Source organism: Dendropsophus ebraccatus, chromosome 6, assembly GCF_027789765.1.
Source record: "Dendropsophus ebraccatus isolate aDenEbr1 chromosome 6, aDenEbr1.pat, whole genome shotgun sequence".
Lineage (NCBI taxonomy): Eukaryota > Metazoa > Chordata > Amphibia > Anura > Hylidae > Dendropsophus > Dendropsophus ebraccatus.
Genome location: NC_091459.1, coordinates 84319736 through 84391824, shown reverse-complemented (window position 1 = coordinate 84391824; position 72089 = coordinate 84319736). Strand labels below are relative to the sequence as shown.

Below are 72089 nucleotides of genomic sequence, written 5' to 3'. Positions count from 1 at the left end.
TAGTAAGCGCAGGGAAAAAAATACTTTATAAGTATTTCCTGTAATAAGTGTATATTGGGGATTTGTATAACTTTTGGGGGGCAATACAATACTTTAAGGCTGGGTTCACACTACGTATATTTCAGTCAGTATTGTGGTCCTCATATTGCAACCAAAACCAGGAGTGGATTGAAAACACAGAAAGGATCTGCCGCCATTTAATGGCAAATATTTGCTGTTATTTTAAAACAACGGCTGTTATATTGAAATAAAGGCAGTTATTTACTGTTATATGGCGGCCATCCACTCAATTTCAACATTGTGTGAACAGATCCTTTCTGTGTTTTTAGTCCACTCCTGGTTTTGGTTGCAATATGAGGACCACAATACTGACTGAAATATACGTAGTGTGAACCCAGCCCTAGGGTGCATTCACACCTACAGAATCCGAAGCAGATCTGCAGTAGATCCGCAGCAGATTTGATGGTGCAGATTTGATGCTGTGTTCAGTTAATTAAATGAAATCTGCTGCGGATCCACAGCAGAAAATCAGCTGCGGATCCGGTAAGTGTGAACGTACCCTTATAAAGAATTTCGCCGGACTTCTCCTTTAGGGCATGTTCACATGTATTGTCTATACTGTAGATCTAATGCAAGGAAATCAACAGGTATAATCAGGGCCGGCCTTAAGGTAGATCGTGCCCTGTGCAAAAAAATATTTTTCGGCGCCCCACCCCCACCCCAAGGCCTCTGCTGAGACCCTCTTAAGGTGACATAAAGCTTCTACAGCCTACTACCCCCTCCAGCCATATACACAACTACTACTACTACCCCCTCCAGCCATATACACAACTACTACTTCCACCTCCAGCCATACACACAACTACTACTACCCCCTTAAGCCATACACACAACTACTACCTCCCCCAGCCATGTAGTTATCAATATTACCAATAATACCAGTATATAGGAAGGAAATCACCATACATATTACCGCCATATGGTTACTGACCAAATCCTGTATACTGAGACCAATATTAACAATAATACCAGAATATAGGAAGGAAATTTTATCACCATACGTATTACCGCCATACTGTTACTGACCAAATCCTGTATACTAAGACCAATGTTACCAATAATACCAGTATACAAGGGGGAAATATTACCGCTACACCATAACCACTACCATCACCACCATATTGTTACTGACCAAATCCAGTATACTAAGACCAATAAAACACAGTACCAGATTACACATAACAAATAATACCACCACATACTGACTAACACCACCACTTCAGTCATATGGAGGTAGACCCAGGCCTGCACAGGTTCTGTACACAATATACATTACAGTGCAGTTATATCAGGTGACTCACAGGGAAAGTCTTCTCTGATCGTCTTTTCATCTTCTTCTCCATCTGCCCTGGGCCATTATTAGAACTTCTCCGTGCCAAGAATTCACAGAATCTGCCAGAGAAACATATTAGGCTCCTCACTACCATCCTCCTGTCTCTACAAACTGCACATCTGTATTGGCCCCTTTACACCCTCATTTAGTGGGTAGGCTGAGTCTATGTGACCCCCTTATAGTATATGCCCCCCCTCTATGTAGCCACCTTATAGATGGCCCCTTGTTTAGTCTTTCCTATATACGGCCCCATGTGCATCTCCTTGAGAACCCCGACCCTCTGTGTAGTCCCCCTTTAGTATTTGGCCTCCCTCTCTGTAGCTCTCCCTTATAGATGGACCCCCTCTGTGTAGTCCCCCTTAAAGATGCCCCCCGTGTTGTCCCCTCTGCTTCTCTAATGGATGCCCCCCCTGTGTTGTCCCCCTTATAAATGGCCCCCTTGTTGTCCATCCCCTTATAGATGGCCCCCCCTGTGTTGTCCACCCCCCCTTATATCGACCCCTCTTATAGTGCCCCCTTATGCTTCCCCCCATGCTGCCTCCTTTTAGATGGCCCTTTTACAGATGGCCCCCTTACAGATTGCACCCTTATGCTGTCTTCTTATAGATGTCCCCCATATGCTGCCCCCTTATAGATGTCCCCCATATGCCACCCCCTTATAGATGTCCCCCATATGCTGCCCCCTTATAGATATCCCCCATATGCTGCACCCTTATAGATGTCCCCTTATGCTGCCCCCTTATAGAAGTCCCCCATATGCTGCCCCCTTATAGATGTCCCTTTATGCTGCCACCCCTTATAGATATCACCCATATGCTGCCCTCCCTTATAGATGCCCCCTCTGTGCAGAAAAAAAAAACACAACTCACCTAACACCTCACTCTCTAGTCTTCAGCAGTGTCCGTGAAGATGTCCCCAGCAATGAGCTCAGTGTGCGCCGGGGCCGGTACTTCCGGCATAGAGCTCCCTGTGCAAGAAGCAAAAGGCCGCCAGCTTGCGCTGAGGTAACTGGTGTGTGCTCTGTTGGGGAATCCCCGGGGAGCGCGCATCAGCCGTAGGCATAATGTCCTATCAATCTTGTGACCACAACATGCGGTCACAAGATTGATAGGACAGTATGCCTATGGGGAGGGGTGGCAGGATCCTCCGGAGCAATCACCACAGGGCGACGGGCGGCCAGCTAGGGGAGCACTCGGGCAGAAAGACAGCTGCACAGCTGTCTCTCTGCCTCAGTGCACCCCCAGCTTGCCGGGAGTGATGCGCCCTGTTCAAGTGCACAGGTCGCACACCCCAAAAGCCGGCCCTGCTCTGACCTAACTTACCTGCCCGTGCTATGCTCTGACTTACCTGGCCACACTCCTTACACTCTTACTCTGACTTACCTGGCCACACTTACCTGGCCTCGCTTCAGGCTCCGCTCTGACTTACGTGGTCCCGCTCCAGGCTCCGCTCTGTCTTACCTGGCTTGCTTCAGGCTCCGCTCTGACTTACCTGGCTCCGCACCATCCTCCGCTCTGACTTACCTGGCTCCACTCTGTCTTACCTGGCTCTGCTCTGACTTACCTGTTCCCGCTCCAGGCTCCACTCTGATTTACCTGGCCCCGCTCCATGCTCCGCTGTGACTTACCTGGCTGTGCTGTATTCTAAGCTCTGACTTACCTGTCCGCGGTCCAGGCTCCACTCCGACCTAACTGGTCCCGCTCCATGCTCCGCTCTGACCTACCTGCCTCTGCTCCATGCTCCGCTCTGACTTACCTGGCCCGCTCCAGGCTCAGCTCCGACTTACCTGGCCCAGCTCCAGACTCCTCTCTGACTTGGTCCTGCTCCGGGCTCCGCTCTGACTTACCTGGCCCCGCTCCAGGCTCCGCTCTAACTTACCCGCCTGTACTCTGCTCTGACTTACCTACCCGTGCTCCAGTCTCCGCTATGACTTACCTGGCTCCACTCCAGGCTCTGCTCTGACTTACCTAGCCCTGCTCCAGGTTCTTCTCTGACTTACCTGGCCCCACTCAAGGCTCCGCTCTGACTCACCTGGCCCCGCTTAAGGCTACGCTATGACTTACCTGGCTCCACTCCAGGCTCTGCTCTGACTTACCTAGCCCCCCTCCAGGTTCCGCTCTGACTTACCTGGCCCCACTCGAGGCTCCGCTCTGACTCACCTGGCCCCACTCGAGGCTCCGCTCTGACTCACCTGGCCCCGCTCAAGGTTCCGCTCTGACTTACGTGGTGCCGCTCCAGGCTCCGCTCTGACTTACCTGTCCCAGGTCCAAGCTCCCTTCTGACTTACCTCGCACGCTTCAGGCTCCGCTCTGACTTACCTGGCTCTGCTCCATGCTCCTCTGTGACTTACCTGGCTCTGCTCCATGCCAAGCTCTGAGTTACCTGCCCGCGCTCCAGGCCCTGCTCTGACTTAATTGGTCCCGCTCCATGCTCCGCTCTGACCTACCTGCCTCTGCTCCATGCTCCGCTCTGACTTACCTAGCCCGCTCCAGGATCCACTCTGACTTACATTGCTCTGCTCCATGCTCCGCTCTGACTTACCTGGCGGCGCTCCATGCTCAGCTCTGACTTGCCTGGTCCCGCTCCAGGCTCCGCTCTGATTTGCCTGGTCCCGCTCCAGGCTCCGCTCTGATTTACCTGGCCCCGCTCCAGGCTCTTCTCTGACTTACCTACCCGCACTCCAGGCTCTACTCTGACTTACCTAGCACCGCTCCAGGTTCCGCTCTGACTTACCTGGCCACGCTCCAGGCTCCGCTCTGACTTACCTGGCTCCCCTCCAGGCTCCGCTCTGACTTACCTGGCTCCGCTCTGACTTACCTGGCCCTGTTCTAGGCTCCGCTCTGACTTATCTACCCGCTCTCCAGGCTCCGCTCGGACTTACCTGGCCCCTGCTCAAGGTTCCGCTCTGACTTACGTGGTACCGCTCCAGGCTCCGCTCTGATTTACCTGGCCCAGGTCCAAGCTCAGTTCTGACTTACCTAGCCAGCTTCAGGCTCCGCTGTGACTTACCTGGCTCTGCTCCATGCTCCTCTGTGACTTACCTGGCTCTGCTCCACGCTAAGCTCTGAGTTACCGGCCCAAGCTCCAGGCTCCGCTTTGACTTAACTGGTCCCGCTCCATGCTCCGCTCTGACCTACCTGCCTCTGCCCCATGCTCCGCTCTGACTTAACTGGCCAGCTCCAGGCTCCACTCTGACTTACCTTGCTCCGCTCCATGCTCCGCTCTGACTTACCTGGTTGCACTCCAGGATCCGCTTTGACTTACCCGGCTCCGCTCCAGGCTCCACTCTGACTTACCTAGCCCCGCTCTTGGCTCTGCTCTGACCTACCTGGCCCCGCACTGACTTACCTTGCTCCGCTCTAGGCTTCGCTCTGACTTACCTGGCCCCGCTCTTGGTTCCGTTCTGACTTACCTGGCTCGCTTCAAGCTCAGCTCTGACTTACTTAGCTCCGCTCCATGCTCTGCTGTGACTTACCTGCCTCTGCTCCACGCTAAGCTGTGACTTACCTACCCGCACTCCAGGCTCCGCTCTGACTTAACTGGTCCCGCTCCGTACTCCGCTCTGACCTACCTGCCTCTGCTCCATGCTCCGCTCTGACTTACCTGCCTCTACTTCATGCTCTGCTCTGACTTACCTGGCCCAGCTCCAGACTCCAATCTGATTTACTTGGTCCCGCTCCAGGCTCCACTCTGACTTTCCTGGCCCCACTCCAGGCTCCGCTCTAACTTACCTGCCTGTACTCCTCTCTGACTTACCTATCCGCGCTCCAGGCTCTGCTCTGACTTACCTAGCCCCGCTCCAGGCTCCGCTCTGACTTACCTGGTCCCGCTCCAGGCTCCGCTCTGACTTACTTTGCTCCGCTCCAGGCTTTGCTCCAGGCTCCGCTCTGACTTACCTGGCTCCTCTCTGACTTACCTGGTCCCACTCCAGGCTCCGCTCGGACTTACCTTGCCCGTTTCAGGCTCCGCTTTGATTTACCTGGCACTGCTCCCGGCTCCGTTCTGACTTACCTGGCCCGCTTCAAGCTCAGCTCTGACTTACCTGGCTCCCCTCCATGCTCTGCTGTTACTTACCTGACTCTGCTCCGCGCTAAGCTCTGACTTACCTACCCGCGCTCCAGGCTTCGCTCTGACTTGTGTTCACATGTTTTGTCTATACCGTAGATCTAATGTTTGGAAATCTACAGGTATAATCAGGGCCGGCTTTACGGTAGATGGCGCCCTGTGCGAAAACTTTTTTCGGCGCCCCCCCCCACCCCAGGGCCTCTGCTGAGACCCCCTTAAGGTGACATAGGACTCCTACAGCCTCCCATTCTTCCAGACGATATATCCAAGACCCATCACCCGACCCTCCCAGCCATACACACAACTACTACTTCCCCCTCCAGCCATAGACACAACTACTACTACCCCTTCCAGCCATACACAGAACTACTACTTCCCCCTCCAGCCATATACACAACTACTACTACCCCCTCCAGCCATACACACAACTACTACCTCCCCCAACCATGTAGTTACCAATATTACCAATAATACCAGTATATAGGAAGGAAATTTGATCACCATACGTATTACCGCCATATTGTTACTGACCAAATCCTGTATACTGAGACCAATATTACCAATAATACTAGTATACAAGGGGGAAATATTACCTCTACATCATAACCATTACCATCACCACTATATTGTTACTGACCAAATCCAGTATACTAAGACCAATAAAACACAGCACCAGATTACACATAACAAGTAATACCACCACATACTGACTAACACCACGGCTGCAGTCGTATAGAGGTAGACCCAGGCCTGCAAAGGTTCTGTACACTATATACATTACAGTGCAGTTATATCAGGTGACTCACAGGGGATGTCTTCTCTAATCTGCCCTGAGCCAATATTAGAACTTCTCTGAGCCAAGAATCCACAGAATTTGCATTTGCCAGAGAAACATATTAGGCTCCTCACTCTGGTACCATCCTCATCTCTCTACAAACTGCACATCTGTATTGACCCCTTCACACAGTGGCAAACCTATCGCTTGTGCAGCTGTTTCGGCTGCACTGGGGTCCTGGGCAAAGGAGGGGCCTGCTAGGCTCAGACTCTGAGCCTGGTGGTTCCCTCCAATGCCCAGGGCCCCGCAGTAGCCTAACCGGCTACACAAGCCCCCTCTCCTGGATGGGTCGGGGGGAGGGAGGGCTTGACACTGCCGCTGTGAGCGGAGCGGCAGTACACAGGGACACCGGTGAGAGGCTGTCTGGGACAGGGCTGCAGCAGCTTCCTGTGGGACCCGGCCACCCTGCAGTCGCACACCTACTGCTGACCCTGGCTGCCGGGGTACTGCCAGGAGTGCCAGGGAGACACGGGGCGCAGGACTTGCTAGTTTGTCTATCACCAGCCGGGCCTCAGGATTAGCGGTGAAATCCACGGCTGATCCCAAAGTTCGGGTCTCTGTAGATTTCACCGCTAAACCTGACGCGCGGCTGGTGACAGACAAACTGGCAAGTCCTGCGCCCCATGTCCCCCTGGCACACCCGGCAGGCAGCAGCACGTCCTCAGTACCCCCCACAGCCAGGGTCAGCAGTAGGTATGTGACTGCAGGATGGCCAGGTCCCACAGGAAGCTGCTGCAGCCCGGTCACAGACGGCCTCTCACCGGTGTCCCAGTGTACTTCTGCCCCCGCTCACTGCCAATTGCTCCCCTCATACTGCCGGGCTAGGTGCAGGAGGGAGGAATACATTATGGGAGGAACAACTACAGGGGGAGGTTTACAGTATAGGGGAAACAACTACAGGGGGAGAGGTATACAGTATGGGGGGAACAACTAGAGGGGGAGGTATACAGTATGGAGGGGGACAACTACAGGGAGGGAGGTATACAGTATGGGGGGAACAACGACAGGGGGAGGTATACAGTATGGGGGGAACAACTACAGGGGAGAAGGTATACAGTATGGGGGAAACAACTACAGGGGGGGTGGTATACAGTATGGGGGGAACAACAACGGGGGGAGGTATACAGTATGGGGGGAACAACTACAGGGGGGAGGTATACAGTATGGGGGGAACAACTACAGAGGGGGGGTATACAGTATGGGGGCGACAACGACAGAGGGAGAGGTATACAGTATGTGGGGAACAATGACAGAGGGAGAGGTATACAGTATGGAGAAATCATGGTGGTCTGGGCCAGATGGAAATGAAAAGGGAAAGCTTCAGATTAAAGAAGATGTCACCTGTGAGTCACTGAATGACAGTTTTTGTATGGGGGAGGCAATGAGGGGAGGGGGCCAGGCACATTTTTTGCACAGGGGCCCTATGCAGTATGTGTCCGACCCTGCCTTCACATCCTCATTTAGTGGATAGGCTGACTCTATGTGACCCCTATATGCCCCCCTCTATGTAGCCACCTTATAGATGGCCCCCCTTGTTCAGTCTTCCCTATATATGGCCCCATGTGCATCTCCTTGAGAGCCCCCCCCCATGCTGCCTTATAGATGTCCCTCTTACAGATGGCCCTCTTACAGATTGCATCGTTATGCTGTCCCCTTATAGATGCCTCCGCTTATAGATGTCCCCCATAGGATGCCCCCTAATAGGTGGCCCGCCCTTATAGATGTCCCCCATATGTTGCCTCCTTATAGATGTCCCCCATATGTTGCCCCCTTATAGATGTCCCCCATATGCTGCCCTCTTGTAGATGTCCCCATATGCTGACCCCTTATAGATGTCCCTCATATGCTGCCCCCTTATAGATGTCCCCCATATGCTACCCCCTTATAGATGTCCCCCTTATGCTGCCACCTTATAGATGTCCCCCATATGCTGCCCTCCCTTATAGATCTCCCTTTATACTTCCCCCTCTTTTTTATTTTTATTTTTTAACAATATTTTATTAAGTAGGCAAAGGCAAGAAAAAATATCAAAAGGAGCATGTGAAAATAATTAGGATTATAGACATTGCTCACAATAGTAGAACCTTAGTGATATTGTCTAAATACAATAAAACAAGATCATGCCTACAATTTCTTACAGACGAAAAATATCTCCAGATAGTAGATGTTATTTCAGGTTCATAATAAATATGGGAGTGAACCGTAATAGTAAATTATTGTTGCCAAAAATTTTGTAGGAAAACAGTATATCATTCTGAAGTAAAACAGAATAAGAACAACAAACAAGAACCATTAACTGCAACCAGAAACAAGATTATTGCAAGAATAAATGGGCCCAATGGCCCATAGGTACCAACCAAGCCCCCCACTAATGAATTCTAAGAATGCCCAGTGTTCCTTGAATATCTTCTTTACTGTACCACTCAGAACCACGGAATTGCATCATAACATTTGTTCTCTCAGTTGGAGATAATTCACGTTCAATGAATCTGCGCCAAGTGGAGAAAAAATTAAATGTGGAGCAATTACCATGTGTGTGTTAGTTATCTAACCTCTCTACAAAAAGAAAATCCTTGAGCTGGTTGGATAATTCTGATACAGAGGGGATTTATTCTTCAAGCCAATGTTGTAGTAGGCATTTCTTGAATGCTAATATAGATAGATGCATACCACGCCTGGAAGTATTTCCTGAGGAGACACTTTGTAGTGAAGTTGGTAAAAAATGAAAAAGGCAGCACATCAAATCAGAAGTGAGATGGAAATCCCAAATATGATTTATGAATTTTACACATTCTGGACTTTTGGGCAAGACCACATACAATGAAGCAGGTTAGCATGAGTTAGATCACATTTAGGACAGTTTCTCAAATAATGTGCAGGCGCTCCAGTAAAAGCAAAATTAAAGGCATAAATTGCCCTATGGATGAATTTAAAATGCAGTTCCCTCCACTGTTCTGAAATGATGCAATTGCGTATACATTTTAAACCCGTCAGTATTTTAGAACTTATGTCCCCGTCACAAAGTAATTCTTCCCATTTAGAAAATACAGTAGCTTCCCATCCCGCTAAGAAAGTATTTTTAATAGATAGATAAAGCAGTGAGAGACTAGTTTTTTCAGTAGGATTACCTACAAGTAAATCAAAAACACCTTTTTTTTCTACTGCCGCAAAGTCATTTACAAGTTTCCTACAATAAGATGTTAGCTGAGTGTTGTGAAGATAGTATCGGGGGTCCAAGCCATGTTTCTGTCGTATCATTTCCCACAGATGCATCAGACCTTCTTTATTATCTAATAAGTCGCCTAAAATCGTCGGTCCATTAGCCAGTCACTAAATAGTGAATGAGATTGAGACAAAGTAGATGCTATTATATTTAATATGGGCAGGTACTTGGAAAGACAGAAAGGTGTTGCCCTCCCTTATAGATGTCCCTGTATACTTCCCCCTCTTATAAATGTCCCCCATATGTTGCCCCCTTATAGATGGCCCCCATATGCTGCCCCCCCTCTAGATGTCCCTTTTTGCTGCCTCCCCTTCTAGATGTCCCCCATATGCTGCCCCCCTTCTAGATGTCCCTTTATGCTACCCTCCCTTATAGATGTCCTCTTATGGGTTCCCCCTATAGATGCCCCCCTCTATGCAGAAAAAAAAACACAACTCACCTAACACCTCGCTCCCAGCCGCGTCTCTAGTCTTCAGCAGTGTCCCCCGGCCAATGCGCGCTCCGTGAGGATGTCCCCGGCAGCGCACACACCAATAAGCTCAGTGTGCGCCGGAGCTGGTACTTCCTGCATAGAGCTCCCTGTGCCGGAAGTACAAGGCCGCTGGCTCGTGCTGAGGTGCGTGCTCTGCTGGGGAATCTCTGGGGAGCGCTCATCAGCCGTAGGCGTACTGTCCTATCAATCTTGTGACCGCAATTTGCGGTCACAACATTGATAAGGCAGTATACCTATGGAAAGGGCTGCAGGAGCGCCCCGGAGGAATCACCGCAGGGCGACGGGCGGCCAGCTAGGGGAGCGCTCGGGCAGAAAGACAGCTGCACAGCTATCTCTCTGCCGGAGCGCCCCCCCAGCTTGCTGGTAGTGATGCGCCGCACACCCCAAAGGTCAGGCCTGGGTATAAGTGTAGGGACCCATGTGTATCAGATACCTGCACGCGGTACATGGGGCAGTGTGGCTTGATCAATTCACATACAGAATTCTGATGTTTTTTATGCAGCCGAGAGGTACTAGTATCAGCCATAGGTGTGAGGTGCAGCACTCTTTTTCTTCCCTGAACCGTATTTTGTTTCTCTCTTTTCTCCGTGTTTTGCACTCCTCCTGGTGAGACCCACATGACCGCAATTAGCAGGAGACACCTGAGTGCTCATGGTTTTAATCCCTCCTGTCTGTCCCATTCTATCTTTGATAGCTATGGTGAGTGCAATACCTTATCCAGACTTGTGCTGTTTGGGGGCAGCTTCCTCCGCCGGTGGTGCTGGCTGGGTTTTGGTGTGGCATTTTTGGGTCTGGTCCTGTGGCATGGGGGTTGCAGGGCCGTTCCATGTCCTCCCTTCCCAGACTGTGCACGCCTGCGGGGGTGGTGGTCACTGACTGGCACAGTGTGGACTTAGTGTAGGGACCCATGTGTATCAGATACCTGCACGCGGTACATGGGGCAGTGTGGCTTGATCAATTCACATACAGAATTCTGATGTTTTTTATGCAGCCGAGAGGTACTAGTATCAGCCATAGGTGTGAGGTGCAGCACTCTTTTTCTTCCCTGAACCGTAGTTTGTTTCTCTCTTTTCTCCGTGTTTTGCACTCCTCCTGGTGAGACCCACATGACCGCAATTAGCAGGAGACACCTGAGTGCTCATGGTTTTAATCCCTCCTGTCTGTCCCATTCTATCTTTGATAGCTATGGTGAGTGCAATACCTTATCCAGACTTGTGCTGTTTGGGGGCAGCTTCCTCTGCCGGTGGTGCTGGCTGGATTTTGGTGTGGCATTTTCGGGTCTGGTCCTGTGGCATGGGGGTTGCAGGGCCGTTCCATAGCCTCCCTTCTCTGACTGTGCACGCCTGCGGGGGTGGTGGTCGCTGACTGGCACAGTGTGGACTTAGTGTAGGGACCCATGTGTATCACATACCTGCACGCGGTACATGGGGCAGTGTGGCTTGATCAATTCACATACAGAATTCTGATGTTTTTTATGCAGCCGAGAGGTACTAGTATCAGCCATAGGTGTGAGGTGCAGCACTCTTTTTCTTCCCTGAACCGTATTTTGTTTCTCTCTTTTCTCCGTGTTTTGCACTCCTCCTGGTGAGACCCACATGACCGCAATTAGCAGGAGACACCTGAGTGCTCATGGTTTTAATCCCTCCTGTCTGTCCCATTCTATCTTTGATAGCTATGGTGAGTGCAATACCTTATCCAGACTTGTGCTGTTTGGGGGCAGCTTCCTCCGCCGGTGGTGCTGGCTGGGTTTTGGTGTGGCATTTTTGGGTCTGGTCCTGTGGCATGGGGGTTGCAGGGCCGTTCCATGGCCTCCCTTCCCTGACTGTGCACGCCTGCGGGGGTGGTGGTCGCTGACTGGCACAGTGTGGACTTAGTGTAGGGACCCATGTGTATCAGATACCTGCACGCGGTACATGGGGCAGTGTGGCTTGATCAATTCACATACAGAATTCTGATGTTTTTTATGCAGCCGAGAGGTACTAGCATCAGCCATAGGTGTGAGGTGCAGCACTCTTTTTCTTCCCTGAACCGTATTTTGTTTCTCTCTTTTCTCCGTGTTTTGCACTCCTCCTGGTGAGACCCACATGACCGCAATTAGCAGGAGACACCTGAGTGCTCATGGTTTTAATCCCTCCTGTCTGTCCCATTCTATCTTTGATAGCTATGGTGAGTGCAATACCTTATCCAGACTTGTGCTGTTTGGGGGCAGCTTCCTCCGCCGGTGGTGCTGGCTGGGTTTTGGTGTGGCATTTTTGGGTCTGGTCCTGTGGCATGGGGGTTGCAGGGCCGTTCCATGGCCTCCCTTCCCTGACTGTGCACGCCTGCGGGGGTGGTGGTCGCTGACTGGCACAGTGTGGACTTAGTGTAGGGACCCATGTGTATCACATACCTGCACGCGGTACATGGGGCAGTGTGGCTTGATCAATTCACATACAGAATTCTGATGTTTTTTATGCAGCCGAGAGGTACTAGTATCAGCCATAGGTGTGAGGTGCAGCACTCTTTTTCTTCCCTGAACCGTATTTTGTTTCTCTCTTTTCTCCGTGTTTTGCACTCCTCCTGGTGAGACCCACATGACCGCAATTAGCAGGAGACACCTGAGTGCTCGTGGTTTTAATCCCTCCTGTCTGTCCCATTCTATTTTTGATAGCTATGGTGAGTGCAATACCTTATCCAGACTTGTGCTGTTTGGGGGCAGCTTCCTCCGCCGGTGGTGCTGGCTGGGTTTTGGTGTGGCATTTTTGGGTCTGGTCCTGTGGCATGGGGGTTGCAGGGCCGTTCCATGGCCTCCCTTCCCTGACTGTGCACGCCTGCAGGGGTGGTGGTCGCTAACTGGCACAGTGTGGACTTAGTGTAGGGACCAATGTGTATCAGATACCTGCACGCGGTACATGGGGCAGTGTGGCTTGATCAATTCACATACAGAATTCTGATGTTTTTTATGCAGCCGAGAGGTACTAGTATCAGCCATAGGTGTGAGGTGCAGCACTCTTTTTTTTCCCTGAACCGCAGGCCTGGGTATAATCCATAGCATGTAGTATTAAATATTAATCAGGATGAGATCTTGGAGCAGATTTTGTGCAGAGAAGCCATCTGATATTTGAGTAACTCTGGTATAGTGCATTAATATAGCAAAAAATAACTCCCGGCCCATGAAAGGATTCATGTTGTCTTCAGAATTTTCAGAAAAAGCCGGTAACTCGGTATAGCTCTGTCCAGGCGCCATGTTACCAGGTCCACCATCTGATTACACTCTGGAGATTTAATCTGTGGATTTCTTTGCGGGAAATCAATCAATAAGTAAGCAGACTCTAATAGCCATGCAAAACTATTCAAACTATTGTTCTACATTCACTTTTCAAGGCTGTGGCCTCCTATAGACGATAGCACATTTGGTATTTCTATAGGTATTCAATGAAAGCAAAATGTATCAATCCTACCAATGTAATAATTAATAATAATTATTATAATTATTATTAATTTAGGTATATAGTTCTGCCAGTCCTTCCCGCCTTTTCTATTAACTATTCTCTTTCTTGTCTTTACTAAACGTGATAACATATACAGACGATTTACAGCGCTGTGCTTATGATTTTACTGGTATCTTATTTTTCTAAAAGCCAAAGCTGGCATGATGAAGTGATAACTTCTGTTAAACAGGAAACCTATAGTTAGTCTGATAAAGAACACAACTATATTTCTTTATAGAAAGAGTCTTTGTTGTCTATGGGGATAATCACACTGTGTACTTGGAACAAAAGTAATCTTGGTCTAGAGATATGTACAGAGGTAAATGGTGGCACTGACGTATCAGCCGAGCATGTACACAGTCTGGTCCTCTATCAAATGGCAAAGCTGAAAACATGATTAAAACTATCTTCTGCAAATAGTTGGTCCCTACCACAAAGTAACTACTGTGTGCCCCATCTTGTGGTGATAGCGCCATTACTGTTAGTTAAACATGGAAACGCCTGCCAACACTCTTGCATGTGAAGAGATTGAACATTTATACAAATGTCCAAGTGGTCATTTCATTTTATCTATGTATCTTACAAAGTGTGATCCAGGAATAAAATAGTATACTGCAAAAACCTAGGGACATACATTGCATGAACATCTACCACCCATTACCTTTGGCTTGCGTAGCCTGCCCAGTAGTCTGGTGCTATGCTTCCTAACGTGTGGAAAATGTGTGCCCTGATGCAACATATACAGCTCTATGGCATTCTCCCCCCACCACACGCGCAGCGAGTTTGGAATTTAGCATCAGTGGCTGAGGTTGTTCTGCAAGCAGTGGTTCTGAGGGGTTAACCTTCAATAAGCTGTAGGAGGGTGTTAATTCTTTCTACATACCCTCCTACAGCTCAAGGGGTTATCCATCTACAAAAACATGGCCACTTTCTTCCAGATACAACCCAACGCTTGTCTCCAGCTTGGGTGGGTTTTTGATGCTTAGTTCCATTGAAGTGAATGGAGCTTAATTGCAATCCGCACGTGAATTGGAGACAAGTCGTGTTGTCTCTGAAAGAAAGTGGCCATATTTTTGTAGCACTGCATAACCCCTTTAACTCCTTGGCAGCACTGCTCCCAGAACAACCTCATGAAGCCACTGGTACTAAATGCAGGACATTTTGCCCATAGCACTAGGTGCGTGACATCACCTGTATTAAAGCATATTAACCCCTTAAGGAACGATGAAGCACCCGTACGTCATCGATGTGGGCTGATCGCCGTGCTAGGCTAACTAGCCATTTAAATGCAGCTGTCAAAACTCACAAAAAATAGGGGGTCATTTGGGTCTGTAGGTGAAAAAATGCAAACACTATGGGCCACATGTATCATCCGGCGAACGGATGATTTTTGGCGGAAAGTGCCGATTTGCTTATTTTTTTATACGCAAATGGCCGATTTGCGAATAAAATATTCGCAAATCCGCACTTTCCGCCGAGTACTCCAGGGGGCGGAAAGGGGGCGGGAAAGGGGCGGAAAGTGGGCGGAACGGAGGGCGCGGACTCAGAGTCCGCGCGATTTATCATCCGTTCCGCCAAAATGTACGCCGAAAACCTACTCCAGTCCTCAGCTGGCGTAGGTTTTCGGCGGTGCGCAACGGCGCGCACGGGATTTATGTAGAGGCAGTCCGCCTCTACATAAATCTCCGTAATGCCGGAGCTGCGGGGGCATTTTTACGTCCGGCATAAAAAACGCCGGACTTAATAAATGCCTCCCTATGTCCTTTTAAACACGAAGAGGAAAAAACGAAAGTGCAAAAACAAAAATTGGCTTGGTCCTTAAGGGGTTAAGAAAAAGTTGAGTGGAAGGAAAACGTGTGGTACATAAAGGTGCTCAAGGCAAGGTAGGTAGGGATGTAGTTAGCAGGGGGCTGGTGGGGTATGAGTGTCGGGGTAGGGTATTATACTGCCTTGTTCAGGGTATGTACATGAATTTCTAGGAGAACAAAAACATTTTTTTCTATGAAGAAAAGTTTAGCTACAACTCTGAGATGGGAGGTCAGAGTAAAAATTATAGGCTGCCATAACTAGTAAGATTCTACACAGCAGAGATGGTATGCAGCCTCCAGTTCCTTCATGGACACAACATAATAGTAGAACTTTCCTCCTTCTCTCTCTCTATCACACAAACTAGAAATAATAATTTCAGCTTTCTTTGAATCTTGACTGGTAATTAGGGATGAGCGAACTATTGAAAAGTTCTGTTCGGTTCGATCCGGCGAACTTTCGTGAATTTCGGATTGGTCCAAACCAAACCGAAAACGAACCTAGCTCTAACGGCTGAATAATTGCAGCTACAATAGTGGGAGTGTGATAGGGTATAGTTTTGTTTAGTTGCAGTTGCTATTACAATGGAAAAAGTGGGAAATTTTTTTCCCAAAAATAATGAGAAAAATAAATAAAATAATAATAATAATAGGAATAAAATATTGGAAAAAAAGTTTACAAGGAGGATGGGGCAGCACTTGATTGCACCCAGGCCAGTATTGTTGAGAAGAGACAAGTTGAGCAGCAGGAGGAGGCAGCAGTTGATTGATTCCAGTCCAGTATTATTGAGGAGAGGCTACTTGAGGAGGCAGCAGTTGATCGATTACAGGCCAGTATAATTAAAAACAGACTACTAGTGATTAGGGGCGGATTAACTTTACCATAGGCCCCGGGCTGTCCACCAAGCCTGGGCCCCCCCCCACCCCACTGCAACTATGGAAGCACTAGCCTGGCGTTCATAGTACAGGAAAGATAATGTCATGATGTCCTGATTTGTGCAAAATTGCCATAAAAAAACAGTGATTTTTTGCAAATCATGGCAGAAGTGTAGCCAGGAGACAGTACACCATTGAAAGTATAAGTCTTTTTGGGTGGTCATGGGCCCCCCAGGAGCTCAGGGCCCCGGGCTACCGCCCAGAACGCCCCTATTATAATCAACTACTGCTAGTGATGATTATATTTCTATTTTTGTTCCTCGGCTTACAAAGTTCTGACAAACTATATCTACTTACTCCTACGAAGCAGGTTCACTGGCCATGATACAATTGCATCAAGGGGTCACGTGATTGTTTTGAGAAACAAAATAACAAATGTATCGTTTTTTGTTCCTGTGTGTATATGCCAAGGTTATTTCGCCATTTTCTGTATTTTCACATCTGAAGAGTGAAAGCAATTCACTCAATTAGCTTATTTAGAACTGTGAAGGCAAATCGATGGAGGCAGATATGGTTATCGATAAATCACTCATCGACGTTTATGGACTAATCTTACAAGTAAGTATTTGATAACGCCTTGCCATTAATGAGTTAATAAATGTTGACATAGGTGGAGTTCTAACAGCTTACCGCTTTTTGGCTTATCATTGTGAGTCTGAGAAGCGATGTGTGTGACAGTCACTTGATGTATTTTTTATAGTGTCAAAATTAAATGTACAGGTCTGGTCTTTGAATATATCAGATATCTGTTCTCAATAATGCTTACATTCTGTCCGGGTACTTTACATTGCTTCATTTTATATATGTGTTGTTAAAGGTTCTTTCCTTCCTAATTTATCAATTACAAGTTAGTCATGAATGATCTTTATTTATGACGAAGCTAAATGTTTATTATGGATTTTTGCCCCCACCTATTGCCCTGTGTGACTACTTTGGTCACCATACATTGCTGATAGTAGTTCACGTCCCTACGAATGTGTGTAATTCCTATGGCTTGCCCATAAGGGTTAGCTCTAAATCGCACTATACATTTATATTTGTTAGGCTATGTGTCTGTGTGAAACATAATGCAATGTATTTCCAATTGTAGCCAATGTGCCGCTAATTATGTTTGATTCGCTATGTTTGTGTAATATCTCTTCCAGGAATTTTCTTTGTTTGATCACATGTTGCTGAGAAACGAGGGTGTGACTTATGGTGTGTGTTAGCGAGCTGCCCGTGCAGCTAACTCACTCCCCCTCCCCCATCCCCCCTCCGGATTGTGGTGTCGAATTCACGATTACGTTATGTTTGAAATATTTGAGGCTTACACTATGACCACATGATGGGAGTAGTTGTGTACTGTGTATATGATATGGGCCGGCAGCGAACAACATGGAGGGAGGGAGTTAGCAGCACGGGAAGCTCCATAACCCACCCACATAAGTGACGTCATATTTAGTCAGCAACATTGCCTCTGACAAGGAAAAAGCCTTGACTAGCAATTACCTTACCAAGCGAGCATTGTTTGCAAGAGGTTTATATTATTTATTTATCTTTTTATTAAGGTCCATGCTCGGCCACTGCTATGGGACGGCCCTGCGCCTGGGTACACAAGACGGTTAAGGCGGAGTGCCGCATGGAGGGAGGTTGCCCGGATTGTGTACCCAGATTGGGACAAGCATAGTAGATTACAGAAGTTGATCATTGGTAAGTTATTTACCCACTATGTCAAACAAGAAACTCTACTGTTATGGTCACCTGATGCTCATATATTACTGATGTCTGTACATTTTTTGCTTTCAGCCAAACATGTGGAGACCAGGTGGTCCAGTGTGAGGGACAGATTCATCAGGGAGCGACGGCAGCTGATGAGGCGTGGGGCCTCACAAGAAGAACTGGGCTCTTTGCGTTTTGCCCCAATGCTGCGTTTCATTTTGAATGCCAGCAGACGGCGCCAGTAAGGGTGTGTCTTAATTGCATCTGTCCATGCTAGGATCAGATGATGTCAGTATTAGTTCAGTTTGTTATGTGTGCAGACAAAGACATGTGTTACGTAGACAGAGATTATATACATCGAGCTTCCTGCAGGGGGACCTATATATTTCTGGAACTGGATAATAATACAGTTACTAACAATAATGCTCCCCCTGCTGTACACTCAATATTCTTTATAAATGCAGCGTGCCCTAACTGGATACTAAAAATTGTTTAATAAGTCGATGATGTAAGACCTAATTGGAGTTTGATTTAGCTACAAAGCACGGACAGGATAAATGGCGACAAATGTGCCCCAATGATTACATATGACCTAACAATGTCCCACTCATTTCTCAAGTGAGATTTTTAGGGAGCCAAGGGCTAATTAGCACAAGATGTGAGAATGAATTACTATTTCTTTGCAGACATATTATTTTCCCTGAGCATCATTTTTGGGGAGCAGTGTGAGAATGTTGATCAATAGTCTAGATTATGCGCAAAGGTAAGGCTAACACACATTGGACATACTGGATAAAAAAGGACACAAAAAGCCTAAGTAAAATCCTGCATTGGATGCATATTGGTTCTTGAGAATTGTTACAATGTTGCTAACATGTTTGTAATAACAGATTTTGTCCACTGTTCATTTGTCAGCAGAGATGAAGAAGCTCAACAAACAGCAGAGGCCTCATCGGATGAAGAGAATGAAGAACCTCATCTGACAGAGGCACGCACCATGACTCCACCACCAAGAGGCCAATAGGGCCCTGTTGAGCCTGGCCAGGGAGACGAACATCTGGCTTGACGTTAAAGAATAAATTGTGGGCGTCCTGCCTGCACTCCCTCTTATACTAAGGTTGTTGTTGGCAAAAATGATTATGATTAGTGGTCACACAGCCTCTGCCCCCCCCCCCCCTCAACCACTATCCTGTGTTTTATACTATTTCGAGCATGTAATAAAGATATTTTGTGATATATCGGTGTTTGACTATTTTCTGGATATCACAAGTTTTTTACTTCCTATCTCTGCCTATCTCTCTTTCTCTCTACAACCCTGTAAATATCTACTTGTTTGCCTATCTATCTATGTGCTTTCCCTACCTAACTAGCACGGAGCTCCTCTCTCTCTGCAGTCTAGACACACAATGAGAAAGAGCATGGACGCTCAGGCACTTTCTGTTCCTGTAGTGACGTCACACACCTTGATATTCACATAATAAAAGGATAAAAGGGATTATAGGAGTAATAATTCCTTATATCCTCTTCCATTCTGTGAAAACAATACAGTTTTGCGACGCAGTTGCGGTTTTAACGAACTTCGTCACAAACTTTTTGCAAAGTTCGTAACGAATCTGGTTCGTAACGGTTCGGTTCGCTCATCCCTAATTCTTGTTCTAGCAGTGACCCATTCTTGCCTCCAGTATTACTGGGCACAGTTCTCATTCTATTTTCTTATTTCATTGCAGAGAGCTAGAGCCAGAAAACATCATGTTGGATGCAGACGGCCACATTCGTATCATCGACCTGGGACTGGCCAGAGAGGGATCCAACACAGCAGATGACTGGTGGTGCCTGGGGTCTGTGATGTCCAGTATGGCAGGACCACAATCCCAATATAACGTCAATTTCCAACAAAAGACGATCGTCAAGTCCACATTTCCAACTTGGGCTGATGCTTAAGAGAAAGATCTAGTAACCAATCTCATCAGGAAGCTGATGTGTAATAAACCTGAGAAGCGCCTGGATGTGGTCAGAAACATCAGGGAGCATCCATTCTTTTCCAGCGTCAGCTGGGAGGAACTGGAGAACAGGAGAGTCCAACCACTATGGAAGCCATATGAGGCAGTGCTGCAAAATCACCATCTGCAGTAGCCAGAAGACACGGTTCCCCTTCACCCCATGCCTGCATTTAACTACATTTCACCAAGCTGGGCCCGGTAAGATCCTCCTCCTGTGGGGATGACTCTCATCAGATGTTCCTCTTACCTTGCGGTTACCATAATTGTTCTTGTTTTCTGTCTCTACCAATGACTATGTCTTTGCTTCTCCTTAGATAAATTAGAAGATCTTGACTGTGAAGGAATCCACGACCATCTGGAGAGTGGCCACAATACATACAGGACTTATTTCTTCTGGAGCAGGGGTGTCAAACACAAATACATGGTGGGCCAAAATTAAAAAATTAGACAGTCGCGAGCTAACCTTTTTTTTTTATTGAAGAGGGAATTCAGCGTTCCTGGCACTGTCAGATTAGCGTACGTCATTCCTGGCACTGTCAGTGGTGTGCATCTCCCAGCACTGTGCACTTTGATAAATGATGAGATAAATTGCTATGATATGTTTCAACCCCAACCCCAATGGTTACCCATTATTTCCCCCAAGCAGTAGGTAATCCCATAACTGTGCCCTATGCAGTAGCCATCCCCTCCAATTGTGTCCTACATAGTAACCAGCCCTCCCAATATTGCCCCACATAGTAGCTAGCCCTACTATTGGTGCCCCACATAGTAGCCAGCCCTCCCAATGGTGACACATATAATAGTCAGCCCCCTTAAATGTCCCATATTGTAGCCAGTCCTCCCAGTAGTGCCCCATATAGTAGCCAGCCCTCCCCAATAGTGTCTTATATAGAAGCCAGACCCCCACAATAGTCTTATATAAAAGTTGGCCCTCTCAATAGCCTGTTATATAGTAGCCAGCCCCCCCCATAGTGTCTTCTATAGAAGCCAGCCCTCCACAATAGTCTTAAATAAAAGTCAGCCCTCTCCAAGTCTCTTTTATAATAGCCAGCCATCCCCATAGTAAGTTATATAGTAGCCAGTCCTCCCCAAGTCTCTTATATAGTAGCCAGCCCTCCCTCATAGTATGTTATATAGAAGCCAGCCCTCCCGAAGTCTCTTACATAGTAGCCAGCCCTCCCCCATAGTATGTTATTTAGAAGCCTGCCCTCCCCAAGTCTTTTATATAGCAGCCAGTCCTCTCCCATAGTATGTTATATAGTAGCCAGCCCTTCCACATAGTATGTTATATAAAAGCCAGCCGTCCCCAAATCTCTTATATAGTAGCCAGCCCTCCCCATAGTAAGTTATATAGTAGCCAGCCCTCCCCAAGTCTCTTATATAGTAGCCAGCCCTCCCCCATAGTATGTTATATAGTAGCCAGCCCTCTCCCATAGTATGTTATATAGTAGCCAGCCCTCCCCCATAGTATGTTATATAGTAGCCAGCCCTCCCCCATAGAATGTTATATAGAAGTCAGCCCTCCCCAAGTCTCTTATATAGTTGCCAGCCCTCTCCCATAGTATGCTATATAGTAGCCAGTCCTTCCTCACAGTATGTTATGTAGAAGCTAGCCCTCCCCCATAGTCTCTTATATAGTAGCCAGCCCTCTCCAAGTTTCATATATAGTAGCCACCCCTTCCCTTATAGTCTCTTACATAGAAGCCAGCCCTCCCCCATAGTCTCTTATATTGTAGCCAGCCCTCCCCAAGTTTCTTATACAGTAGCCAGTCCTCCCCAAGTTTATTATATAGTAGCCAGCCCTCCCCCATAGTCTTTTACATAGAGGCCAGCCCTCCCCATAGTCTCTTTTATTGTAGCCAGCCCTCCCCAAGTTTCTTATACAGTAGCCAGCCCTCCACCATAGTATGTTATATAGAAGCCAGCCCTCCCCAAGTCTCTTATACAGTAGCCAGCCCTCCCCCATAGTATGTTATATAGAAGCCGGCCCTCCCCAAGTCTCTTTATACAGTAGCCAGCCCTCCCCCATAGTGTGTTATTTTTTATTTATTTTTTTAAAACATGTTTTTTGTTATACAATAAACAACATACAGAGGCAAACTGTGGGATAGGTCCCCCAAGCAACATTTAACAGAGCAAGTTGGAACAAAACATACTGTAGTTACATATCATACATGATATCCAAATGTACATCATGCGATTCTTGCTACACATTCCACAATCCTAGGAAAATTGATGATCCTGTTAGTTGGGGGTGAGGAGTTATGTGTGTGGGGGGGGAGGGGGAGTAAACAATGCTTAAACCAATGACTATGTAACTAAGTCATTAATAACTGAATATACATCACATGTAATAGTGTCTGGGCAGTATCGATACCGGGTCAATCTGGGTGCAGAGTATGTATATTGTAGGGCTTTGAGGTGTTCCACTAATGTGGGGGTGAGGCCAATTGGTTCCCTTGGGTTTAGCCATATGGATATATATTATGGCCTATTAGAGGAGGTTCTTAGGTTGCCAAATTTTTAGGTATTGTTCCTGTGTACCCCTCTCCCAACTTACTAATTCCTCCAATCTAGCTAGCTGGTCACATTTGGCCTCCCATTCTGGTATTGGTGGCGCTGTGAGAGATCGCCAATACAATGGGATTAATAGTTTAGCTGCAGTGAGAAGGTGGGTAGCAAGATCATGTTTTTTCGGGTGGAGAGTTCTACTAGGGAGCCAAAGTAGGATTAGTGTGTCAGTCAGGTCTAGCGTTGTCCCCATCACCTTTTCCATAATTGTATTAACCGTGGACCAGAAGGGTTTTAAATTGGTACAGTTTTTGATTGAATAAAACTTTAATAAATCAGTCATCATCAAGCATACATAAACCGCGACGCAGCGCAGCCCAATAAATAAGACAATACATACGCAGCGTAATGGTACAACATACAGCACAGGCTCCCTATGCTATACATCATACCACCCACTACACTAACATTCCCGCATACCTAAACATCCTAATAACAACAAACAATAAAGCAATACAGACAAGTGATGGGGTAAGGGGGGTGGGTGGGAAAGAGGGGGGGGTAGGGAGGGGAAATTACAGGCCCGAAGCTTTATTGAAAGACAACACAACACAACAGTAGCTACTGGCTACTTCAGGGGGAAGGAGAAGGGCGTCAGTTCTCTTCTTCCTGGTCCGATCTGTCCATGATGGTATAGTCTCTGAGCAGGCTGTTGATCAACCTGCGACAGTCCAGAAAGGACATCCTCTCCTTCTTCAAAATGAGGCGGTTCCTGGCAAGCCATATAGCGTCCTTAAAAAAGTTCATAAGGCGCCAGGCCTCCAGGGTTGCCTCATCGCCGAAATTCCCAGGGAACAGGCCAAACAGCACCACGCATTGCGTTAGCCTGTTCCTGGGCACACTGTGCCTGAGTTCAAGTTCCAGGACGTCCAACAGGCCCTGGGCAAACGGACACTGCCAAAAGAGGTGCAAAGATGTTTCCTCCGTGAAGGGGCACCGGGGGCAGTACCGCGTGTTGTACAGGTTGCGGGCGTGCATGAATGACCTCAAAGGCAGTCCCCCCTGAATGGCCATCCATGACAAGTCGTTGTGCCCATTGGTCAACTTCGCTGAAGCCACATTAGTCCAAACAGTCTCTGCAGTGGGCACAGTGAGCCCTGGAACGAGCTCCATAGTGTCCTGTGCTCTGATGAGCTTGTGGACAGTCTTTGGCTTCCACAAGTCGGGCTTGAGTCCCTCCAGCTGGTGTTCCCTCACGAACCTGACGACATCTCCATAGAACCAGGGAGTGTGCCAGTTGTAAGGGATGGTGCTGTCCCCCTTGTCCCAGCTCAGACCCCTCCAGAGGGGGAGGAGGAACAGGCGAGACATGGACCTGCCCGCAGAGCCTTTCTTCTGTTGCAGAGTCCTCCGCACACAGTCACATACAAAGGCTGCCCATAGCAAGGTAGGGATATCTGGAACACCTTTTCCGCCCTTGCGGGGTTCCTTGTACGTATCGGAGCGCTTCACTCTGTCCATTTTGGAGCCCCAGATTAAACAAAACACGGTCCTGGGGATGGCCCTGCAGACAGAGGCAAGAGGGGGCTAGGCCTGTGCGGTGTATTGGAGCACAGGCAGAACTTCGTTCCTCGGGACCAGTGCTTTACCCTCAATGGTGAGGTGTCTGAGGCTCCACAGTCAGATCTTGCTGTTGACCTTGGCCAATCGCTCTTCCCAGGACTTGAGGGCCGTGCCTTTCTTTCTGAACCAGACCCCCAGGATCTTGATGAAGTCCGGTCTGATGGTAAACGGGAAGGGGGCGGAGGAAGCCAGGTGCCATTCCCCGAAGAGCATAGCCTCCGACTTCCCACAGTTGACCTTTGCCCCTGAAGCCTTTCCGAACTTCTCGCAGGTCTGGACAAGTGCAGTCACCGAACGCTGATCAGCGCAGAAGACGGTCACGTCGTCCATGTACAGCGAGCACTTGACCTCGTGTCGATCGGGTCTGGGTATGGTGATCCCTCTGATCTCTCCATTCTGCCGGATAGCCTTCGCGAAGGATTCTATAACACAAACAAAAAGGAGAGGTGAAAAAGGGCAGCCTTGTCTGACCCCAGAGATAACAGGAAAGGGGTCAGTTTTCCAACTGTTCACCAGTACCCTGCTGAAAATATCAAAATACATAACGTTAACAAAACGCCAAAACATTTCACCAAGTCCCAGCCTACGCAGTGCCCTGCCCATAAACTCATGAGAGACCCGGTCAAAAGCCTTCTCCTAATCAAGGCTGACCAGGGCCGCGTGTGCACAGCGGCTTTGGATGTAATGGACCGTGTCCCTCACTAGGGCGAGGCTGTCTGTGATCCTGCAGCCGGGGATGCCACAGGTCTGGTCCAGATGAATGACCTGACCGATAACAGTCTTCAGCCGGTTGGCCAGCACCTTGGCGAGGATCTTGTAGTCCACGTTCAAGAGAGAGATGGGATGCCAATTTTCCAAGTCACATCTCTCCCCCTTCCGCTTATAGAAGATCGTGATCATGCCCTCCCTCAACGACGGAGGCATTCTGCCCTCCACCACCATCTCCTCGTACAACTCCAACAGGTCCGGGCAAATGAGATCCCCCAGCGCTACATAGAGCTCCGCTGGGAGACGATCACTGCCCGGGGTCCTGCCAGGCCTAAAGGATTTAGTGGCAGAGAGCAGCTCCCCCACCGTCAAGGGGGCGTCCATGGCCGACGCACCTGCGGGATCAACAACATTAGTGATACCTGATAGCAACTCGTTGGCCGCTTCAGAGTCGGTGGTCTTCGCGGCGTAGAGCTTGCGATAGAAGTCGGTAACAACCCCCATCACGTCCTCTTTGCCATTCCGCAAACTTCTGGTCTCGTCCCACAGCTCAGTCAGGGGTGTGTGGCCGGCATGGAGTTTCCTGGAAAAGAAAGAGTTACATTTCTCACCCCTTTCCAGGTTCTCCACCTTGGACCGGAAGACGATTCGCTTGGATTCCTCCTCAAAGTGCCTTTGCAAGCTCTTTTTGGTCTCTTCCAGCTCCTCCTTCACGTCCCAGCTCGCGCTGCAGGCTTAACAAATTCCCACCAATCACTAACACAATCAAACAAACACTTCTCGTTGCGCCATATGATGTAGGCCTCTCTAAGAGCCTCCTGAGCCAGCAGAGCACAATTCAGCTTCCAAGAGCCTGGGCCAGATGGGAAACCATGGCCTAGAACCCCTTGAAACAGAATGGCCCTGTGGTCAGAGAAAAAGCAGGGAACCATAGAGTACCTAGTCTGCCTGACTGCTCGAGAGATAAACACAAAGTCAATCCGAAAATGGAGTGAGCCATCGGGGCGGCACCATGTATAATTATCAGAGCCGTTCCCGATGGACCTAACAATGTCCTGAAAGGATGCTTCGGTTACCATCTCGATGAGCAGTTTGGATGTGACATCCAACTTGGCAGATGTCCCAGAACTGCGTCCGTCCGCTTCTATGGTGCAGTTGAGGTCCCCGCGCAACACTACAGACCTGGTGGTTGCGAGCTGGGCCCACAGGGTCCGGAAAAGTTCCAAACGCGCACCCTTCTCAGGAGAGGCATACGCAAGAGCCTTCTGCAATTAGCAATCTGCCACAGACAAGCTCCTGAACAGAATCAAGTGTAAAATTGCCTCCCCTGATCAGAATGGCGACCCCTGCGGACTTAAGGCCCTATTCCACGGAACGATTATCGTTCATAAAATCGCTCAAACAACCACTCGTTAACGATATTCGTTTTGTGGAACAGCTGTTAACGAGCATACGACAACTACGAAATCGTCGTTGAGTCGTTCACTATTTTTTTTCAACATGTCAAAAAAAAACGTTGGTCTTTCAACAATAATTTGCTAATCTTTTCGTTGAATAAAATTTTTTTCAGTCTTTCTTGAAATGTCTACCTACAAGGGAAGGGGGACAGGGGACCCACTGAGGCAATGGGATAGGAGGGGAGGGATTCCTCAGTGGAGGTGGGAGGGGGAAGGAGGGGAGGGGGAAGGGGCAAAGAGGACAGGAAGGGAGGGGGTGGGGGGAGGGGCAGGGACCGTCGTCCTCTTACCCTCCTTCCTGTTTCTCCTTGGGCTTCTGTGCTGCGGCTAACTGTACGCTGGCTGGGGCTTTTGCTGCGACAGATGCCCACGTTCGCTCTCTCTTCGGGCAGTCCTTGTAGCTGTGACCCACTAACCCACAAAGGTGGCAGGTCTTTGCTTTCGGGCAGTCCTTTGTTCCGTGTCCTGTCACACGGCAGACCCTGCAGGCTTCGCTGGTACAGTCCTTCACCTGGTGATCTCCGGCAGATCTGCGGCATGTCCGGGTAACAGATGAGTCCTGGGGCGTCGCCCAAAGAGAAAACCTATGGCAGGTGCTGGAACCCATCCTCCGAGCTCTGGTCCTTGTTGAGCTTCACCTAGCCAGAATCCTGCTTCACACTAATGAGGGGCAACACCCCGAAACAGCTGTATGTGGATGGTTACCTGGTCTTGGTTTTTCCCTTGTCATTACATTGACTTATAGGGCCACCTAATATGGTGGTTTTGGTGGTTTCCTTACAGGAGCCACCCCTCGGCTGGGTCGTTCCCGGAGGGATACCTGGCTAGTCCTGTGTTTCGAGACTCTTTGATGAGGCTCCACGGGCTCTTCTTTTGCATAGTCATGTTTCTTAGGGGCAATGCACCTAGGACTTCACTGCCTTGAGCGCTTTCACTAGCAGCTGGCATTGCTGTCGTTTGGCTGGTCTCCCTAAAATTAGCATTCTGTTTCTCTTATGGCTCTACTAGGCATTGCTCCCACCTAGCCAGAATCCTTCTCCACACTGATGAGGGGCAACACCCCGAAACAGCTGTATGTGGATGGTTACCTGGCCTTGGTTTATCCCTTGTCATTACATTGACTTATAGGGCCACTTAAAGGGAACCAATCACTGGAAAAAAGCATATAGAGCTTTTGAAATGTGCTGTTAGAGCACACAGCACACTTGCCACACGTGTTTCCATAGCCTCCGTGCCTTCCCCATGTAAGCCGCAAAGTAACTTTATAAAACTGGAGCCCTGTATGCTAATTACCTGAGGTAGTCACCTGGGTGGTGTTCGGCTAGCAGGTAGTCACGGTCCCCTGGGCGTTCTTCCGCTGTAATCACGCCCCTCTGGGCGTGATTCAAATGGCAGAGTGGCTGTGGCGTCACTCGGGAGCGCGCCGTGCCCAACGTCGGTGCGCTTACGTACTGATGCTGGACGCCGCCGCACATGCGCAGTGCAGCCGCTTTCATTCCGGTTGGACTGCGCCTGTGCAGAATAGCCTCGAACTCCGGCTAACAGGCTATTCGAGGCTATTCTGCACAGGCGCAGTACCGCCGGAATGGAAGCGGTTGCACTGCGCATGTGCGGCGGCGTCCGGCATCAGAATGTCACAGCTACTCGGCCATTTGAATCACGCCCAGAGGGGCGTGATTACAGCGGTAGAACGCCCAGGGGACAGTGACTACCTGCTAGCCGAACACCGCCCAGGTGACTACCTCAGGTAATTAGCATACAGGGCGCCAGTTTTATAAAGTTACTTTGCGGCTTACACAGGGAAGGCACAGAGGCTATGGAAACACGTGTGGCAAGTGTGCTGTGTGCTCTAACAGCACATTTCAAAAGCTCTATATGCGTTTTTCCAGTGATTGGTTCCCTTTAATATGGTGGTTTCCTTACAGGAGCCACCCCTTGGCTGGGTCCTTCCCGGAGGGATATCTGGCTAGTCCTGTGTTTTGAGACTCTTTGATGAGTTTCCACGGGCTCTTCTTTTGTATATCCATCTAATATGGGGTAACTGTGAGCAGTAGTGCAGTGTATTGTATCAGTGATCAAAGATCACTATTTAGTATTACACTAGTGTACAGTAATGTACACTAGTGTAAAAATAAAAAAAAGTGCACCAACACCCCCCCATAATAAAAATGCATTACATTCCCTACACACAATAAAACGTTACATAAAACAGATCAAAAACACAAATCCTATACATATCTGGTATCGTCACCTCCGTAACGACCCTAATCTATAAAACTATGCCAATAATTATATTGCACGACACATGCGGTCCAAAAAAAAAACAAAACAGTACCAGAATAGCTGAATTTTATCAATGCGCTTTAGAAAATATGTCATAAAAGAGGTCAAAAAGTCAAATATATGTAAAACTTGGTATCAATAGAAACTACAGATCTTCCCGCAAAAAAAAGCCCAAATAATCTTGCAATGTGGCAACGGTTTTTGTAGGTTTTTGCTATTAAAATAGTTTCTATTGCGCCAAAGTGGTAATAGTTAAAAAAAACCTATACAAATTTAGTATCGCCATAACTGTAGTGACCCAGAGAATACATGTATTATGTTATTAGTGACCGCCAATACAGATTTTTACGGCGGTTACTAATGGGCTTAATTCTGCTGCCATCAGCTCTTTATGGCGATGGCACAGAATAGTGCAGCGGTTCCGGTAAGGCCCGCAGCCCCCTCCTGTCAGCTACTGGAGGTAGCTGAGGGGTTGGGGCAGAGTGTGGGGTCAGTCCCGGCGGCTTCCCTCACCGGCAATACTGTTAATAATGGCAGCCACCGGTAACGGGCAGCTGAACGCTTTTATCAGGAGATGAAAACTTGCCCCCCCCCCCAGTCCCCAGGATTAACCCTAGTGACCCAGTCACTGACCCTCCCCTCCCCGGGTGGTCATCTGATCCGAGATGGCCGCAGCCATCACTGTGAATAGACTCTGTTCACAGTGATAGATTCCTAAAAATGATCAAAGCCCCATTCTCTCCAGCACCGGAGGTGGCAGAGAGCATGGGGCAATGATCGGGGGGCCATCCGGTGTGGTCCTGGTACCGCTGATGGCTTGTCCATACCGCTGATGGCTTGTTCCAAATGCTGCCGACATTTTTTATCCCGTCACCAAAATCAAGTGCCCCGGATTACCTGTAACCACCCCAGATTACCCGTCACCACCCCAGATTACTCATAACCACTCCAGTTTACCTATAACCACTCAGATTGCCCGTTACCACCCCAGATAGCCAGTGAACACCCCTGATTGCCAGTGATCACCCCAGATAGCCAGTGAACACCCCCAGATTGCCTGTCATCACCCCACATAGCCAGTAAACACCCTTAGATTGCTTATAACCACCCCAGATAGCCAGTAAATACCCCAGATTGCCCATAACCACCCCAGATTGCCACAGACTGCTTGAAACCACCGCAGATTGCCTGTAACCACCCCAGATTGCCCGTCACCTACCCAGATTGACCATAGCCACCCCAGATAGCCAGTAAACACCCCCAGATTGCCTGTAACCACCCCAGATTGCCCATAACCACCCCAGATTGCCCGTAACAACCTCAGATTGGCACAAACTGCCCATAACCACCCCAGATTGCCCATAACCACCCCAGATTGCTTGTCATCACCCAGGATAGCCAGTAAACGCCCCGAGATTGTCCATTACCAGCCCAGATAGCCAGGAAACACCCCCAGATTGCCTGTGACCACCCCAGATAGCCAGTAAATACCCAGATTGCCCGTAACCAAAATGACACTCCTTACCTTCTGAGCCTGGCTGTGTGCCCATACAGTGGTTTATGCCCACATAAGGGGTACCGTTGTACTCAGAAAAACCTGCGTTACAGATTATGGGGTGCGTTTTCTCTCCTGTTCCTCATGAAATTGAGAAATTACAACATATTATTGGAAAAATTAAATTTTTTAATTCTTACTGTCTAATTTTGAATACTTTCCTCTAATACCTGTAGGGTCAAAATGCTTACCACACCCCAAGATGAATTCTTTGAGGGGTGTACTTTCCAAAATAGGATTACTTTTGGGGGGCTTCTATTCTGTTGACACTACAGGGGCTCTGCAAACGCACCTGGCGCTCAGAAACTTCTTCAGCAAAATTTTAACTGGAAATGCTAATTGGCGCTCCTTCCCTTCTAAGGCCCGCTGTGTGTCCATACAGTTGTTTATGCCCACATATGGGGTACCATTGTACTCAGGAGAACCTGCATTACAGGTTTTGCGGTGCGTTTTCTCTCATGTTTATTGTGAAAATTACATACTTTAATCTGAACAAATATATTATTGGAAAATTTCGATTTTCCATTTTATTACGGCCTAATGGAGAATGCTCATTATGCCCCTAGATTAATTCTTTGAGGTATGTAGTTTCCAAAATGGGGCCACTTATGGGGGTTTCCAGTATACAACCATCTTAAATCCACTTAAAAAAAAGAACTGGTTTCTAAAAAAAATACGTTTTGGAAATTTTATGAAAATTTTATAATTTGCTGATACATTTCTAAGCCCCGTAACACCCTAAAAAAGTAAAATATGTTTACGAAATGAAATCAGAATAAAAAGAACATATTGATAATGTGATTTAGTAACAAATTTATGTCATGTAACTTTTTTTTTTGAAACAAAGAATTTTTCATATTTTGATGTTTTTCAAAAAAAACACACAAGACAGTGGCCAAATTTTGCCACTAACATAAAGTACCATATGTTACGAAAAAACTCGCTAGCATACGTTAAAGCATCACTGAGCTATAAGCGCATAAAGTGAGACAGGTCAGATTTTGAAAAATTAGCCTGGTCATTAAGGCCCAAATAGGCTTGGTCCCTAAGGGGTTAAGAAACTTTGTAATTGGGTTTATTAGCTCAAAAAACAAAAATCAGTTTGAAGGTCTCCCCCGTCTTCATGGTTTTCTATAGAGAGGGGAGGGTCTGAGGGAGATGAGGCACCAAAACAGGAAAACAAAGAGTTAATTTACAGCTACCTCAAAGGGCTATCTACTCTGAAGTCAGCACTGACCTCTGAATACCGGCATTCACACAGCTCCCCCTGTGTAATCCTTTGTTCTCTGCTCTCTGCTGCCGACTAATCTAACCTCCTTCCTCCCCCCTCCCCTCTCCATAGGTTACACAGGGACCGACTGATGTAAAAGAGTCGAGATTTCCTGATAATGAACAGTGGATGAGAGAGAGGAGGGGAGGGGGGGACGGGGAAAGTATTTTTTAATGCAGATAATGGCATATTTGCCTAATAAACCCAATTACAAAGTTTCTTAAAATTGCCTGTACAAAAGCTTAAAAACGACAGTGACACTTTAAGCTTTTGTAGTTTTCACGGACATTATTTGAATTTGTCTGGGCTTTACCTGTGATTGGGAACAAGAGATGCAATTGACCATGCTCAGACCTTTGTACTGTATGTGTGGTGCATATGCATAGCAGAGGTCAAATGTAATGAGGGGGTTTATCCAGTGGCAGATTAAATGTACCCAGGGACCCGGGCTGTCCACCCAACCTGCCCCCCCCCCCCCCCCGGTTAATCCACCCAAACTATAATCCGCTACTGCCCCCCCACGCTGTCCCTAATAAACACTGCCTGCCTCCCCTCCCTGCTGGCCCCAATAAACATAATGTTTGGTCCCTTGCTGCTACCCCCAGTAAGCACTGTCCACCCCACCTCCGCTGCCCCCAATAAACATATTGCCACTTGTTCACCCGCTGTTGCCCCCAATAAACATATTGCCACCTGGTTTCCTGCTGTTGCCCCCCCCCCCCCAAGGTCACAGCTGCACAGAGGTTGTCAGGAGAGGAGGGGGCTGATCTTATAGGGGAGGTCACAGCAGCACAGAGGATGTCAGGAGAGGAGGGGGCTGATCTTATAGGGGAGGTAACAAGGTCACAGCAGCACAGAGGGTGTCAGGAGAGGAGGGTGCTGATCTTATAGGGGAGGTCACAGCAGCACAGAGGATGTCAGGAGAGGAGGTTGCTAATGCTATAGCTGTCCAAGCAGCACAGAGGATGTCAGGAGAGGAGGGTGCTGATCTATAGGGGAGGTCACAGCAGCACAGAGGATGTAAGCTGGCCCCCTCTATAGCTGGCCCTCTCTTCCCCCCTTATAGATGGCCCCCTCTTATAGATGGTCCCCCTCTTCCCTTTCCCCCCCTTATAGATGGTCCCCCTCTTCCCCCCCATAGCTGGCCCCCTCTTCCCTCTGTCCTCCTTATAGATGGTCCCCCTCTCCCCCCCCCCCCTGTGCACAGCAGATAACACACACAAAAAAAAACATAACACAACTCACCTGCCCCCCGTCTAGCCTCTCGCCTCCTGGTCTGTCCCCGGCTGATGTGCGGCTGCCGGGGGTGTCCCGTCCTATCCCCAGCAGCGCGTGCATCAGAGAGCTCCCCGTGCGCCGGCTCTCTGATGCGAGCGCTGACGGGGATAGGACGGGACACCCCCGGCAGCTGCGCATCAGCCGGACTCTTGTGACCGCAAGCAAAACAATGCTTGTGGTCACAAGAGTGAGCGGCGTGGCATGGGCCCCCCAGAGCCTCGGGCCCCCGCCGAAACCGCCCACATTATAATCCGCAACTGTGTTTATCTGTGCATATCCTGACTAGCCTTCCATCAACAACTCCCCCGTCTACATAGTATACCTCTAACTTTGTAATTTGGTGTATGGTACCTCTATCTTTGTTTATAATTTGGTGTATAGTACCTCTATCTTTCTCATTTGGCATATTGTACCTCAATCTTTATTATTTGGTGTATTATACCTCCATCTTTATTATTTGGTGTATATCACCTCCATCTTTATCATTATTACTTGGTTTATAGTACCTCCATCTTTATTATATGGTGTATTGTACCTCCATCTTTATTATTTGGTGTATAGTAACTCTATCTTTATCATTTGGCATATTGTACCTCAATCTTTATTATTTGGAGTATAGTACCTCTATCTTTATTATTTGGTGTATTGTACCTCCATCTTTATTATTTGGTGTATAGTACCTCCATCTTTATTATTTGGTGTATTATACCTCCATCTTTATTATTTGGTGTATATCACCTCCATCTTTATCATTATTACTTGGTTTATAGTACCTCCATCTTTATTATATGGTGTATTGTACCTCCATCTTTATTATTTGGTGTATAGTAACTCTATCTTTATCATTTGGCATATTGTACCTCAATCTTTATTATTTGGAGTATAGTACCTCTATCTTTATTATTTGGTGTATTGTACCTCCATCTTTATTATTTGGTGTATAGTACCTCCATCTTTATTATTTGGTGTATAGTACCTCCATCTTTATTATTTGGTGTATTGTACCTCCATCCTTATTATTTGGTGTATTGTACCTCCATCTTTATTATTTGGTGTATTGTACCTCCATCTTTATTATTTGGTGTATTGTACCTCCATCTTTATTATTTGGTGTATAGTAACTCTATCTTTATTATTTGGTGTATAGTACCTCCATCTTTATTATTTGGTGTATAGTACCTCCATCTTTATTATTTGGTGTATTGTACCTCCATCTTTATTATTTGGTGTATTGTACCTCCATCTTTATTATTTGGTGTATAGTACCTCCATCTTTATTATTTGGTGTATTGTACCTCCATCTTTATTATTTAGAGTATAGTACCTCCATCTTTATTATTTGGTGTATTGTACCTCCATCTTTATTATTTGGTGTATTGTACCTCCATCTTTATTATTTGGAGTATAGTACCTCCATCTTTATTATTTGGTGTATTGTACCTCCATCTTTATTATTTAGAGTATAGTACCTCCATCTTTATTATTTGGTGTATTGTACCTCCATCTTTATTATTTGGAGTATAGTACCTCCATCTTTATTATTTGGTGTATTGTACCTCCATCTTTATTATTTGGAGTATAGTACCTCCATCTTTATTATTTGGTGTATTGTACCTCCTATTTATTATTTGGTGTATTGTACCTCCATCTTTATTATTTGGTGTATAGTACCTCCATCTTTATTATTTGGTGTATTGTACCTCCATCTTTATTATTTAGAGTATAGTACCTCCATCTTTATTATTTGGTGTATTGTACCTCCATCTTTATTATTTAGAGTATAGTACCTCCATCTTTATTATTTGGTGTATAGTACCTCCTTCTTTATTATTTGGTGTATAGTACCTCCTATTTATTATTTGGTGTATTGTACCTCCATCCTTATTATTTGGTGTATTGTACCTCCATCTTTATTATTTGGTGTATTGTACCTCCATCTTTATTATTTGGAGTATAGTACCTCCATCTTTATTATTTGGTGTATTGTACCTCTATCTTTGATTATCATTTGGTTTTGTTACTAAAGGCCATATTAGGAATAGTCAAAACTAGGAATATAGTATAAACAGAGAATTTGTCATAAAGGAAAGACTGAGATTTCTCCTCTTTTCAAATACATTCCTGGCTTTGGCTGAAATAATGTCAGATAATCTGTAAGACATCTGTTGGTGATTATCTGACAGATTATTTCGGGCCAAAACCAGGCACGGACTATAAACAGAGAACAGATGAAAAGAAAAGACTGAGATTTCTCTTCTTTTCAAATCCATTCCTGGCTTTGGCTCAAAAAATCTGTCAAATAATCTGTTGGTGTAATAGGACCCTAAACCCCCTATTCCTCTGGGGAGACTGTGAGGTGCAGAGTGCTATTAGCGCTCGTTTGCTACTCGCTCCCCGCTTGCTGCCGCCGCTATTCCACGCGGCAGCAGCAAGCAGGTGAGTGCGGCAGGGGCCACGGGGAGGCTGCCCAGGTGATCGCCAGATTGTCCGGGCAGCCCATAGCAGGTAGCAGCGGTCTGCTGCCGCCACTCCTATTCCACGGAGCGACGACAGCAGATCGTTGCTGTATGCGCCGTTTGTTTTTCAACATGTTGAAAAACAAACGACTGCAACAATCAGCCGACATGAATCGTCGCCGTAACGTCCGTGGAATAAGCCCTTTAGTCTCCTGAGGATCCCAGATAAATACCTGGGGGAAAGGCATGGAGACAGTGATTGGGCTATATACTATTAGGTATACAAGCTTATCATGTGCGATAGGGGACAGGAGGTTTAGTACCTGTTCGGAATCTGTTATTTCCCATGCATATTTACTATAAGGGACATTATCACTGATCCTGTGCCAATGTGCTGCTGTGAGGGCCGCCTGCACACGACATACAGCAAGGGGCTGTGATTTGCAGATTAGATTTGTAAGACAAAAAAGTTTTCAGTCTATGATTCTCCAATGAAGCAGCCGCTTGTGAAGACAGGGCCCTGGTCACACAGCATACGGCAAAACCTCAGAGCGAGGGAGGACACGAAGGGTCTCCACAATCCAGCGCCCACCTAAGCTTCACCCACGCACGCTTACGTCCAGTCACGTGAGACGTCGTCATGTGACCGTACGGCGATCACGTGACTAGAGTACAAGGAACATGGCGCTGGAAGACGAGCAGGAAGCTTTGCTCCCAGGGAGCGGCGACGGTTCCTCCAGCAGTGCTCCCCGGAGGCAGATGCCGGCCATCTGTGACCCCAGCAGGCTGGCTCATCGCATCGTGGTGCTGGTTCTCATGTGCTTCCTGGGGTTCGGTGAGTAAGCTGCGGGTATATTACCGTCAGGGTGTGTGGTGGGGGGAGGGGAAGATCGGGCTGGTAGCGTATGCTGGGGACGGTAATCCTGTAGCAGCTGGGGAGCATTTAGCTCTTATAGCATGTTTACATTGTGCGGTTCCACAGATTTATGGATCTCTAATATGTGGTCAGGGGCGTCCCACTCCTGGGCCCCTCTGATGCCGGGGGTGGTCCCCCCAACTGGGCCCCTCTGATGCCGGGGGTGGTCCCCCCAACTGGGCCCCTCTGATGCCGGGGGGTGGTCCCCCCCAACTGGGCCCCTCTGATGCCGGGGGGTGGTCCCCCCCAACTGGGCCCCTCTGATGCCGGGGGGTGGTCCCCCCCAACTGGGCCCCTCTGATGCCGGGGGGTGGTCCCCCCAACTGGGCCCCTCTGATGCCGGGGGGTGGTCCCCCCAACTGGGCCCCTCTGATGCCGGGGGGTGGTCCCCCCAACTGGGCCCCTCTGATGCCGGGGGGTGGTCCCCCCAACTGGGCCCCTCTGATGCCGGGGGGTGGTCCCCCCAACTGGGCCCCTCTGATGCCGGGGGGTGGTCCCCCCCAACTGGGCCCCTCTGATGCCGGGGGGTGGTCCCCCCAACTGGGCCCCTCTGATGCCGGGGGTGGTCCCCCCAACTGGGCCCCTCTGATGCCGGGGGTGGTCCCCCCAACTGGGCCCCTCTGATGCCGGGGGTGGTCCCCCCAACTGGGCCCCTCTGATGCCGGGGGTGGTCCCCCCAACTGGGCCCCTCTGATGCCGGGGGTGGTCCCCCCCAAATGGGCCCCTCTGATCCCATGATGCTGAAGTTGGTTTCTTATTCACAGGATTATTCTTTTTAATTTGTTTAGCCTTTTTTCATAAGTTAAGTGCTCTGGCAGGAATGGAGTTAAAAATGGCTAAAAGTGCCGAGTGGTTAGCAAACAAATGGGATACAAAGTAAAAATAGAAAATTGTGATTAAAAAAGAGTTTGAGTTGAGAATTGACTTTGGGCCACTGATGTCAGACTGATAATACCCAGATAGGGATACGTCGCATCACACCTTAAAGTCCAGCCTAGCCCAATGTGTTTCTTGGTGTAAAAACCGGCATCATAGTGGCAGGTCAGTGGCCCCAACTCATCTAGTAAAAGCATCAGTAACAAATGACCGTCTGCCCACTTTGATGCCAGTTTTTACACCTGGAACCACTTTGGACCAGGCTGCACCCTCTTGGATGTGATGCAGGACATCCCTCTCTGTGTTATCAGTGTGAAGTCAGTGGAACAAAGTAAAAAAATGATTGGACTCCTGCATGGGCCACTTATAGATGGGGTCTGGAACCAGCAGAAGGGACATGGAGTCAGTGCTTTCCTGTGTGCAGACCTTATCTATGTTTAGCATGGAAATCAATGTTTTATATCATCTCTACATTTCATGGTAATATTAGATTTGATTGTTAGCAATAAGAGGTTATCTGTGTTATTAGAATCTTGGCAGGGTGACCAGTGAATGTTTGGGAGGGTTTCATTTCCGGAGACTGCTCCCTGTCTGTGATGGTCTGCTTAGCAGTGCAGAGGCCATAGTCTTTGTTCTAGCTCCTTACTTTAAAGGGGTTATCCAGCGCTACAAAAACATGGCCACTGTTCCCCCTCTCGTCTCCAGTGCCGGTGTGGTTTGCAATTAAGCTCCATTCACTTCAATGCAACTGAGCTTCAAACCCCACCCAATCTGGAGAAAAGAGTGGTGCAAAAGTGACCATGGTTTTGTAGCGCTGGATGACCCTTTTAAAGGGAGCCTGTCACCAGGGTTACAGTTCTCTGTGAGGGCAACATGAAGTAGTGAGAGATCTTGTCTCCAGTGCTGTCTCTCTCTTCTTGCAGTTGTCATAAAATCGCTATTAGCTGCAGTGTTAGCTGGGTGCAGTAGTCCGCTCAGTGATGTGCAGGCTCTATAGTCCTGGATATACACAAGTATCATTGCAAATTGACAGGAGCCCAAACACATTAGACTAAAGTTGATGAAAATAGTCAATTTCAACTAAAATAAAATTCAACACGAAAACATTGTTTTCATGTTTAAGAATTAATTTTTTTATTTTTTTCAGGAAGTTATTTTTGCTATGACAACCCTTCAGCTTTACAAACCCAGGTTCAACTGGTAAGTGTTAAGTCCTCCTTTCTCTCTCTCACACACACTATATGAAATACATGCTAATGGTCCTACATATAATAATTATTTTTGTTTGGGCAATTAGAATATTTAAAATTATATTTAAAAGTAAAATTATCAAATTATTTTCCTGGCCATACACCTTCTCTCCCATTCTCCCCTTTCGGCAGAGCAGAGGGCTCCTGTGTTCTTTGTGGAGAGGGGTAAGCAGCAGGCAGACTTCTCTAGTTGCGGCTTATCTCTCTGGGAACAAAGGGGACGGACAGTAATTTTCCATAACGCCCATACTCGATCTTCACCAAAATTATTTATTATTATTATTTATTATTATTATTAACAGTGGAGTCTTGGGAGATAGCCATCCACCTTATACTGATGGCTGGACCTGCTGTATCCGGCAGGTAGCGGCCGACAAAATTATAAAGTGTATGGGGACCATAGGCTTTAGATAAATGCTATATAATTTCAGTTTTGTGCTTGAAAAATAAAGAGTTTCTGAAAAATAAAATATTACAGCATCAGTAGAGAGTAGCCAGATCTGCTAATGAATACCTACAAAGTATATAGGCGGAAAGAAGCTCAGTGGCATTATACTGGTCAGCATCTGCCCTCTATAAGCCGGGTTACTGGGGCCTCCTGAATTTCATGGGTGTCACATTTGGATCTAATATTAAAAAGCAATCGTCAATGAATATTTGTACAAATGGCTTTTATCATTCCTTTAGGACATGAAGGTGAACACAGCTGACTTCATGCAACTATATGCCTTTTATTCCTGGCCCAATGTTGTCCTTTGCTTTTTTGGAGGATTTCTCATTGATCGAGTGTTTGGAATTCGGTATGTTGTTTCTAGAAACCTGTAATCTTATTGTCAGTCAGGAACGTGGTGGTTTGTATGGAGCTGCTCTGGAGTCGGTGATGTCATCTTTCTTTTTCTTTCTTTTCTTCTTAATGCAAACAGAGTAAACATATCTTATTGTGAGTCAGTAGGTTAGTTTAACTTCTTTAATGAAAATAAGAACTGATGGACATACAGATGTTATACCCCCATTTTCAGTGTTGTGGGGGTAACCTTCCACCATTATCCCTAAAGTACACCTTTGTTTTATCTCACTCTTAGAAATGTTTACAGATAGCTAACATAGTAACATGAAAAGTGAACATATTTGCTGCTAGCTACGTTGTTTCCCTAATTCCCAAGGCTGCATAAGCAATGTGGCTCACAGGGCTGTGCTGTTTGCACAACTCCTATTATATTACTGTGCATCCTCTGTGATCATTAACCCTTTAAGGACGGTAACAGTTTTCATTTTTGCGCATTTGTTTTTTTCTCCTTGTTTAAAAGGCCATAGCGCTTGCATATTTTCCCCTACAGACCCACATGAGCCCTTATTTTTTGCGACACCAATTATACTTTGCAATTACAGACTTAATTTTTTTCTGGTTTTACAGCATATTTTATGGTAAAATGATTTGTGCAGTGAAATTGGAAAAAAATTTGCAATTCATGTTTACAGCATTTGCCCGATGGTAAAACTGACTTGTGATAAACGTTCCTCAAGTTGTAACTTGTATAACTTTTATTTTATTTGATCGCTTTAAAGAAAAATATTTTTGCGCCACAATCTGTTTTTTTGGTACCTTGTTTGCGTATATGCGACTTTTTGATCACTTTTTATTACATTTTTTTCTGCATTTGATGTAAACAAAAATGCGCAATTTTGCATTTTAGAAATTTTTTTGCACTTAATCCGTTTACCATGACAGATTACGAATGTGATAATTTAATAGTTTGTGATTATGCATGTGGCGATACCAAATATGTTTATTTTTTTATTTATACATTTTTATTTATAAAATGGAAAAAGGGGGTGATTTAAACTTATTAGGGGAGGGGATTTTTTTAATTTAATAAACACTTTTTTTTTTTTACATTAATTAGAAGTCCCTCTGAGGCACATGGCAACCGGGGACCGCGGACTGCAGAGAGGGCTCACGCCGGGAGCCCTCTGTTTACCTTTATCGGCCGCAGGACAAGTATACTCGTCCTGTGGCCGTTAAGGGTAAACAGAGAAGTTAAGAGGCTAAAAGGAATCTGTCAGCACCCGGATCTGACTCGATGGGCTGACAGTGTGCTGTAGGTCAATTAGCAGGTTGTCTATGGTTGTTCTGTCAGTGGAGGGGGTGCTGTACAATATCGATTTTCTAATGCAATCAACAGTCAAAGAGGAAGTGTGGTGAGGTGCTCGTGCCGCACTCCAGGCTTATAAAAACATGGCGGCTTTTTTTCAGAAACAGTTCTCAGTCCTCAGTTAGGTGTGGGTTTGCCTCTCATTTCTATTGAACTTAATGTAACTGAATTGTACTACCACACACAACCTGTGGACATGAGTGGTGCTGCTTTTGCAATTGAGTAGCCGTGCCTTTTTTGTATCCGCTTTTGGTGAGAATGAGAACTGTAAGGTTTCAGGATTATATTATAGATTGTAAAATGAAAGAAAAACTTTTCAAATTTAATTTTTTTTCAAATCTGTTGCACAAATCTTGATTTAGGGTAGCTTCACACTAGGGCTGGGCGATTAATCGAATTAATTCGATTAATCGTCCAGAACGTTGAAATCGATTTGATTTTTTGTGAAAATCGTAAATTCGATTTTCACAAAAAATCATTTCGGGCTGCGGTGCCGGGGAGAAGCTGAGAGAAGGGGGGTTGCGGTGCGGGCCGGCGGGAGAGCTGTGGAGGGGCGGTGTGGGTGAGCGGGGAGAAGATGCTGGAGAGGGGCGGTGCAGTGCCGGCGGCCTCCAGCCACTGACAGCGCCGCCGCTGATCTGCCCCCGCCCCTTCCACTGAGCGTCCCACTCCCCTCCCGGCCAGATATGGAGGTCCCGGGTCTGTGGAGGAGGAGGCCGCAGGGACTACAGTAGGTGGTGATCGCGGCGCTGCTCGTCCTGGAGCTATACAGCGGGATCGGGGGGCTCGGTGCAGACCCCCGTTCCCGCTGTATAGCTCCGTGACCCGCAGCTATGCGATCACCACCTACTGTAGTCCCTGCGGCCTCCTCCTCCACAGACCCGGGACCTCCATATCTGGCCGGGAGGGGAGCGTGTGTGTGGAGGTGAGAGGAGGAGGAGATGTATGTGCCCTCCTGCTCCAATCACCTCCAGCTGCACCAGTCACCCCCCCCAATCCCCTCATTGTTCCCTCAGTGTCCCCCCCCAGTCCCCTTCAGTGTCCCCCCAATCCCCTCATTGTTCCCTCAGTGTCCCCCCCCAGTCCCCTTCAGTGTCCCCCCCCGTCCCCTCATTGTTCCCTCAGTGTCCCCCCCCCAGTCCCCTCAGTGTCCCCCCAATCCCCTCATTGTTCCCTCAGTGTCCCCCCCCCAGTCCCCTTCAGTGTCTCCCCCCAGTCCCCTTCAGTGTCCCCCCCCAGTCCCCTTCAGTGTCCCCCCCCCAGTCCCCTTCAGTGTCCCCCCCCCAGTCCCCTTCAGTGTCCCCCCAGTCCCCTTTAGTGTCCCCCCAGTCCCCTTTAGTGTCCCCCCAGTCCCCGTTTAGTGTCACCCCAGTCCCCGTTTAGTGTCACCCCAGTCCCCGTTTAGTGTCACCCCAGTCCCCGTTTAGTGTCACCCCAGTCCCCGTTTAGTGTCACCCCAGTCCCCCCTCATCTATACCTGTACTACTACACCCTACGTAGATGGAGGCACAAACATGATTTCCTATACTATATGGGGCCTCTGTTACACTGGAAATCAATACAGTTGTTGTCTAAAATATTAAAATAGTATCTGATGCTGCAGGGAGAAAATGTTCTGTTTATTTAGCAAAAAAGGAAAAAAAATCGAGATTTAAATCGAGAATCGTCAAAAAATTTTAAAAAATCGAGATTTAATTTTTTGCCCATATCGCCCAGCCCTACTTCACACGTACCGTATAGCAGTGGATTTTCTGCTTCGGATCCGCAGCAGATTTGACTTAATGAACACAGCATCAAATCCGTACTGTAAAATTCACTGTGATGCGGTACGTTTGAAGCTACCCTCAAGCAGTAGGTAATTTTTTAATGACCCATTCACTTTTAAAATGTTTTTTCTTTTTCTTTTTACAGGTTAGGAACTATAATATTTAGCCTGTTTGTCTGTGCAGGGCAGGTAAGAATAAAATTAATATTTGTAATTATACAAAAACGGTAACGATAATACAGTAAAGGGAACCTGCCATTTTCATGCTGCCTGAACCACGGGCAACATAAACAATAGCTGAGCTCGCTTATTAAAGTGGTATATGATCCTCTTGTTGAAGTACTTAGTAATGTACTTATAATATGCAGTACATGATACACTTATAAGTAATTACTTTTTTTTTTTAAATAAGCTATAAAACGCAGCATGCCCTAGCTACCATGAGGCTCTGTACCGTATATTATTAGTAGGATCTGACCACATAGCATATGCAAGACTGTCTAAAAAAACTGATTGGTCAGTTAGGGATCGCTGTATCTGATATCCCTGCAGAGATGTGTGTTCATGGTGGATTTTACTTTTCAGGTAGTATTTGCAGCAGGTGCCCTGTTCAATGCCTTCTGGCTAATGGAAGCCGGTCGACTAATATTTGGGTGAGATCATCTTTAAATGTTTTTATAGTGCAACACTATGGGGGAGATTTATCAAACATGGTGTAAAGTGAAACTGGCTCAGTTGCCCCTCAGCAACCAATCAGATTACACCTTTCATTCCTCACAGACTCTTTTGAAAATGAAAGGTGGAATCTGATTGGTTGCCGGGGGGTAACTGAGCCAGTTTCACTTTACACCGTGTTTGATAAATCTCCCCCTATGTTAATAAGACAGCACATAATAAATTGGTGTCACTCTTCAACTCAGCATAATGTTAAAAACTTGTCTTTATTTCATATAGTTTCCAGTTAGGTCTTGGACGCTGACCAAGACACTAACTTTAAAAGGGATAAACAAACGAGTGATGTGTAGGGCCTGGAAGAAGCGCTATGTGCATGCACGTGAAGCGGCCGTAGCCTAGTCACTGGTCAGCTGCCAAGACGTAGCTGGAAATGATACAAAATAAAGACAAGTTTTAACGTTTTGATGAGTTGGTGAGTGCCACAAATTCTTTATGTGCTCTATTGGAACTCTTTGGCTTCTATTGTTGAGCACCATTTGCAAACATTACGGTGGTCTCCTGTCAGCGGTTGTAATTATGGTGTTTCTGCGAACCTACGGTGGTGGTGCCTTGATTGCATACACTTTGTTAAAGCGACTCTGTACCCACAATATGACCCCCCCCCCCCCAAACCACCTACATCTGTCCCCCCCAAACCACTTGTACCTTCGGATAGCTGCTTTTAATCCAACATCTGTCCTGGGGTCTGTTCAGCAAATGATGCAGTTATTGTCCTAAAAAAACAACTTTTAGGGTATAAACCCACACACCGTATATGCAGCGTATTTACTACTGCGATACGCAGCAAATACGCAGCAGATTAGATCTAAATAACTGAACACAGCATCAAATCTTCACCATGACATCTGCTGCGTATACGGTGTGTGGGTTTATACCCTTAAGCTTGCAGCCCTGTGACAAACTGCTGTGGCCTAGAGTATCTGTGCCCTAACCTTGCACCACCCCTCTGTCCCTCCTCCCCACCCTCCTCATTAGGAATGCCACTGGCAGGATTTTTCCTATTTCTCTGCAGTGAACATTGCACAGGTGCCTTAACAATCCAGCCCATGTGCCGTGTTCTCACAGCTGATGAATAGGAGAATACCTGCCTGGAGCATTCCTAATGATGAGGAGGGACAGAGGTTGTGCCTGCCTAATACATAGTCACTCTAGGCCATGCTAGTTTGGCATAGGGCTGCAAGTTGAAAAAAGTTGTTTTTTAGAACAATAACTGCATCACCTGCCGAACGGACCCCAGGACAGATCTTGAATTGAAAACGGCTATCCAAAGGTACAAGTGGTTTGGGGGGGTCAGATTGTAGGTACAGAGTTGCTTTAATAAAACTGGATGAACTCCATGAAAGGGTTGTACAAGAGCTATTTATATGTATTTCAGATATTCACTCTTTGTGATATACGTTACTTATTAAAAGTGCTACCCTGACTGAATGGATGTGTTATGGGTGCAGAGAGGATAGAACTGTTCAGTCTGCCTCATCATACTTGTTTTTCTGAGAGCTGGCAGCCAATATCTAACCATAGATAGGGGGTCACATGAGCCACAGACAAGCAGCAGTTCTTGTTCTGATGGACCCAGGTTGTCTTTGTATAGTATGTATTCATACTACAATGCCTCTCCATCTGGTGCAGGCATATTGACAGAGAGCTCTGGTGCAAGACACCATTGGCACCCTGTTTAATCATTTATATGGGATAAGGCATGTTAAAGCATAACAAGTGTTTTACAGCGTGAACTGTTACTAGCTATAGAATATCTAGGGCTTTTATTGTTATCCGTGTGCACTGTCTCTTTTAGGATTGGGGGAGAATCGCTCGCTGTTGCGCAAAATACGTATGCAGTAAGTTGGTTCAAAGGAAAGGAACTGAACCTGGTGTTTGGATTACAGCTCAGTATGGCCAGAGTGGTGAGTTCTTGGGAATCGGTCCATCAATAGCCTACCAATAAATGCACCAGCTATATCAGTGTTTGTGCTTTAAAGTGTCCCTGTCGTTATAACTTTGAAAATCTAAATCAACAGTAGATGTGATATAAAGCAAGTTTGCAATATACATTCATTACTTTTTGTTATGATGCTGTAAAACAAAGTTGAACTTACCAGAAATCCAGGTCCAGTGTCCTGAAGGCCGATTTTCTGACTTGTGCTGGTGTTAAAAAAACCAGACTAAACTAATCTAAAGTCCCAGCCAGTACAGAGTGTCATGGCTCAATGTGTCCATCAATCACATGACTGCCTTTTCTCTGAGACCAGAAAACTGATAAATAAAAAAATAATGAATGTATATTGCAAATTTGCTTTCTATCTTATCTACTGTTGATTTAAATTTTTGAAAGTTATAACGACCGTGACACTTAACCTCTTAAGGACATAGGACGTACCGGTACGTCCTATGTCCTCACTTGCACTTCAAAGCGGGGCCGCGCGGCGGCCCCGCTTTGAAGTGCCGCGATCCCGGGTGCCGCGAGTAGCCCGGGACCGCCGCTATTAGCGGGCACGGTCTGATCGCCGTGCCCGCTAATTAGCTAATCGGAGGCAGCTGTCAAAGTTGACAGCTGCCTCCGATTACCGGAGGCAACGTTTCCCTGGTGTCTAGTGGGGGAGATCGCTCCTCCGGGACCTTGTCCCGGAGGAGCGATCTCCGTTACTGATGCCGGCCGGGGACGCGTCCAAGATGGCGCCGTCCTCGGCTCGGCACTCGTTTACTTCCGGCTTCAGCAGCCGAAAGCAAACGAGTGCCGATCTCATGGATCTCTGCAGCATATCTATGCTGCAGAGATCTCAATGAGAGATCCAAGTGTATATACTAGAAGTCCCCCATGGGGGCTTCTAGTATATGTGTAAAAAAAAAAAAAAAAAGTGTTGTTAATAGTAAAAAGCCCCCTCCCCTAATAAAAGTCAGAATCACCCCCCTTTTCCCAGGTTTTAAATAAAAGTAAACAAATAAATAAATAAATAAACATGTTTGCTATCGCCGCGTGCGTAATCGCCCGAACTATTAATTAATCACATTCCTGATCTCGTACGGTAAACGGCGTCAGCGCCCAAAAATCCCAAAGTGCAAAATTGCGCATTTTTGGTCGCATCAAATCCAGAAAAAATGTAATAAAAAGCGATCAAAAAGTCGTATATGCGCAATCAAGGTACCGATAGAAAGATCACATCATGGCGCAAAAAATGACACCTCGCACAGCCCCATAGACCAAAGGATAAAAGCGCTATAAGCCTGGGAATGGAGCGATTTTAAGGAACGTATATTGGTTAACAACGGTTTGAATTTTTTACAGGCCATCAGATACAATATAAGTTATACATGTTATATATCGTTTTAATCGTAACAACTTGAGGAACATGCACAACAAGTCAGTTTTACCCCAGGGTGAATGGCGTAAAAACACATTTCCCCCAAATAAAAGAAATGCGTTTTTTTTTTCAATTTCACCACACTTCGAATTCTTTTCTGGTTTCGCAGTGTACTTTATGCAAAAATTCAGCCTGTAATTGCAAAGTACAATTAGTGACGCAAAAAATAAGGGGTCATGTGGGTTTCTAGGTGGAAAAATGCAAGTGCTATGACCTTTTAAACACAAGGAGGAAAAACCGAAAACTTAAAAACGAAAATGGGCCATGTCCTTAAAGGGTTAAAACGTAACTATAATTTCAGTAGCCAAAAAATGAAATTCCTCAAATAAAAAGCCCTCGTGTTACCCTTTAAAAAGAGCCCTAAACTGCGTTGATAGCGTGTACGCTCGCTGAGATATCACCAGTTGTTTGGCTCAGAAGAATAAATGAATTTTTCTTCTGGTTGCATGAAAGTGGGCGTGGCCCCTCCCTCATCTCCCTGGCTGCGTCCCTCCATTCACTGACCAGCACCTTAGCAGATGTATCGCACACAGCAGGATTAGATAGAGCCCCAGCATACAGTATCACAATGTAAGATTAGATACAGAGCTCCAGCAGATGGTATCACACACAGTGGGATTAGATACAGTCATCTGCTCTCATTACACTGTAGGATAATGTCAGCCATGGAGGTGGGGGCACCTGCTGCAGACATCTGATAGCGAGTGTTATATGTACTATGGAAGGACTACAGCTGTGTTGTGCTGGGACTTGTAGTCTTCCCCTCAGTGACTCACCCACTCTCCCTCATGCAGCACATTGGAGTCATGGCTGGCATCTCCCTCCTGGGTGAAGCACTGAGTACTTGTCCCTCCATCCATCTCCTCCCCTGCGCTGCTCCTCACACACCACACCCTCAGCTCTGCTATGTGATCTCTGTGAGGGGAGGGGGGAGAACATGCTGCTAGGAGGGGGGGGAGGAGGTTTTGTTTGTTTCTATCTGTGTCAGGGCTGTTATCTGATCCTCCTGTCAGAGTCCGTTCACTCAGGACGGATCTGCAGGGAGGGGGCGTGTCCAGCAGGAATGCAGAAATAACTCAGAGCCAGACAGAGCTGTAAGGGCATAATCAGCTGTATGTATTTAAAAAACTGTTCATTTTGGGTTATTAATGTATATTGAAAAAATTATCATGCCCTAAGCTAACTAAAACTGAAAGGTCAAAATATTTTATAGTTACTCTTTAAGTCATAAATGTCTGATAGTGGTCAGCTAAATCTCTATGGTATCTTCATGGATGGGGCAGCATTGTCTTTCAGATTGTGGCAGTTGTAATAAAGAGATCTAAATCATCTTTAACATGTTAAAATGTCTATTTAACCCCTTAGCGACCCATGACGTATCTAATACGTCATGGCGCCGCGGGGGGTGTTCAGAGCGGGGTCCCGCCGGGACGCCGCTCTGAACGGCGCTGATCCCGGCTGACACGTGCAGCCGGGCAGTGCCTCTGTTAGCCGGCGCGGGTCCCGTTGCCGCGCCGGCTAATTAAGCACTTCAATGCAGCTGTCAAACCTGACAGCTGCATTGAAGGGCTTTAGACATCACATCCCTGGTGTCTAGTGGGTCTGATCTCCCCCCCCCCCCCCCCCCCCCCCACGATGCGATCGCGGGGGGGAGATCCGTTCTTCTGGCCGTGCCGGGCCTCAGCGTCGGAATGACGCTGATCCCGGCTCGGCAGTAGATTGCTATGGCCTGCAGCAGGCCATAGCAATCTATGACCGATCTCATGGATCTTTGCTGTGTATATACACAGCATTGATCTCTATGAGAGATCATTGCTGTGTATATACAAGCCCCCCAGGGGGGCTTCTAGTCCATGTTAAAAAAAAAGTAAAAAAGTGTTTTTATTAAAAAATCCCCTCCCCTAATAAAAGTCCAAATCACCCCCCTTTTCCCATTTTATAAATATAAATAAATAAACATATTTAGTATCGCCGCGCGCGTAATCGCCCGAACTATGAATTAATCACATTCCTGATCTCGCACGGTAAACGGCGTAAGCGCAAAAAAATTCCAAAGTGCAAAATTGCGCATTTTTGGTCGCATCAAATCCAGAAAAAATGTAATAAAAAGCGATCAAAAAGTCATATATGCGCAATCAAGGTACCGATAGAAAGAACGCATCATGGCGCAAAAACTGACACCTCACACAGCCCCATAGACCAAAGGATAAAAGCGCTATAAGCCTGGGAATGGAGCGATTTTAAGTGACATATATTTGTTAACAATGGTTTGAATTTTTTACAGGCCATCCGATACAATATAAGTTATACATGTTATATATCATAGTAATCGTAACGACTTGAGGAACATGCATAACAAGTCAGTTTTACCATAGGGCAAACGGCGTAAATGCAAATCTCCCCGAAATCAAAACAAATTCGTTTTTTTTTCAATTTGACAGCGCAAATGATTTTTTTCCGGTTTCACAACATATTTTATGGAAAAATTATGCCTGTAATTGCAAAGTACAATTGGTTTCGCAAAAAATAAGCACTCATATAAGTCTCTAGGTGAAAAAATGCAAGCGCTATGGACTTTAAACATAAAATGGAAAAAGCAAAAGCGCAAAAACGAAAATTGGCTTGGACCTTAAGGGGTTAATAGTGATCTATTATATATCAGGTTTGCTGTATGTTTTTGATAAGATTAATGTTAGTCACACCCAGGGAATTACACATTTTTTTCTATTTGTATCCTGTTAGGCTGGGTTTACACTACGATTTTGCAATCAGTTTTTTGCAAACAAACGGATGAAAAATTGATGGAGAAAAACGGATGCAATTGTGTACATCTGTTCTTCCATTGTCTTTCATTATAAAAAAAAAAAAAATCAGTTTTTTTTAACGAACACAAAAATTAGGTCGACCACGCTTTTTGTGTACGCTAAAAAAAAATCCGTTTTTGCATCCATTTTTTTTTTTTTCATCAGTTTTTGCTAAAAATGGATAAAGATAACTGATTGCAAAAACATAGTGTGAATTCAGCCTCACTTTGTTGTACTGCTATTCTGTTTTTAACCCCTAGGCGACCTTGGGCCTACGGGCGTTCAGAGCGGGGCGGCGCTCTGGACCGGCGCGGTCCCGGGTGCCGCATGTAGCCCGAGACCGCGGCTATTAGCGGGCACGGTCTGATCGCCGTGCCTGCTAATTAAGTAATCAGATGCAGCTGTCAAAGTTGACAGTTGTATCAGATTACCTTAAGCAGCCGTTCCTTGGTGTCTAGTGGGGTGGATCGCTCCTCCTGGCCGTTGTCTCGGAGGAGCGATCCACATGTCCGGCTCGGGCCAGGGTCTGCTCCGTAATGGCGCTGATCCCGGCTCGGCACCCGATTGCTTCCGGCTGCAGCAGCCGTAAGCAATCCAGTGCCTATCTCATGGATCTATACTGTATAACTATACAGCATAGATCTCAATGAGAGATCAATGTGCTTATGCTAGAAGTTCCCCAGGGGGGCTTCTAGTATAAGGGTAAAAGTAAAAAAAAAGTGTGATTAATAATAAAAAAAAACTCCCCTAATAAAAGTGTGAAACACCCCCCTTCTCCCATGTTATAAATAAAAATAAATAAATAAACATGTTTGGTATTGCCGCGTGCGTAATCGCCCAAACTGTTAGTTAACAATCTTGATCTCGCATGGTAAACGGCGCAAGTGCAAAAAAATCAGAGTGCAAAATTGCGCATTTTTGGTCGCATTAAACCCAGAAAAATTGTAATAAAAAGCGTTCAAAAAGTTGCATTTGCGCAATCAAGGTACCGATAGAAAGTAAATATCATGGCACCTCACACAGCCCCATAGACCAAAGGATAAAAGCGCTATAAGCCTGGGAATAGAGCGATTTTAAGGAACTTATATTTGTTAACAATGGTTTGAATTTTTTACAAGCCATCAGATAATATAAAAGTTATACATCTTACATATCATTGTAATCATAACAACGATTGAGGAACATGTATAACAAGTCAGTTTTACCCCAGAGCGAACGGCGTAAAAAAAAAAATAAAAAAAAATTTCCCTGCTTTTGCAGTGTACTTTATGAAAAAAAAAAATCAGCCTGTCATTGCAAAGTACAATTAGTGGCGCAAAAAATAAGGGCTCATGTGTGTTTCTAGGTGAAAAAATGAAACTGCTATGGCCTTTTAGGCACAAGGAAGAAAGAACGAAAACGCAAAAATTGAAATTGGCCCGGTCCTCTAAGGGTTAAGAAAATCTGTCAGCAGTTTAGTTTAATAGGCTTTAACAAGGAAAACTTGTCACTGTCCCAGGTATGATTGACAACTGTCGTTCCTTATCCTGTGAAATAGGGAATAACTCCCTCAAATGGGAATCCTCTTTTTACGCTTTCTGCTACTTTTAAAGTATAATTCAGAATAATCTCTAATCTGTATACATGTGGTGGCAGATATGTAAAGCACAGTACTCTGTCCTGCTCCAGTCTCTTTAAATTGTGTGCTTTTTTTTTGTTTTTGTTTCAGGGCAGTACTGTTAACATGAATGTTATGGGACTAGTGTACGAAAGAATAAAGGATGCCATGGGCTCTGCTGGTTACACAACCCTTGGTGTAACCCTCATGATTGGTAAATCTCTTAAGTAATAATTGATATATGTGCAAAATAGCTTCTAACGAGAATGTTCTTGTTTGGGATTTAATGGCCTGATGGTTAAATAAGCTTTTATGTCAGACATATTAAAAATAAATAAATGGCCACGTGAGCTTTGTGGTGTAGTGGTCTATCTGTTTTATAATGGACCTATTTATCTTTTTCTCTAAAGAGAACCTTCATCGCAGGCAGGGTTAATAATGAATCGTGACATATATACATATAACACAGGGTCTATAAATCACAATAAGCTCTGTGCAAGTTGCAGATCATGCCTAGAACATGCTCCTGTGACCTTAATAGGGTAATTTACTCAAATCTTATGTTGCTAAGTACAAAACACATCATATTTGCACCTAGATCCTGTGACTTTTTGCTGGAAAAGTAGGTGGTGGTAACTGGGAAGGGACATAGTGGACATCTTTACAACAGTTATTTCTGTAGCGATTAATAAAATTATCGTGCACATCTACATTTTCTCATTGGGGCAGGCTTCATTGTCTGTAAAACAAACCAAGAGGTACAAAGGTTGTTATCAGGCATGTGCTTGGATGTGCATAGAGTTGGCACTTACATTGTGACTTTGTGTCCTTACATCTTGTGTTTTTGTTGCAGGCTCAGTAACATGTTTGTTCTCACTGGTGTGTGCGCTAGTTCTTGGCTATCTAGATAAGCGAGCAGAAAAAATTCTCAACAAAGAACAAGGGAAAACTGGTAAGGGCTTATTCTTTCTGTGTTTGAAGTGTTAAATACAGAGTGTCCCTACTTTGATACCCCCCCTTTCTAACCTGAGTCTGCAGGCCAGGCCAAACAATGACTGTACCAAGTCCGTCTGTAGAATACAGTCAGTGTATAATTCAGATGCTCTCCATATATTATGTTGTTTTTTTCTAATTTTCCTCCAGGTGAAGTCATCAAGCTGACTGATGTCAAGGATTTTTCACTTAGCCTCTGGTTGATATTTTTAATATGCGTTTGCTATTATGTTGCTGTCTTTCCTTTCATTGGCCTTGGAAAGTAAGTATGCATTATATATTTTGTACTTTGATTTTAGCATGTCCAATCATTTAGAGTCTAGACTAGATACTGCAGTTTGGCGATCTAATTTCAGGCTATGGGCTCTATGGGCAGACACACTCGCAGCGGGATGGACATCCTGCTGTGAGTATGTCAGCAGTCCGCCCCGTTAACCCCCGCCACCGGAGCGTATACTTCACTGCTGCCCGCTCCGGCTTGCTTCGGGGCTCCCGGCGCCTTCACGGCCGGCTCAGCCATTCAGTGCGCTGCGGCAGGGCAGCGCACCGATTGGCCGAGCGGGACGTGCCGGGAACCCCCGAAGCAAGCCGGAGCGCGGAGAAGGTGATGTATACGCTCCAGCGGGGGTTAACAGGGCGGGCTGCTGACGTACTCGCAGCGGGATGTCCATCCTGCTGCAAGTTTGTCTTTCCATAGAGTGTACAGGGCAGGGATCCGCAGTGGAAATCCGCTGCGGATCCGTTACGTGTATAGGCACCCTAAAAGGAACAACCCCTCTGATACTTGCTGTGTGAACCACAGGCAGCATTAATCAAGCAGAGGCTCCCTCATTGCAATGAGCAAACTCTGTGTACACAGATTGGAATAAACCTGGCATTCAAGTGCAATGGGGTGGGGAGAAGCCAGTGAAAAGCTGCAATCTTGAGTTTTTGCCCTGTTCCTGGCTCGTCATTGAACTTTTTCTGAAAAAGTGCAGCCTTTGCTTGTAAGTTGTAGGAGGTTCTGAGCCAAATTCATGCTGGTCATGTAGTATGAAGCCCCTGACCATTTACCGTAAATGTATTTTTGACATATTCTACATAAAAAAGGATCATTTGTAGCATCCTGCATGTTATTTCTTTAAAGTTGTATTTTCATTATTTTGTGTTTAGTCTAGTTTGATGTTGAAATAACCCAATTGTTTTTTTTTTTCCGTATGTAGAGTTTTCTTTATTGAGAAATTTCAGTTTTCACCTCTTCAAGCAGGAGCCATAAACAGGTATGCCTATACACTACTACATAAAGAGACCTTGTGCAGTATGGAAACTGTAGTGCTCAGATAACCGCTTACAGAATGGTTTGGCTGTAATTACTAATTATAGTTGATATTGTTTTTGCCTTTTTCTTACTCTTTTTAGTGTGGTTTACATCATCTCTGCACCGCTTTCACCGGTCTTTGGTTTCATGGTGGACCGAATTGGGAAGAACATTATCTGGGTTATGTGCGCTGTGGTGACTACTCTTACTGCTCATCTCATGTTGGCCTTTACTTTGTGGAATCCCTGGATTGCTATGGTATGTGTAAATCCAAATGCTTGCTCCCCCGCTGCTTTTATCTTGGGGTCTTTGATTCTTGATGATAAAATATGTGCCTGTTGCTATAATGATCACTGTCTATGGATATAAATGTATGTCTTTTACTTATGTTGGCTCTTCTTTGATTCATCAGAGTTTGTTAGGCGTGTCCTATTCTCTTCTGGCTTGTGCATTGTGGCCTATGGTTGCTTTTGTGGTCCCTGAACATCAACTGGGTACTGCATATGGATTGTAAGTAGAACGACGTACACTTTTCGTACACTTTTTCATTTGTAAAATAGTATTAATGATCCTTTGAATGTGTTCTTTACATTACATTTATTCTTTTATTTCCATTGCAGTATGCAGTCCATCCAGAACCTGGGTCTTGCTATTATTGCCATTCTTGCTGGTGTCATATTGGATTCCCGAGGATATCTGTTTTTAGAAGTCTTCTTTAGTGCTTGCATCTGTAGTAAGGATTTTATTAAGTTGATTACATAAGATATTTCCTCTCAAGATCTGAACTTTCAGTACTACTTCTAAGATAAGGGGAGAGAGGAAAAGAGCACTAAGGGGCAGAGAGAGTCAGCCATATTCTGCTCCCTAGACAAACCCTGTAACTAGTTCTTAAATTCCTCCTGCTTAGTTCCTTTTGGGTATAAGGCAGTGTTGCTTAAAAACTGCTTTAAAACCTCAAATTCTATGTATTGAGTGGTCTCATCCTCCCATGTACCGTGCATGTCAGAAACTGGCAATGCAATGCTAGTTACATTTGGTAAACACCTGTAGTCCTACTAAACCACACAATAAAATGAATATGTCATTTTTATAGTAGCCTAAACACTCAAAAATGTAGCAGCATTTTTTTCTCCATGTTTTCTCTACATATATTATACAATAAAACAAAGAATAACATTTAAGAAGTACAACTAAAAACAAGCCCCATGCAGTTCCTTTGATGGAAAAACTAAGTTTTGTCATGGAGCAAAAACAATAAGCTGTGTCTCCAAGAAGTTAGGCATTAAATTATATAAATTATACATGTAAAAGTGCCCTAGGTAGCAGTATTGTTGCATAATCTGTCTGAGTGGCTAAGTACGTGTGTGTGTGTGTGTGTGTGTGTGTGTGTGTGTGTGTGTGTGTGTGTGTGTGTGTATTATTATAGTTATTTTTGCTTCATGTCATTGAGATGGGTATGAGCCACTGTAGGTTTTCCCCGCCTGTCTATAATATTGTGTAGCAGATTTGAGTAGATTGACATAAATGTTTCTGTCCTTATGCATGGCTTTGTCCTTCTCTATTTGCAGTGGCCATTGTATCCGTTGTCATGTTGTACTTTGTAAACCACCTTAGAGGTAAGTAAATTTCACACTTTATGTCCATGCTGCTCTTCCATGTCTAGACCACACAATATAAAGATAGGCAGCTTTGCAGTGGTGTGACAATTGGCCTACTACATCAAAGGGGAACTAGACAAATCTAACCACCTGATAGCCCCCTTTAGTGCAGGGAACGCTGAGGAGGAAGGTATGTGTCTTACCGTCCTCCTCAGCTCTGATCCCGCACTGTTAGTTGGGATAAACTCTGCTCTAGAGCACTGTTAGGAGCACTGACGCTTCATCAGGCCCTCCCTCCCCAGTTGTATCAATGGTGGCGGTGGGCTGGATGTCACAGTGGTGCTACAAAGCAAAGTTTACCCAAACTGACATCGTGGGAATGGTGCGGAGGAGGAAGGTAACACACACACCTTCCTTCTCAGTGTCCCCGGCACACTAGAGGACTATCAGCAGGTTAGATTTGTCTAACCTGCTGATAGATCTCTTATTTTACTTTTAATAAAGTAGGTGGTTTCTGATAAAGGCATTTATCATTTTGAAAGATTATATCTCCCAAGTATCATCTTCTTATGCATTGTGATAAACTTTAAGTTTTAAGCCATCTTCTTCTTCATAGGTGGAGATCTTAATCTTTCTTCATGGGAAAGAGAAAAACTACAGAAACAAGCAGCCATTGAGTAAGTACAAATCAGTTTTTTTGTTTTATACAATAATAAGGTAAGGATTCTTCTCATTCAGTCTCTATTGTACACTGAAAGGTTATGCAATGTTATGAAATGCTTTGTGTATCAATACTTCAGTTTCCTTTATCTCTGATACATTTGCTGAATAGGATCCTTCATCCTGTTCACTTACGCTACAAACTTTGCCATGGCCTTAGAGAGTCCACTGATAAGTGTACTGTAACCATGAGGCTGCATACCTGTGGTGATCACATGACCAGCTGCAATAATGAAAGTGATCAATATGTATAGATGCAGCAGAGCTGGGATGAAACAGATTACACTAATAATATGGCTGGTGAATAAGTATTATATGGACAGAAATTTGTCGGAGAGTGTCTGTAAGTAAACTAATGGTTATAATTGAGAGCTCTAGAAAACTGCAAGGCATTGATACTCAAAGGTTATTGGTAGTCTGAGCTCACTGTAAGTCAGATCCTGCTTTATGCAAGTGTGCACATACTTTAACTTAATTATACAACAGATAAGTTTAATTTGCAGAAACTAGAAACCTCATTAAGGGTGCATTCACACATACAGGATCCGCTACAGATTTGATGCTGTGTTCAATCATTTAGATCAAATCTGCTGCACACCTGCAGCATAAAATCTGCTGTGATACGGTGTGTGTGAAGCTGCCCTAAAGGCTTTTATCTGTACATGTCAAAGTTGCCAACAACATTTTACTCTTATGTATAAAGACACTACAGTTCCCACCATGATTTAAGGGCAGGTACCAGTTTTCTAATGATTGGGCCTTTAATGTTCAGTGTGACTGTGTGTGCTGCAGCTGCCGGGCCTCCTCCTGTTAATGCTTCCTGCTGCTTCCCTTGCTGCTTAACTCAGTTGCTACTGCTTTGCAACTATTAGGGTAAATCTACACATAGCAGACTTTTTCTACATGCATTGTAAATTAAATGACTAAGGATTGACGCTAAGCTAGAATTATTCAAGGACGTACAATATATGTACGGTAGATTATGGGCTGAAATAAAAGTGCATGGAATTCAGCACCTTCAGATGAGGAATTCAGGTGACGGCTGTAATAAATGCTGCCTATAATAGTTGTTGTAAAATCTGCAACAGAAAATTTCTGGTATTGGTTCTTGGTACTGGCTTTTATTTATTTTTTTTTAAAGAGGTTGTCTGGTGTAAATAGATAATTTATCATGCTGCCAGAAGTGTATACTTGCCCATCCTGCTCCGCTGCAGCTGTCCTCTTCAGAACTTCTGCTGATGTGCCATGTGGACAGGAGATGACCACTCAGCATAGACAGAACAGACCTCTCTGCACCAGACAATCCCTTTAAATTGTAACTTACAAACAAAAATATTTTAAATTAAAATGTTGGTTAAATATTACTGGTGTCAAAACAGCAACAGTGGCCAGTGGTCTCTGCTGCAGATTCTTGGCCATATTGTGGTGGTTTAGAGAAGATGTCAGAGATGTCAGAATGCAAAAAGCAGGTGACAGTGTGACTTTAAGCTTTACTGGAGGAGGATTTACAGTACTCCAGATGGCCTCTGGAGGGACAAGGGTTTGCTGATGCACAGGCTGTGCAACGTGCTATACGAGGAGACATTTAAAAGAGCAGCACAGTAAGGAAGGTTATATTTAGAGCTGAACTGTTGCTGCTCATGACAAGCTAAAGCAGTGCTTCTCAAACTTTTTCTACTGGAGCCTCACCCAAAAGACCAAGGCAATGCCTGGGCCTCACCAGACTGACCAAGAGGATGCCTGGGCCTCACTATCTGTGGTGAAAGTCCATTTGAAAGCTGAAAACAATGCTAGGGCTGCCTTTCACTCATCTCACACGCTCTGTATGCTAATTGAGCAAGTACTAAATAAATTAATAATGTTGCTAAAATGGAGATTTTGGAGGATTGTGCAGATCATAGTTACTTTTGTGAAAACTGGCTTCCCAGCTGGGCCTCACCAACAACTAGGGGGCGCCTCACAGTTTGAGAAGCACTGAGCTAAAGGGAAGTGGAAGAGGGCTGCACTGTGTACATACAGTAGTAAAATACACAAGAGACAGCTACCGAGATCTTTAGGGGCGTTCAGTGATGAGAGGGAAGCCTTGATTTTCCTTTGAGGGGCAGTGTGGATAAATTTTGTCAGGCTGACAAATTTCAGGTACACAGCCCAGGCTTGCATGCTTTCTCTTCTGCCCATAGCTGTAGTTAAGCCCCACTTTCTGTGGTAAGTCTTGGTCTCTCTGCCGCTGGAGATGGATTGAGCCTCACAGGTGTGAGCAGTTAGACACAAAAATAACACACAAAAGGACCATAAGGGATTGGGTAGTGACAACAATAAAATCATTTGTTCCCCCACATACACGTTATAAGGATGGCTGACAATGACCATGTTGGCTGACTCACAAGAGACTAGTTTATTGTTATATTAAAACCAGCAGACTATTGTTTTGGTTGAAATCGGCCATTTTTATCAACCTTGGTCTCCTATGAGCTTTTTATGATTGACGGATTGTTATGGAGTCCCTGAATTGTTCCTTTTTAGGACACATGAAGGGGCTGTAGCAATCTTAGTTGTATGTTGGGACTGCTCTTCCTCTGTTTGCTTTTTACACTGTCTCACTCCCTTTCTCGGTTTTTCTATACTCTAATATAAAGATTTTGTGGAAAGCTAATGTTTGTGTAAATTTGTCTTCAGTTGTGAAGTCTGTGTAAATTTGTCTTCAGTTGTGAAGTCTTTGAGGATTAAAGTGGTGTGTGTGCCAGTCATAAGTCACTTGTAACCTAACAGTACTTTGCCCGTCTTGTAGACGCTAATCTTATGTCTGTGCTTCGCTTGCTTGTTTGCTATTATTCTTGTGTGCCTTGCATACTGGGTGTGACTTGTTTGTTTTGCTGGCAGTGGGTATTATACAAGCAATGTTTTCGTGAGTCATAAACTTTTTATTCTTTAAAACTCCTTAAAGGGTTGTCTGGTTTGGAAACGCCTCTTCTAGATTATGGGCACCCTGTCAGCTTATGTGTATCACTAGATGATGAAAGGCTGGATTCACACTCTGTTTTTGGCCTCTGTTTTATGTATACACTAGCTGAAGCTCCCAACATATGGCAGTAGAGGTGGTAATAGATGCCCAGCAGTGCATCCATTGCCCATTAATGGATCTGTTTAACCCCTGTTCCATATGTGGCAGGTACCATCTCTATATAAAAGTCAACACTTCCTGCAACTTTGTGCGGCAATGGTTCTGCCCACATGTGATAGTTACAATATTGTACCTCCTCCCTCCTGTCTTGGATGGTATAACCTCCAAGGAGAAACAGAGCCGGAAGTGGAGTGCCAGGTGCCAAGAGATGAAACCTTTTCTGCTACTTTAGCAGCCTCTTTAATGAATATATCATGAAAAGCCATGGAAATGTCTTCTAAATAGATGCTGTATAACTTATCTGGTTAATGGACAATCCCCTTAACGGCCAGTTTTTTATTTATTTATTTTTTTTGTCATCGGGTCTGCTGACATGGAGACCAATCCAGGTCATGGTGATCACGTCACCTGGGTGTCATTGGGGTGACAGATACAGACACTACATAGATAATGCAATCCCAATGTGACCATGTAATCTAAGGGTTTAGACTGCAAGGAGTAAGGGTTTCCCTGCTCCGGTTAGGGTCCTATTCCACGGGCCGAGGAGGGCCCGATCAATGATGTAAACGAGCGGCGATCTGCTAGATCGCCGCTTGTTTACTGGGCCTATTCCACAGCCCGATGATCGTTGAGCGAGGGCTGCAAGGACATCGTTACCGATGTCCTAGCAGCCCTTGCAGCATCATACGTTACCTGTCCAGGCTTCTTCTCTGCGCGGCCTTCATCCCCGGGTCCCGCGCGCTCTATCTTCAGAATGGCCGGTCAGCTGACAGACCACACTCAGCCAATCACAGGCCACGGCGGTCCCAGCCTGTTATTGGCTGAGCGCTCCGTCAGCTGACCAGCCATTCTGAAGATAGAGCGCGCGGGACCCAGGGATGAAGACAGCGCGGAGAAGAAGCCTGGACAGGTAATGTATGATGCTGCTGCTTGTCAAATCGTTAGTCGTCCGCCGCGCACCCCTATTCAACCGTAGCGATGCGCGGTGGGAGAACAATGATTTTAGTTCTGGCCCTAAATGAACGATCAGCCGATGACACGATCATCGGCTGATCGTTCTCTCTATTTCTCTAAACGATAATCGGCCGAATCGGGCCGATCTGGCCGATTTATCGTTACTGTGGAATAGGGCGCTTAGGCTGCGTTCACACTAAGTTTTTTTTTTTGCAAAAAATGGATGGAAAAAATGTATGCATGTGTGTGCATCCGTTTTGATCCGTTTTCCACTGAATCCCATTAAAAAAAAAAAAGGATCGACTAAATTTTTTTAGTCCGTTTGGATGTGTTGTTTTTTTTTTTGTGTTTACAATGGAATTCAATGGAAAAACTGATCAAAATGGATGCACACACATGCATACATTTTTTTCCATCCGTTTTTTGCCCCCAAAAAAACCCCAGCCTAACAGGAGCAGGGAGACCCCTAATCCTTGCAGTCTAAACCCTTAGATTACATGGTCACATTGTGATTGCAGCATCTATGTAGTGTCTGTATCTTTCCATCCGTTGTTCACTTTTTGCAAGAAAATGGATGAAAAAAAACGTTCGCAAAAACGTAGTGTGAACCCAGCCTTACTTATTGCTGGGCACTCCTGTTGTGCAGCAGCCGAGCTTCCACAATATTCGACACAGGTGACCAGTGCCCCCAACAAAAGACATTGGGGGAGATTTATCAAACATGGTGTAAAGTGAAACTGGCTCAGTTGCCCCTAGAAACCAATCAGATTCCACCTTTCATTTTCCAAAGCATCTGTGAGGAATGAAAAGTTGAAGCTGATTGGTTGCTAGGGGCAACTGAGCCAGTTTCACTTTACACCATGTTTGATAAATCTCCCCCATTGTGTGGTTGATGTCACAGAATTTAATTTATGGAAATGGTGTAGTCTACCTTCCTGTTCGATACTTTGTTTGCAGCTACGTATGTCAGACTAATGGATCCATATAAAGGTGTTTAGTGCATCTATTGGGGGCTTTCCTGAAACATACTACCCGAGGGAGAGATCTGGTGTGAACCCAGCCTTTTGGAGAGCTTTAGAAGATCCCACAAGCTATGTTCCTAAGAATAGTAGCAATAAGAGGAGCTCTTTACCTCCTATATCTCTAGCTGCTGTATATTACTAATGTAATTCAGCCCGATATTGCTTCTCTTGTCCCAGTTGCTGGTGTCAGCAAAGGACTTTATCCTTCCTGCAGTGCACTACTGAAGTAATGTAAGGGTGTACCAGAACTAGTACATACAATAGGTAAGGCCATGTTCACATCATTTTTACTAGGCATACATTTGTTGTTGCACGCTAGAACAGAAGAACAGCCTGTAACTGAAGTGCCTGAATGACTGTAACCAGCTATATATTTTGCTTTCCCGTCTTAAAAAACATGATACTTATTTCCCCGCAACTGAAGTCAAGGCAACAGCATCCAGCTGGTCAGGCCAGCAGTGTGCTTTATTACAGTATCAATTGTATGGCTAAATTGTGGTGTGAGCCTGGCCTAATGTTGCCCATATCAACCAGTCAGGAATTTCTTTCTTTCTTGCAGTTTCTGCTTGACAACAGATATGGTTCTGTGGACAACACATCCAGTTTGTCTGGACTAGTTTCTATCCTATAGTGTCTTATAGATGTAGAGTAGATCTGTATACCTCCCCTAGTATAAGCTTTGTAGTAGTTATCTAGCATTGCCGTTCCTGCTCATTGTGATGTAACATTTTATAATAATCTTTTGCAGAGAAGAAACTGATGAATAATTGTCATCTTCCTGTATGCTGTAAGCGGTCAGCAAGCGGTCAACTCGAAGAGCCTTTGTGTCTTCTGAGCTTGCTGCAGATAGTCATATCAACATTACATTCTATAGACTAACCTCTTTCTAGTATGCCAGTACTAAGGAAGGAATTCCGGTTCTAGGCCTTAATGGTCGCCCTGGACTGTTTACACTGGTTACGTGGCATTATTGACAGCACTCGATACTCAGTGTGGTTTGTTTTTACGTCTTTCTTGTTATAACTGTTTACTAAGGCTTATTGCGCTTTCCATGGGTCACTTTATGTAATGTAACAGTTCCTATTATTCTTCTTAGCACTTACTAATGAAGCACTTTGTGTCTGGGACCATAGTACTGTTTGATACAGTATGGCCTGACATGTGGAACCTTTTCCAGTAATGAAGATTTTATGACAATTGCTCCCAGGCCATAGGGAATGACAAAGACCTATGCTGTAAGTAGGGATGAGCGCAACTTAAGCATGTTAGTCTGATTGTTTGACGAGTTGGCAAGAGATGTTGGATGCAGCCCTAGGGTGTACAGGAAAACATGGATACAGCCTATGGCTCGAGTTGCGCTCATCTCTAGTTATCACTGTTTTTCCAAAAATCTGATAACATTGTCCTGGGAATTTTCTTAAGAAATAGCTCCCTATGGTTTCCCATAAGTTAAAGGGGTCATCCAGTGCTACAAAAACATGGCCACTTTTCCCCCTCTCTTGTCTCCACATTGGGTGGTGTTTAAAACTCAGTTCCATTGAAGTAAATGGAGCCAAATGGAGACAAGAGAGGGAGAAAAGTGGCCATGTTTTTGTAGCGCTGGACTTTACATATAATCTAAAAGCACCACTCTAGTTGCTTACAGCCTAGTCTATGCTGTAGTTGCTGGTCAAGGGCAAACATAAACTAGGTAAGTATAGTTTTATGCTTCTGACCATGTTTAACATGTGCCATGTGTTTGGAGCCATTTACTATCTAGGGTTAAATTACATTGGCCTGTTTATGTCCAGTGAAACAGAATCTTTTATTTAGACTCCCAATTTTGTAAAGGCACTTTCTTTGAATCAGCAGTGGACAGATATTAGAAATAAGGATTGTGAAATAGTTCATAATTCAACTTCTAGTTGTGTGTTCACCAGTCACATCTGAAGTGCAGGCTATCTAATATCTTGGCTGTAGCCATTGTTTCTAGTTACTAGCTGTTGGCACTTAAGAGAAGTCCCACAAACTGTAAAAATGGCAGGCAGGGGTGGGGTGGGTGAGAAAATGACAAACAAGTGAACTCGCCCATCCCCGTGCCTCTGTAGTGCTGCTCCTGGGTCCTGTTTACATCAGCTGGGGTCCTGCAGCTCCGCTAGCTGCAACGTCATGGCCCTGGCTGAGTGACTGCTTACCCAGATAATAAGTGACTGGGGCGGGACACTGCCCCAGTCACTAACTGGCTGTGCGAGCTATTGCTCAGCCAGGCCGTGGCACTGCTGCTGCACGTCATGTACCTGGTTTCCTGCAGAAGATGACGTGTTGAACGGGACCCCAGAATGCTGCTACAGAGGCACAGAGACTGGTGAGTTTCTCACAACAGAGGAGCGCAGCTGCAGTGGCATTCCATTCACTGTGGGGACACTTGTTTTTCCATTCTCAGGATTGTGGTGATCCCACTGGTCAGACCCTCAGGGATCAGCTTACCTATATATTGGTGATAACAAGCTTTGTTGACCCTTGACATATTTACAGCAGAATTCTGTTTGCTGTATTTTAGCCTGACTTGCAAGCCCAGGCTGATTTTACATGGTATGATGGTACCACATTGCTGACACTGTGATGGAAGCTGCAAGGAGCTCAGTCCCTGTTGTTTTCATGCTGTGAAGAAATTTAGCACTTGCTGTATATACAGATTCTTATAATGTATTTTTATAAAATGTTTCCTTACATAAATACTTGGGTTGAACCTATACTAAAAATACCATTCACTATGTGCATCTTTTGTATCACCATGATCTACCCAGAAGCACTTTCATTGTTGAGTCCTGGTGGTGGGAAGTCATTATTAATACATATTCAGGGATCCGACTCCTGGCAGCCCTGCAGATTTGTTTGACTGGGCTGCAATGCCCATGCAAGTGCTGCAGCCTCTTGAATCCTTATTTATCTCAGCATCACTGCACCTTCATCCAATTCAAGTAAGGCTGCATTCATATGTTCTGTGTTCCGCATGGAACACGGACATGGAATGCCTGTAACGGACTTTCCCCCGTCCAGACAGTATCTGAAATTAGATGCTGGGAGCGGAACGTGTGAATGCAGCCTAAGTAGAGCAATACTACAGTACCTTTCCTAGCCCGGGTATAGTGTCATCTTTGGACCATTGACACAAACTGCAGTGGCGCATATAGCTACCTGTACCTTAATGTATAAAGGTAAATAGTTCTAATGTGATTTCTCACTAGCAGCTTTCCATGCCTGCTTTATTCTTTTTGCTTTGTGTGTTTATGATTTTAAGTTTTTTTTTATTTCTACACTAAAATAAGTACAATGCAATAATAATAAAATGTATTTATAAGAGTCCATAGCCTTTAGGGTACTTGATAAAACACTTTGGTGTCTCCAATAGCAGCAGGAGTGGTCCATACGTTCTGTTTGTGTTGGTACTGGGCAATACAGCAGCTGTCTATCTAGTGTTAAATTACTGCTTACTGTCTGTCAGGCTTGCAGTATAAGCAGTTTTCAGTCGGACACTTTGCACTACCTGAGAGCAGAGGTTTTTAATGGTTAATGGGATTATTAAAATGTGGCTTCTGCCTCTAGAAACCATGCCCCACCTATCCACACGTTTGTTCTGATATTGCAGCTCAGCTCTGTGGGAAGTAAATAGAGCCGAGGTGCAATGCCACAAACAGCGTGTGGACAGATGTGGCTCTGTTTTTGGAAGCAGGCAATCGTTTTTCTCTAAATCTGGATTATTCCTTTAACCATGTCCTCATTTGCTCTGGTGTTCAGGCACTTAAGTTTTCTTTATTTCAAAGACAACTTCTTTGTCTATATAACTCAGTGGTCCTCACTTGTGTTACTCAGGGAATATATGTGTTCTATAATACAGAGGCCTACTTACATTTGATGCTGTATATGTTGTTTTTACATTAGTTTTAAATAGTTTCTTTAATAAACGGCTATTTTCCATAATGAAAATGTTACTAAAATAAAATTCTTATGAAAGCCCTTTGTCTGTATTGTCGTTTTTATATCCGAAACATGGAGTGATTACATACAGATATGTTTGTTATACATGTGTGTCCTTTTAAAGGGGCTCCCCTGGTTACTATATATTATGATTCACCTACCAACCTACAAATATTTGAGATATTATATATTAAGTCAATATTTTACATTCCTCTATAAAACAATTCTATTATTGCCCCTGTAGATTTCTATGGGACATCTCTGATCAAGTTAAAGGGGAAGTGCGGCAAGATAACACACATTACAAAGTTATACAACTTTGTAATGTATGTTATGTATGTGAATGGTCCCCTTCCCCGCAAAACACACCTGACCTGGAGACGAGCGGGGCAAAAGTGGCCATGTTTTTGTAGCGCTGGATAAACCCTTTAACATTGGTAAAAATAACATTCAAGTCAATGAAAGGTTTCCCAGTGGATATGTACCAACACTAGTAGGATCAGAGCCTAGCTTCTAAGCAATGCTTTCCTTCATCTGGCCCTTGTCTCTGGTTTTTGCTGTACTGGTTAAAGTAGAATTGGCAAACTTTACAAATTCTCCTATGTTACATATAACTTCAAACGTTTACCTGTTTTTAGATTTATTTATTTTTTTTGTCAGAACCTTAATTAAGAAATAGAGCTGCTGTCTGTTTCTTAAGACAGCATGCCACCCTGGTCTATAAGTCGCTATGTACACAATTCAGCATACAGAACTGCATCATAGAATATGAAGTTACTGTTATTTTAATCAACTTTGTATGTACTGTAGCTATAATTTTTTGTTTTCTCTCATAATGTGTTGTTGGACTAGTCTGCCTGTGGTGTTACTACATTGTTGTTTATGAGATCTTTATTATAATTCTTTAGGGCTGAAAAGGAGCGACTAAGAAGGCAGAATTCAGAAAGTAGGTTCCGTCCTCTAAGTGCGTTTGACGTAAGAGTCCGATACCTTACCAGGTTGGGAGCACAGGTATGTATGGTGCTGGCTATGGGTAGTAAAGGTGTGCTGCTGCTTGTTTTCTTCAGTAAACCAGAACTTATTAATGATAAGTAATATCCTAGTATTCTGTTTTTTTTTCATGTAAACATTGTTTAACCTCTTAACGACCACTAATACGTCTTTCTACCGTGGCCTGGTGGTCATTGCATACAGCAGGGGCTCAGAAGCTGAGCTTGCGCTATATGTATTGTGTGTTAGCTGTATGTTACAGCTAACACCTGTCTTCAATTATGAATTTAACCCTATGTGTGCCTTGATCAATATTGATCACAGCATACACAGTTGGCACATGTGCAGCAAAGAGTGGGGGTGGCAAAGAAGTATAGCATTGATCAGTATATGTAGTCTATTGATTGCATATTATAGTCCTTTAGGGCAGTGCTTCTCAAACTGTGAGGCGCCCCTTAGTTGTTGGTGAGGCCCAGCTGGGGAGCCAGTTTTCACAAAAGTAACTATAATCTGCACAGTCCTCCAAAATCTAATTTTAGCAACATTATTAATTTATTTTGTACTTTCTTTATTAGTATATAGAGCTTAGGAGATGGGTGAAAGGTAGCCCTAGCATTATTTTCAGCTTTTAAATGGACTTTCACCACAGATGGTGAGGCCCAGCATCCTCTTGGTCAGTCTGGTGAGGCCCAGGTATTACCTTGGTCTGTTGGGTGGGGCTCCAGTAGAAAAAGTTTAAGAAGCACTGCTTTAGGGGAACCTAAAGTGACTACCACCAGGCCCAGGCAGAAGCACTGGAGGCGGGCCGACCCACCCTTAGTGGGAAGAAACCCCAGCCCCTCTATGATAGGGTTCCATTGATTCTAATGGAGTCACGTCATGGAGGGGCTGGGGTTTCTTCCCACTAAGGGTGGGTCGGCCCGCCTCCAGTGCTTCTGCTTGGCCTGGTGGTACTTTAAAAGTATGGGAATTTTTTTATTTCTTTTTTTTTATACAAAAAAAACCTACCATATAAAAAGTTTGTCACCCTTTCCTGTTTTTAAAATAAAAAGCGTAAACAAAAAAATACATTAAAATAATAATAATAAAAAAATATATATAAAAATATATAATGATTTTGCCATGTCCAGAATTGTCGGAATTATTAAAATTGATTCCACACGGTGATCAGCATTAACAGAAATTTTGCATTTTGGTGTAATTTTATTATTTTTGGTGATATATTATCTGTTATAAAGAGTGAATTCTATTGGCATCCATCAGGTGAATGGGGGTTCTGTGGGTATGTTTGAAGTTTTTTCACAGTGCATATGACAAACATGCCTAAAACACACTGTGAACATAGCCTAAGCTACTCTACACCAGTGTTCAGAAATTTTAAAGCCAACAAGGTATTACATGGCTTTATTATTGTATATCACAGAAGTTACAATATTTAGATCCCACAAGGCTGCCTTTGTTGTTACTGACAAAATTCTGCACTAAAAAGCTCCAGTGTTTGAAAGAAAAAAACTTATCTCCACTTTCCCACCATTGTGCGAGAAACATGCTTGAGGTGGCAAGCCGCCAGGGAGACAACCTGTTGGACAATTTCCTTGTGCCACGGCTTAGTTTAAAATAGTCGGTCAGGGAGGCTGGAGGCTTTAGGTATGTGATGCTGCCTATGGCTCAGGCAGCATAAATCTGCTGACAGACTCCCCTTATAAGGGTTGCCTGGAGAGCTGTGCTGATAACTTCTGCAGACGAGAGGGGGCAGGAACATGTTTTGGGCACTGTGAGCATTACGTGCAGGTGAAACCACATCCACACACACAGCTGCCCAATGACAACACAACATTGGTAACATCAGACCGCTATTGGCCGTTGCCACCACTTGCTTCCACCCCCTCATAACTTGGGAAGTTATTCGCACAGACTGGCAGAGGTAAAATGTGGAGGATTGTAGAGGTAGGAAGTTTTCTGCTCTCTGTCTAACCTCTATAACTTTCTATTGCACGAGAACATTGCCTGTACATTGTTACACTGTTTATGAAGTTATATAATATTTAGATAACTCATTTATAATTAAATTAATTGAAATGTCTTTTCTTTAGATAATGTAAAATAACTAAAAAAATAAAAAAGTACAAGAGCCAGAAGTACTAAAGCTGGGCACTAAACAAGTGTTGCATTGGCATTAGCTGTGTCTAGTGATCTTATAAAACCTACAGGGAATGGTGTTGCAGCTAATAAATATAACCGTGCAGTATTTGTGAATGATCGGGAAGTACATTTTCATGCATAATATTTCTTTTTATCTTCCCCTTACAGCTGCCGGAGCATTACTGTAGCCATTTATCGTCTCTGGCCCACAGAAGTGTCTTGAAATAACCTCACACAGGATTTGTCCATGAGCTGCTTGTCCTTCAGTGTGGTAAAATGTGCCAAATGATTTATGAAGCTGCTTTTAGTTCGGTCACAGGGATATACATTAACCATTTGTGTGTATCAGACATTTCAGACTATGCAAACTGGGCCACATTGACATAAACCTACCTTATAAATGGTGCTGGCTCTCCAGAAAGTGTGCCTCTCTGAGGTCATCAGGAAAATGACTAGCAATATATCTTATCTTTGTCTTTGGTATCTCACTCAAATCTAAGAAGTCTTAGAAAATAGTTTGTTACATTAGTTCATTAAGGAATTATCTGTACTTTGTCATACATCAAAATGCAGGAACACCCAGCATCCTGATACCTTACTATGATCCTAGAGGATTAAAGGGGTTATCTGGGATTAGAAAAAGCACAGCTATTTTCATGCAAAAAACACCACCACCCCTGTCCTCAGGTTGTGTGTGGTATTACAATTCAGCTCCATTTTAAAATGTCACTGTTATAGTTATCAAAATCTAAATCAGCAGAGGATGTGATATAAAACAAGTTTAGAATCTCTACATTTTATTTTATTTTTTTTTAGTTAGTGTTTAAAATAAAGCTAAATGTCCAGTCTCCCGAAGGTAGCTTTTTACTCTTGTGCTGGTTAAAAAAAAAAAAAAAAAAACATCAAACGCAGGAAGTCCCAGTCACCTGCGCGCACTCAGAGAAGGCAGTCATGTGATTGATGGACGCATTGAGCTGTGACGCTCTTTACTGGCCGGGACTTCCTGGCTTTTTGTGTGTTTTTGTTTTTTTTTTTTTTTGTTTTTTTTTTCCCCCCTTAACCAAGACCAAAAAGCTGCCTTCAGGAGACTGAACCAATATACAAGTAAGTATAGCTTTGTTTTACTGCATGATAATTAAACAAGAAATTATGAATGTAAAGTGTAAACTTGCTTTATATCACATCTGCTGATTCAAATTTAAAAAGTTGTTACGACAGTGACACTTTAATAGAACTGAGCTGCAAAATCCAAATTTAAACTGAGGACAGGGGAGGTGATGTTTGTGGAATAAATTGGCCATGTTTTTCTAAGCCTGGATAACCCCTTTAAATAGTCATGTTTCAGCTGTGTCCCTGCACAGCTATTATGTATGCTAGTCCTGCTGGCCAAATGTAGACCATGTTGTTAGCCTTTCCTTGGTATGGAAATGGTCTTATACATAGTAGGGGCATTCACAAGACTGTCAGGGAGTGTGACATCAGAGGGAGGGGCATGATTTAAAGGACAAGTGCCATGAAAAACTTTCCCAGTAATTGAAGCACATTACAAAGTTATATAACTCTGTAATGTGCTTCAATCATCTATCTGCCTCCCTTCCCTGTCTTTTCCCCCCTCCACCCCCCACCAGGAAGTGTCCTAACTCACACAGACCTAATGACTGTCGTCACCGTCACCAGGCAGCTCCTTCTTGTGAGGATGAGTCATCAGCAGGAGGGCTGCTCTAGGTCCTGTTACACCAGCCTCCCCCTCCCCAGTCCAAGTGATGGCTTGCAGTTGTTTAGCCAATGGGAGCTGAGCAAGCCTGTCACCTGACAAGGCAAGGGAGGGGGGAGGCTAGTGTAACAGGAGAAGGAGCTGAGAGAAGAGCTTGGTGACGGTGACGACAGTAATCAGGTCTGTGTGAGTTTCTTACACTTCCTGGTGTGGGGTGGAGGGGGGAAAAGACAGGGAAGGGAGGCAGATAGGTGATTGAAGAACATTACAGAGTTATATAACTTTGTAATGTGCTTCAATTACTGGGAAAAAGTTTTTCATGGCACTTGTCCTTTAATATGAACACTGGCCTAGATTTACTATAGAAAAAGTGCCAGAATTCTGGCACAGTTTGCGCCACATTTCTTTTGTGTCTTAGACACTACTGTGACTGACTTAGAATTAGATTTAGTAAATCTGGGCCACTGATCTGACCCTGCTTCTGGCCTTATCTTATAGAATAATAAAATAATAAGCTTTTGGTTCCATTTCAAGTGATACCAACCATGCTGCTGTGTGTTATGTGCCTTTTTCTTGAATCTATAATGTCTTTGCACTATTATCTTTATGTATTTTAAAGTGTGGTAAAAACCTTTTTGATGGGATTTTGTTTTGTGGGGGTGGGAAGCTAATCTGAGATTTTTATTGAGGTTTTCAAATATTACACTAATTCACCAAAGTCATGTGATCCACAGAAGGCTGCAGTCTGCCCGGTGCTTTGATTGTCGCCATGTTACTTTTAATAGCATATTGGGACCTTTGTGTTAACCGTACACCTGTGTCTCACAAGTATTTTGTAATCTGTTCTTTATCTCTTGATTCTGTACTGATCTCATACAAGCAATAAAATAATATGTATACTGTTACAAGAGCATGTGTTCAAACAATGGGATGCTGGGAAATGGCTTTAGGAAACCAATTTTCCAGCAGCTCTGTATTAAAAGTAAACAAAAAAAAAATTACATATAAAAATGTAAGAAAATGTGTCAACACATGGTGAAAGTTAGTGACTCACTTGTGAATAGACTATTGGTAGATTTGCCTTTTTCATATATTCAGCTCTTTTATAGAAAAAAAAAATAGTAAAAGATTTATTGTAACTCCCATATTCCACGGTATGCAAGCCTTGCCTTGCACCTCTATCAATGTTCTGCAGTTACTGAAGTGGTCCGTTACAATATCATGTCCTATCAGACTAGAAAATGATGTCCTATATTTAATAAAGTTGATTCTCTTTCTGTAAACTTTCAATGATGTTTTCTGTCTGCCCTTGGATATGCTGCAATGATGTCTAGGCTCAAGGTTTGAGGCCTGACACATGTCAGAGTACGTAGTATTTTCTTAAGTTTTCTATGTTATTTTCTATGTTTCTATTTTCTATGTTAACAGTTTGTAGTGAAACCACGATCTGCATAATTGTTAGATGTTGTATTGCTTTTTGTACTTTTGAATATAAGATTAAAAGTTTTTCTTTCCCTTACCTTGTTTCATTTGTCATCTTTAATTTTTCTTACTCATCATGGTATAGCTTGTACAATTGTGGCCAAAAGTTTTACCCTTTTTAAGATTTGTGCAATTTGCCCTGGCATGCTAGCTATTCCGATACTCGGCCAAATCCTGACTGATGCAACCGATTCTTGCCTAATCAGTGCTTGGATTTTACCATGTTTTGTTTTTTTGTTTGCTTTTTGAATACTGACCACTTAATCTGCTGTCACACTGCAGGTTTTTATTTTTTAAGCTGACGCTGTAGTTATTAAGCCAAAACTAAGAGTATTCAGAAGGTGTTTAGCTGATGTGCATAATGAATCTTTAGAGAAGAAACTGCTCCCCGAATCCATATGGCAGTTAAATATTATACTCATCCTTAAGAAGGGTAAGGACCCCCTTTTGATAGAATCTTCCACTTAGAGAGGGGCACCTGTGAGGGGTTTTTATTATCACCTTTTTCTATTTGATTGATCTCTGTGTTTAAGGGACTCTGGAGATATAGCTGGATTTGGGGGGGGGGGGGGGGACAACGATAAAATTCTACTGTATACAAACGATGTCCTTTTTATCATGAACCCAGCAGAAGGCAACCTGATTATGACAGTTGCAGAGGAATTGGGTAGCCTTGCTGGCTTTGTGGTGTATTGGGAAAAATCCTCATTGTTTGTGTTAAGAGAGAAAGGTGATGGCCCTGTTTTCCCTGTTTAAAGCGACTCTGTACCCACAAGTCTGATACCCCCAAACCGCTTGTACCTTCGGATAGCTGCTTTTAATTCAAGATCTCTCATGTGGTCCATTTTGCAGGTGATGCAGTTATTGTCCTAAAAAACTTAAACTTGCAGCCCTGTGTCAAATCGGCGTGGCTTAGAGTACCCATGCCCTAGGATTGCGACACCCCTCCATCCCTCTTCCCCACCCTTTTCACCATTAGGAATGCCACTAGAACAATTTAGCCTATTCATCACCTGTCTGAACACTGCACATGAGCTGTCTTGTTAAGGCACCTGTGCATTGTTCAGACAGGTGATGAATAGAAAAAATCCTACCTGGGTCATTCCAACTGGTGTAGAGCGGGGAGGAGGAACAAAGGAGGCGGTGCAAGCCTTGGGCACAGACACTCTAGGCCACGTCAATTTGACACAGGGCTGCAAGTTTAAAAGTTGTCTTTTAGGACAATAACTGTATCACCTGCTGAACGGAACTCAGGACAGATCTTGGATTAAAACTATCCAAAGGTACAAGTGGTTTGGGAGGGTCCGATTGTGGGTACAGAGTCACTTCAAGAGAGGAGTAAATGGAATATCTGGGGGTAAAAATTTGTAGTGATGTAAGGAGAGATGTGGATCTTAATAAAATATCTAAGAAGATTGAGGTATGGCTTAAACTCCCGCTTTCGATGGTAGAAAGACATTATTTATTAATTAAAATGGTTATTTTGCCGCAAATGTTGTATTTGAAAGCAGCCCCTGTGTGGATACCAGATATATGGTTGTATGGATATATGGTTTCTAATACGTACCCCAGAAAAGGGTACGTA

The 72089-nt window shown here is 45.0% G+C and overlaps 1 protein-coding gene across 2 annotated transcripts; it reads left to right on the top strand.

Moving 5' to 3' along the window:
* The first annotated feature begins 35709 nt into the window (after positions 1-35709).
* Positions 35710-67597, top strand: MFSD1 (major facilitator superfamily domain containing 1). Of its 2 annotated transcripts, XM_069975275.1 has the most exons (17): positions 35710-35894; positions 37999-38051; positions 38789-38901; positions 42166-42208; positions 42605-42672; positions 44550-44658; positions 50626-50728; positions 51368-51466; positions 51658-51769; positions 52710-52766; positions 52906-53062; positions 53217-53314; positions 53425-53537; positions 54373-54420; positions 55019-55079; positions 65085-65187; positions 67477-67597. In XM_069975275.1, exons 1-17 carry the CDS (start codon positions 35741-35743, stop codon positions 67534-67536), a joined length of 1551 nt encoding a protein of 516 aa, XP_069831376.1. In that variant the 5' UTR covers positions 35710-35740; the 3' UTR covers positions 67537-67597. The 2 variants fall into 2 exon arrangements, with proteins under 2 accessions (XP_069831376.1, XP_069831377.1); XM_069975276.1 differs by lacking the exons at positions 65085-65187; positions 67477-67597 and adding an exon at positions 60968-64216 and having other exon boundaries at positions 35711-35894.
* Positions 67598-72089: the final 4492 nt, after the last annotated feature.

Coding starts and splice junctions, on each gene's coding strand:
- MFSD1 (XM_069975275.1), top strand. CDS start 35,741: ATGGCGCTGGAAGACGAGCAGGAAGCTTTGCTCCCAGGGAGCGGCGAC. Junction 44,659..50,625: donor AGCTCAGTATGGCCAGAGTG/GTGAGTTCTTGG, acceptor TTTTTGTTTCAG/GGCAGTACTGTTAACATGAA. Junction 51,770..52,709: donor CCTTTCATTGGCCTTGGAAA/GTAAGTATGCAT, acceptor TTCCGTATGTAG/AGTTTTCTTTATTGAGAAAT.